Source organism: Uranotaenia lowii, chromosome 3, assembly GCF_029784155.1.
Source record: "Uranotaenia lowii strain MFRU-FL chromosome 3, ASM2978415v1, whole genome shotgun sequence".
Lineage (NCBI taxonomy): Eukaryota > Metazoa > Arthropoda > Insecta > Diptera > Culicidae > Uranotaenia > Uranotaenia lowii.
In genome coordinates this window covers 355,846,807-355,918,895 of record NC_073693.1, presented here as the reverse complement: position 1 = coordinate 355,918,895, position 72,089 = coordinate 355,846,807, and the positions used below count along the sequence as shown (strand labels likewise).

General features: G+C 33.3%; 1 protein-coding gene across 1 annotated transcript; it reads right to left on the bottom strand.

Moving 5' to 3' along the window:
• Positions 1–33,659: 33,659 nt before the first annotated feature.
• LOC129753972 (RNA-binding protein 25-like) lies at positions 33,660–53,304 on the bottom strand. The gene is made up of 5 exons (XM_055749826.1): positions 53,290–53,304; positions 53,048–53,245; positions 48,495–48,788; positions 47,829–47,936; positions 33,660–33,719 (listed from the first exon to the last, which is right to left on the bottom strand). Exons 1-5 carry the CDS (start codon positions 53,302–53,304, stop codon positions 33,660–33,662), a joined length of 675 nt encoding a protein of 224 aa, XP_055605801.1.
• Between the last annotated feature and the right edge of the window lie 18,785 nt (positions 53,305–72,089).

Sequence of the window (72,089 nt, the reverse complement as noted above, 5' to 3'; positions counted from 1 at the left end):
GAATTGTCATCGAAAAATTTTGACTATTACGTGTCACTGAAACTACAACCTTTAAAATAAATCAACCTGTAATTAACAAAACCTGTAATTTTAAATTGTTTTCCTTAAAAGTTAACGAAGATTAATTTATTATTACAGCAATTGTCCTGTAAAAAAGTTGTACACTAAAAATTAAATGTACGTAATTTGTTTTTCGACCTGTAAAATTACGGTTAATGTCCTGCTCCTTTTTGTTACAGGACATTCGCGTAATTTTACAGGAAATAATTTTTGCTGTGTATATCTCCAATGGAATAATGAAGGGTTTTCAAATAACCATATATCTCTGCCTCGTATCTTGCTCTCCCATATCAAATTTGTTTCCATTTACATGATAAGTTCTCAAGCTATGTAAGAAATTGTAAAGGAGTTCCTTTCCCTTTCCTATCTCCCCACTAGAAGGAGGGAGTGGTACCACTAATATCATTGACATGACACTTAGAACGTGGATCCGATCGTTTTCTGTTTAATTTTGCCACCTATCGTCGGTATTGAGAACCTTGTAAAATTTGACTAAAAATTCCCTGTAGGAAAAGTAACCTGTTTAATACGATTGTATCGTCGAAATTGGTTATTTTTCCTTGAAAGTTGGGTGGCACTTTCCAACTGGGATAGCATTTCATCATTTGTCTATTGTTCGGGAGACCACCTTTCTGATAAGGGGAGTGGTCTCAAAACATAATAGGAACCTTTCCCGGCCTCCAATATCTCCACCTGCCAAGTTTCACGTAAATCCGTCCAGTAGTGTTCGAGTATATAGGGAACAGACAGACAGACAGAAATCCAGATTTAGAAATTCAGATAAAGCTCAAGCATTCTATCAATCATTGCGAAAAACGAAAGTTAATTAAATCAAACGTTCTTTGAATGGTGACACATTATTTCGACGGAATACCCATCGTTAACATGGCTTCAAATTTAAGCATGGAATGATAAATACTCCACGTGAAACTCCATATTAAACACGTTTCCCATGCTGCAAACGGTGGCCCCTGATAGGCGCACAACAAGCCTTTTATATATCTGTAGATAATTTTCCTAATACTAAATCCCTTTTCTTAATTTTTTGTAAATTTTAATTTTCATAAGCACTAAGGGTGGGCTGCATTCTCACACAAGAGTTACTATCATCCTCCATACTTTTCTGCTAGGAAATTTTTACAGATTATTATGCCCAATTATGCTTCTATAAGATCTAGACACAGATGAATCAATCTTCCCAGAGCTTTTTGTTTTGTCATCCTTCCAGGAAATTAAAACAGTTCACTATCTTCACAGGGACTAAAAGTTGCTTTCCAGAGTTTTTAAGAAATCCTCACAGTGATCAGTTCCAGCATTTCAGAGCTTCATATTCTAGGGGTTTGCACTTTTATTCAAGTATTGCCCCTCTCAAGGGGTTTGTACCTCCATTCAAGTACTGCCACTCTCAAGAGGTTTGTACTTTTATTCAAGTACTGCCCCTCTCAGAGGGTTTTTACCTTCATTCAAGTACTGTTCTTCTCAGGGGATTTGTACTTTTATTCAAGCACTGCCTCTTTCAGGGGGTTTGCACTTTCATTCAAGTATTGCCCCTCTCAGGAGGTTTGTACTCTTATTCAAGTGCTGCTCCTCTCAGGGGGTTTGTACTTTTATCCAAGCACTGTCCCTCTCAGGAGGTTTTCGCTTTCATTCAAGTATTGCTCCTCTCAGGGCGTTTGCACTTTCATCCAGGTACTGTCCTTGTCTGGGGGTTTGTACTTCTATTCGAACACCGCCCCTCTAAGGAGATTTGTTCTTTCATTCAAGTACTGCCCCTCTCAGAAGGTTTGTACCTACATTCTCTGGGGGGGGGGGGGGTTTACGCTTTTATTCAAGCACTGCCCATCTCAAGGTTGTACTTTTATTCAAGTACTGCCCCTTCCAGGATGTTTGCACTTTCATTCAAGTACTGCCCCTCTCAGGAGGTTTGCACTTTCATTCAAGTACTGTCCCTCTCAGGGGGTTTGTACTTTTATTCAAGTACTGTCCATCTCAGGGCGTTTGCACTTTCATTCAAGTATTACCCCGCTCAGGGGGTTTTTACCTTTATTCAAGTACTGCTCCTCTCAGAGGGTTTGTACTTTTATTCAAGCACTGCCCTTCTCAGGGGGTTTGAACCTCCATTCGAATACTGCCCCTCTCAGGGGGTTTGTACTTTTATTAAAGTACTGCCCCTCTAAGGACGTTTGCACTTCCATCCAGGTACTGCCCTTCTCAGGGGGTTTGTACTTTTATTCAAGTACTGACGCTTTCAGGGAGTCTGAACAGCGAGTAAAGCCCTTCTCAGGGGAGTTGTACTTCCATCCAGGTACTGTCCTTCTCAGGGGATTTGTACCTCCATTCGAATACTGCCCCTCTCAGGGGGTTTGTACTTTTATTCAAGTACTGCCCCTCTAAGGACGTTTGCACTTCCATCCAGGAACTGCCCTTCTCAGGGGTTTGTACTTTTATTCAAGCACTGACCCTCTCAGGGGGTTTGAACCTCTATTCGTGTACTGCCCCTTCCAGGGGGTTTGTTCTTAAATTTAAGTACTGCCCCTCTCAGGAGATTTGTACTTTCATTCAAGTACTGCCCCTCTCAGAAGGTTTGTACCTCCATTCTCTCGGGGGGGTTTGCGCATTTATTCAATTACTGACCCTCTCAGGGGGTTTGTACCTCTATTCAAATACTGCCTCTTTAAGGCGGTTTGTATATTTATTCAAGTACTGCCCCTCTTAGGGGGCCTGTACCTCCGTTCGAGTACTGCTTCTCTCAGGGAAATTGTGCTTCCATCCATGTACTGTTCCTCTCAAGGGTTTCTACCTCCATGCGAGTACTGCCCCTCTTAAGGGGTTTGTACCTCTATTCAAGTGCTGCCTCTTTCAGGAGGTTTGTACTTTCATTCAAGTACTGTCCCTCTCAGGGGGTTTGTACTTTCAATCAAATACTGCCCCTTTCAGGGGGTTTGTACTTCCAAATTGTGTTTTTTGTGATTTCAACCTGCATCTAATTTCTTCGAAATATCGAGTTTTTCTACGACTTTTCGGAACTTTTTGAACAATAAATAACATTCTAGTAAACGCCCTCTCCCTCAAAATTATTTTTCCATCGCTTTGTAATGAGATTGGTGAAGCAATTTTCGAATTTTGTTGTAAATGTATAAGTAATCCATATGAAACGTTTGGTAGGGAACTCCACACTTTATTCCTTCTTTTTTTCTAGAATCTTTTGCGTTATTTACCACATGCTTGGCCTGGCCGTAGTTATCTTTTCTATACATGTTTTATGTAACAGAGCTTACGTTGAAGAGAAAAATGAAGGACGCAAGTCTTATCATTTACCAGGATGCTTACATATTTGGGCTATGTTCGTAAAATAAAAAGAAGAAGAAGAAAAGAAGAAGAGGTTAAAGATTTTTTGAAGTAAGGACTAAGAATGTCTCGATTTCACAAGATTTTTCAATGAAATTCCTACCATCTCCATTACCAATAGAAAACTATCAAAAAGTTTAAGGGTCTTATCACTGAAATTCAAATATTATTTCTTCGAAAAACAAAAGATTCTTCCAAATTTTTAGCAAAACTTCGCCCAAAAATTAAATCTAATGGAGTAGAAAATAGCTCTCTGGTGGCTTACTCTTAAATCAACGAAAAAAAAAATGCTAAACCCTTAAATTTAAAATCACATTTAAACTCGATTTCGTTGTGAAGGTCACTAGTTCAAGGAAGGTTTCGTGACTTTCGAAGTATCATATGTGATTCAGAAAATAAATTTCAGAATTTTTAAAAATTGAACTTATCAGAAATTTATCATTAAGTGTTGTCAACAAGAACAAAAACACAAAAAATAACACGTTTCATTGGGTTTTTATCACGATGCCTAAAGGATCAACGAAAAATAAAAACAGTCTTTAATACAAGAGTAGAATAATAAAAAGAGATTAAGGCAACAGTAAATTGAGCATCTGTTTGCTGAAAGACAAAATCAACAAACAGCAAAAAAAGATTGCTCAAGCATCAATAATTCATCAGCTTCCGGAAAAGATTCCCGCAAAATTCCCCAAGTGATTACCGATACACTTGACTTATGAACCGAACTTTAAAGTATGTAACTACGATATGTACACATAGCAGAGGAAAGAGGTTGACTTTGAAGTTCCACCCGAATGCAACTGCCCCGCCTGACTTTTGCCAAGTTCGTATTTTGGAGAAAGGAAAAAGTCAAGAGAGGCAAGAGAGGTATTAAGTTGGGCAAGGGTGATCACACCAAAAGTTGACTAAGACTGTTTAAATTTACTACCGCATTCGAAATTTTGTTTGAGTTTCGTTCCCTGAGATCTATTTATTCCTTTGAAAAGTTGCTACGGTTTAAGTGACGGTCTTGAAATCTTGCGACTGTTAAAGGACTGCTGTCCGAGGATACCTTTGCCCGATTTGAGCACGTGTTTTCTACACTTGGCTGCAGCTACCCACTACTGTGTATAGTGGAAGCGGGAAAGCTATTTTCAACACATTTTCCTCGAAACCAATAGAAGTTTTCCAGCTGCAAGAGTGCGGAACATTGTGGAAAAACGATTCAACGAAGAGATGCAAAGAACAAACAATGGTGAAAGAAACGGAGTAGGTAGTAGGACCTCCTCTGAGTTAGAGCGATAACTTGCAGCTTTTGCAGTCAACAGACAACAAACAACCGCTGATGCTGGCTCCTAACCTTGATGAAGGTTTCCACCACCCACCCCCACACTTTTCCAATTTCCCACCACCACCACCACCAGTAGCAATTTATATCTAACGTCATCTTCGCCGGGAACAAAGGCAAGATAAATTATTCATCAATCATTGATTTATTATTCCTTTTGCGATGTGAGATTCGGGCGAAGCGAAAGGATGTGTGTGTGGACTTCTTCTCCTGGCGCAAGAATGAAACTCCACGTGTGCTGCAGCAGCAGCATAAAATTCGAGGATGCAACGTGTTGATATTTGGAGCAAAAAACTTTTTGAAGAACTCCGGGAAATATTTCTGAAAACTTGTATCAATTTCTACCTCCTAAATTTGAAAAACCTTAAAAAATTATTGCAGAAGTATGAGTAAACCACGCAGGTTTGTGTTGAAATTGAGTTCAACATCATTTATTTCCTTCGTCAAATCCTTATACAATAACTTAATTCTATAGCGATTATCATCTTGTCGCTTAAAACTAACAGATTCGCAAACTCAGAATCAGTTCTTATTTCCTATTGGATTCTGAGATATCTTCTCAGAATAAACTGCCAACACTGCTGGGTTACTCCGAACCACATGCTGTGTTGGCTAAGTTGATCGTGTGTGATGACAACATTTGTATTGTTGTCATCATCATCGATGATCATTGGTGGTCAAAACGCTATTGTTCTCAGTATGCGAAATGACCGACCAAAAGGGAAAGAGAAACCAAAACAAACCAATGTGGTTTTGGTTTTTCCCCATCGAGAAGCGTTCCGGAACGGAATCCCAGGAAACGAATATCCGGGAAAGATCCGAAAAAAACCGTGAGTATCAACAATTATGAAAGTAATGTTTCCAACTATTTTAGTATCATTATTTTCAGGATTCTCTTCTAAAAATATAATTTCAAAAAGATGATTAATGTACTGATACTTTTTAAAGAAATCGTTAAAAAACTTTCATTTGCGGCTCTTAATGTGATAAAAATATCACTTAAAAAAACTATCATTTATTTCCATTGCATTTCATGTTTTGAAGATTAAATAATTTATCAGCTGAATTTTCAAAATAAAAGCTAATCATTCAGTTAAAACCATGTTTCTCAAGAAGAAAATCAATGATTTTTTATTTATCTTATACATATTTCCATTCATGACATATGGCATCGGCAACCATTTTTTTTTGTACTTTAATTGAATCTTCAAATCATTCAAAGAGAAAAAAGACACAAATCTGATAAAAAATAGATCAAATTAGAAAAGAAGAGAAAAAAAGAATATTGAAAAAAATCGACTCAGAAATTTGACAAAATAGCTTAGACTATTTTGTCATATATCTGGATCGAATTTTATTTTTATTTTCTTTTATTTTATTATTTTTTCATTTTTTTCTAATTTTTTGTTTTCCATTTAATTTTTTTTTTATTTTCTTTATTTTTTACTTTTTAATTATTTAAACTTTTTTTAATTATTTATTTTTTTTTATTTTTAAATAATTTTTTATTCTATTTTTTCCATAAATTTTTTTTAATTTGTTCTTGTTTATTCTTAAATTTTTTTTTTTTTTAAATTATTCTTTTTATTTTTTCCTATATTATTTTATTTTTTCATTCTTTTATAAATTTTATTTTTTTAAATTTTTTATTTTTTTTCAACTTAATTTTTTATTTTTTTTTAATTTAATTTTTTATTTTTTTTTATTTAATTTATTTTTTTTTAATTACATTTCATTTTGTTTAGTTTATTTTTATGAAGTTTTTTTTATACTTTATTTATACTTTTTATCACTATTCTTTCTCTTTTATCTTTTTTTTTGTTTGTTTGTTTTGTTTATTTTTTTTAATTTTATTTTCTTCCTTTAAACTTTTCCCAATTTTGTTTTTTTTATTTTTTAAATTTTTTTTCTGGTTTTTATTCATTTTAATTTTTTTTTTAATTTTTTTTATTTTATTTGTTTTTGTTAAATTTTCTCTTTATTTAATTTTTTCTAACTTTTTTTAAAATTAAAAAAAAATATTTTTTTTTTGCATATTATTTAATTTTTTTATTTTTTTTTTAAATTTTAATTTTATTTTTGTCAAGTTTTTTTCTTAATTTTTTGTTTTTGATTTTCTTTTGTGTTTTGTGTTTTTTTTTATGTTTTTTTTTCTTTTATTTTTTTTTTAATGTTTTTTTTTAATTTTTTTTTTTAATGTTTTTTTTATAACTTTTTTGTTTTTTTTCTCATGTTTTTTTAAATTTTGTTCAGGTTTTTCTATTTTTTTTCTTTTTTTTCTATTTTTCCATGGCTTTTTTACTTTTCCATATTTCTTCAAAAACATTTTCATGTTTTTTTTAATTTTTTAATTTTATTTATTTTTTCCGTAATTTTTCATGTTGTTTTTATTTGTTTCAAGTTTCTTTTATTTTTTCAGGTTTTTTTTATATTTTTCATTTTTTTCCATGTTTTTCTAATTTTTCCATGTTTTGTTAATTTTTCCATGTTTTCATTTTATTAAATGTCTTTTATTTTTTCATATCTTTTTGAATTTTTTCAATTTTTTTTTTCATATTTTTTTTTATTTTTTTCATCATTATTTTCTTTTTCATGTTTTTTTTTAAATTTTTTTTCATACTATTTTATATTTTTTTAAGTTTTTTAAAATGTCTTTTCAGGTTTTTTTTATTTTTTTTCTTTTTTAATTTTTTTAAAGTATTTTATTTATTTTTTTCATGTTTTTTTCAAATGTTTTTTTTTTAAGTTTTTTTATACTTTTTTTATGTTTTTTTTATTTTTTCATGTTTTTCAATTATTTTCATGTTTTTTTTATATTTTTCATGTTTTTTTCACGTTTTTTTTATTTTTTCATGTTTTTTCCATGTTTTTTTTATTTTTTTCATGTTTTATGTAATTTTTCTCATGTTTTTTTTTAAATTTTTTTCATTTTTTTTTTAATTTTTTCACGTTTTTTTTTAATTTTTTCATGTCTTTTTAAATTTTTTTCATGTTATTTTTTAATCAAAATTTAAATTTTTCATGTTTTTTAAAATGTTTTATCTAATTTTTTTTTTTTCAAATTTTTTATTCATTTTTTCATATTTTTTTTCATGTTTTTCTTTTAATTTTTTTTTAGTTTTTTTCATGTTGTTTTTAATATTTTCATGTTTTTTATTTTTTTTCGTGTTTTTTATTTTTTTCATGTTTTTTTTTTGCATGTTTTTTTTATTATTTCCATGATTTTTTCTGTTATTTTTTTTATATTTTTTTAAATTTTATTTTTCCCTTTTTTCTATTTTCTTTTTATTTGATTTTTTTCATACCATTTTATATTTTTTTAAGTTTTTTAAAATGTCTTTTCAGGTTTTTTTTTATTTTTTTTCTTTTTTTATTTTTTTAAAGTATTTTTTTATTTTTTTCGTGTGTTTCATTAATTTTTTTTGTGGTGTTTTTTTATTTTTTGCGTGTTTTTCTATTTTTTCAATGCTTTTTTATGTTTTATCATGTTTTTTTTAATTTTTTTATGGTTTTTTTTTCTCATGTTTTTTCATAGTTTGTCTTTGTTAATTTACATTTTTTTATTTTTCAAATGTTTATGTTTATTTTCATTTTTTTATTTTTCAAACTTTTATGTTTATTTTATTTGTATGTTTCTTTTTATTTTTTTTATGTTTTTGTTTTTTTCATGTTTTTTTTTATTTTTCCCATATTTTTGTTAAATTTTTTCCATGTTTTTATTATTTTTTTCATGTTTTTTTTTGTTATTTTCATGATTTTTATTTTTTCATATTTTTATTTATTTTTTTCATGGTTTTGTTTAAATGTTTTTATTTTATTTTTTAAGTTTTTTTATACTTTTTTCATGTTTTTTTATTTTTTCATGTTTTTCAATTATTTTCATGTTTTTTTTTATATTTTTCATGTTTTTTTCACGTTTTTTTTTATTTTTTCATGTTTTTTCCAGGTTTTTTCATGTTTGATGTTATTTTTCTCATGTTTTTTTTAAATTTTTTTCATTTTTTTAAAAATTTTTCACGTTTTTTTTTTATTTTTTCATGTCTTTTTAAATTTTTTTCATGTTATTTTTTAATCAAAATTTAAATTTTTCATGTTTTTTAAAATGTTTTATCTAAATTTTTTTTCAAATTTTTTATTTATTTTTTTCGTATTTTTTTTCATGTTTTTTTTCTTTTAATTTTTTTTTTAGTTTTTTTCATGTTGTTTTTAATATTTTTATGTTTTTTATTTTTTTTTCATGTTTTTTATTTTTTTCATGTTTTTTATTTTTTTTTCATGTTTTTTATTTTTTTCATGTTTTTTATTTTTTGCATGTTTTTTTTTATTATTTCCATGATTTTTTCTGTTATTTTTTTATATTTTTTAAAATTTTGTTTTTCCCTTTTTTCTATTTGCTTTTTATTTGATTTTTTATTTATTTTGTTTATTTTTATTTTTTAATTTCATTTTTTTTTGTTTTTCTTTTTATTTTTTTTTTGTTTTTATTTTTACTTTTTTTTGTCTATTTTCATTTCTTTTTTTCTTTTCTTTTTTTCTTGTCTTTATTTCGTGTCTTTTTTTCTTGGCTTTTTTATTCTTGTCTTTTTTCTTGTCTTTTTTTTTCTTGCCTTTTTGAATTTGTGCTTTAATTTTGTGAGACTTTTGTCTCGTTTTTGTTTCATTCTTTTTATTGTTTTCAATTTCTTAAGTCTTGTCTTATTTTGACCTCAGCTAAATCTCACTTGTATATGTTTATTTTTCGTTTTATATATTGTTTTCTCATTTTTGATAATTTGTCACTTGTTTAAAGTTTTTGTTGTTTTGACTCATTTTCTGGTCAGTTTTGTCTCTTTTTAATTTTTGTCGTTTTACTTTCTCAGTTTTATTTCAGTTTTATCTCTCTTCAATATCATTTGTTCTGGATTTCACCACATTGTTGTCTTTTTTTTATTTCGTCATATTGTAAAATAAGTCATTCTTTAATTTATGATATTTTTAAGCATCTTGTAGATTTTGCAATTTTGTTTTATTTCTTTTCCATTTTGTGCAGTTTTATGTCAAAAATGTCTCTTTTGTTGGTTTGTTTTTTTTTTTTTTTTGTTTCACCATTCTGTATAGTTTTTAATCGTTTTTGTCACATATTTATATCGTTATAGTATTGTATTTGTCTCATTTTGATACTCTTTTCTTCATTTTGTCTCATTTTTGAAGTGTTGGATTTTGTAACGCTAGAAGTTTTTTTTAATTCTTTTTGTCTGACAAAATGTTGATGCCCTCCTAAATTTCATCAAAACCTTCTTATGAGCGATGGAAGTATGGATTTTTAAATACTGATTCGATCATATAAATTTTTTTCTTCAACGCACAGCTGACTGTGAATGAAAATTTTCAAATCCATTTTTCGTATCTCGCTTGTGGTAATTAATTAACTATTTTGAATTGAATATCAGAACAACAGAAAATGTAACAAGAATTTCCTCCTAAATCTTCGACATCAACACTGTCTAGCCCGAGGTGCAAGAAATCAGATACGGGGCATTCCTTCAAACCGGGGTGACCGGCAATAAACCTTCCAGAAACCGAGAGAGATCGTTTCTTCCTACTGCACCGAAGCTTCGAACTGGACCCTGAATGGGAAGAAGAAGCAGCAGCCAGCTATCATAAATTTCAATCAAGCGCAAACTTCAAAGATTTATCCGCATCTATTTCCGACACTGGTGCTACTGATGTTGTTGACGTTATTTGTGAAAATGCTACAGTGCTGGAAAATGCTTGCTTGTGCTTTGTTTCAATTTGATGGGCCGTCGTCTTTCGCAAAGCAAGGAAAACCCAGAATCGGATTTACTTTCCACACCGAAAGCTTTTGATCCTCTCTTCGTTTGGCGAACGCACAGAGCACAAGAAGCAAGTAAAATTACGTAAACATGCTGCTCCCTCTTCAGTTAAATGCAAAGTTCGGTCTAGGAATAATTAAACTTTCGTTTGACTTTTCACTTTTCTGAGAGCAAGAACAAAACAGAATTTTCCTGTGTCTAGACAGCTTCCGTCGAATGTTGCCCTCCCTGGGAAAGTTCCGGAAAGCTCCAATTCTGTTTTGTTTTTCCGGAGGAATTTCTTCCAAGAAGTTGATACAAATTGTCTAAAAATAAACAATATCATCAGACTTGAGAAAAAGGAAAAATAAATAGGAATCCAGATTGAAAACGATAGTCCGATAACAATTGGGGGAACCACAGAGATTTTTTCGTTAAAGTCTTTAACTGCAGCTCCGAAATCAATTAATTTTCTCATTAGCCGAGGGTGATTTTTATCCACCCACCAATTTCTACCGAAAAAAAGCGCTGCAGACGGACCAAATTTTCCCACAAACCAATTTCGATTGGCGAATGGTTTCTGCAAATAGGGATGTGTACGATCGAAATATTTTTTTTTCTCAATTCCCCAATTCGATAATTTGTTTCATCGTTGATCATCGACCAGAAGAGCGCTTTCGGGATGTCACGGTCGCCAATGTTTGGTAGACTTTTGCGAATTTCAATTTGTTCTATCGATTCCTTCTCGACTGTGACGTTCCTCCGTGCATGTGTCCCTTCTGTTCTTTTTCCCCCTTAGGGTGTAGCGGTGCTTCCAATAACGTTTAATTAAATTGTTTTGCGCTATCTTTGGATCCGAAGCTATTTTTTCCGCCCCCTCGACGAATCTTCCACCCTCCCACCAATTCGAAATCGTGCTTAATTTGTCGCATCATACACGTTTGGCTGAGTCGGGAATTTCGTCATGAGCTTTTTTAAATTTGTTTTACTGAGAACATTTACAAACATTGCTCAGAGGCAGCCAGACGTCGGTTTTCCCCAGAATAAACAACGAAGAAAATTATGCTACTTGAAGAAAATATTGAAACCACGAAGGAAACAAAAATATCATTAATTTTTTGAAATTGGACAGTCTGTCATTTGCCTAATTTTTTTTAAATGAATTTTATGTCATCGATAAGTTAATTATTGTGTTATTTTTGTCATTTTTGTGTCGATTTTGTGTCAGTTTAGTGTCATTTATGTGAAATTTTTGTATCATTTCACATTTTGGACTTTTGGTGTCATTTTAGTTTTTTGTAATTTTTTATCATTTATGTCTTTTTGTCATTATTGTGTCATTTTTGTATCGTTTTAATGTCACTTTGGAATCATTTTTGTCATTTATGTGTCATCTTTGTCTCATTTCTGTCTTTTATGTTGCATTTTTGTCATTTTTGTGTAATTTCTGCGACATTTCTGTGACATTTTTGAGTAATTTTGTGTCATTTTTTGTCACTTTTTATCATTTATGTCAATTTGTCATTTTTGTCACTTTTGTTACGTTTCTGTGTCGCTACTGTGTAATTTTTGTGTTATTTATGTTTAATTTTTTTGTTATTTTAGTGTCATTTATGTGTTATAAGTGCGAACGTGGGGGCGGGGGTTTAGAGGTTTAATCCCCCCCCCCCCTGAAGATTTTTTCCAAGTTAAATTTTCGAACAAGTAAAGAGAAATTAAATTGATCTTAAAAGGTGTTAAATGAGTGTTAACAAGAAAGTCAGAAATTTTTCTCGCCTCCGGCGGATAATCTTAAATCACCCTAGGCTTGAGACATTTTACGACATTACATACATATATACCGTTCACGAATTGAAACTAGTTTTTAATTGTAAATTTCCATTTGCAATTCAACCAACCTTAAGCATTGAAACTCTAAACTTGACATACATAAACCCTACCTCGTCTTAAGAATGGGTTTTTATTCAGAAGTGTAACCGAATAAATTCAGAATTTTAAATATTTTAACTTCAAAATTAATTCATCGAATATTACGAAAAATTGTGCTGATATGAAACATTTTTCAAGAAACCAATTTCAGTCTCAATATTATTTGGTTTTTTTGTTCTTCTAAGTGTTCAACAAGGCCACGAAATTAGCATCCTTCGAGGTGCAAAGAATTTAAAAGTTAATTTTGACTAATTAAGGAGCCCTGGATCTAGCTTTTGTTTTTTGATTTACTTTAACTAATATTTTAGAATTATTTTTGAAATTTCTGCATTGCTTTTAACAAAACCTTTGAATCAAAAACACAAGAGCTAAAAATAAGGATTTCAACTTTCCTCAAGACTTCAAATAATTTTGAATTCTGCGAAAAAGTTATAGTGATTTTCAATTTGAGTTCTTTTCCCCATTTTGATAAAATCTTAAACAAAAGTTTATTTTCAATTTTTTTAATTATTTTTTTTATTTATTTTATTTTTTTATTTTATTTATTAAATTTTTTTTTTAAACTTTTTTCAGTAATGTCAGAAAACTTGCAATCTTTCAAAAATTTTATAAACTGTAGCATTTAACTTTTAAGATCATGCATCATCATCTTTGGAATATTATTCCTTAATTGAATTAAATGGGTGTAATAAAAAAAAGTTTTTTTTTCTGTAATTATTGATTTGTTACTTCATCAGTCATCAATGATTGATTTTGCCTAAAACTGATACATTTTAGAGCTTATAAACTCCTTATCACCAAAACGCAAGGTGATAACAAAATTTGATAAAAATATTCGATTTCAGCACGTTTAAATCCACCAAATCAATCATTCAATCATAGGCATCAAAATACAGTTCCTTCAAGTTATCAATAAAATTCTTTTTTTAAATCTTTTGAGGTTGGGCGAGTTTGATGAAAAAATCCATCTAAAATTTAAGAAAAAAAAATTCTTCTTCAAACTTTGTTCAAAATAAAAAAAAACCGAATTTCAAAGTAAAACTTTTATAAGTTTGTCTTCGATTTTTCAAATGTAAATTTTTGGCAACATTCGATTTTGGCAACATCCAATTTTGGCACATGTGCCAAAATCGAACGGTTTTTAGAAGCGACATTACCTTTTAGTTTTCTCTATAGCAGAACCAATATAATTTAGACAAAGACCAAAAATTCGTTTTAACCCCAGCAAACATTTATGAAGGTATAACGCAGGAACAACAGAATTATTCAAACAAATATACCAGATAAAAAGATTGTATTAAACTTACCAAAATAGCATATAGCTACAAAAGTGGAGGCGATATATCTACAATGACAAGATTCCAACAATTCGATTTTCCAACATAAAGCAAAATAAACGAAAAAAAAAATTTCCTCGATCGAGATTTGAAATTCAGTCCTTCGAGTTCACAGTCCGGTATCTTATCACGATGCCAACTCATCAGTTGAAATGATCCACGCTATAGCTCTATAGGTGAGACTGTCTTTTTACGAACCGGTCAAAGGAAGAAACCGGAGAGGATGTCAATTGAAGGGCCGCCCATTTATCGTAAATCAGTTCACTCAAATTGTAAATGTCGAATTAGCATATTCTCAACTTTTTGGACATATTAACGAGTTGACTAAACTGCTATCCGATTCAACTTTTTTCGAGCAAAGATGGTCGTAAATGAATGATAGGAAATCACTCAATACCAACGTGTTTACGATAGTTATTGAAAATGTCTAAATATTCGATTTGGATTATCATTTCTATTACGATTTCATGTTAGCTGGGACATTCAGAAACGGTGATCGAATACAAGACCAAAAACAAAAGTTTTTTAAATAATTTATAAAGTACTCAAAAATTAGAAAAAGATGAAAAAATAAAAATTCAAAAACAATTACAAACAAAAGATTAAAAATGACAAAATCAACATAAAAATGATGAAGAATGACAAAAACAGCAAAAATGAAAAAAAAAAACAAAGATTATACACAAAACAAAAATAGTGCAAAATGCATCAAAAACATGAGAAAAAAAATCTAGAAATGGTCGGAAATTGCCTTTAAATAACGTTAATGATAATAAAAATTGTTATTTTGTAAAAATAAGTGAAAAAAATTTCAGAAAAAAAAATTGTTCGATTTCGGCAACATACGATTTTAGCAACACAAAATGTTCGGGCATGTTGTCAAAAACGAACGGGGTCTGTATTTGTATTCTGAAATCAACATCTCATTTTAAGGTCCTTTTTATATGTAATTTTTGTGTCTTTTTTAATGTTTTTTTATATGTCTTGTCAATAAGGCGAACTTTTTTTGAGTAATTTTTGTCATTTTTGTCATTAAAATCCTTAATATCGTTTTTGTAATTTTTGTCATTTTTGTAATTTTTGTAATTTTTGTAATTTTTGTATTTTTTGTAATTTTTGTAATTTTTGTAATTTTTGTAATTTTTGTCATTTTTGTCATTTTTGTCTTTTTTGTCATTTTTGTCATTTTTGTCATTTTTGTCATTTTTGTCATTTTTGTCATTTTTGTCATTTTTGTCATTTTTGTCATTTTTGTCATTTTTGTCATTTTTGTCATTTTTGTCATTTTTGTCATTTTTGTCATTTTTGTCATTTTTGTCATTTTTGTCATTTTTGTCATTTTTGTCATTTTTGTCATTTTTGTCATTTTTGTCATTTTTGTCATTTTTGTCATTTTTGTCATTTTTGTCATTTTTGTCATTTTTGTTAATTTTTCATTTTTTGTCAATTTTTCATGTTTGTGTTATTTTCCATTTTTGTGTTATTTGCCATTTTTGTGTTTTTTTTTTGTGTATCACTTTGTGTGTCATTTTCTTCGCCCTTTTTTGGTTTTTATTTTAATTTTTTCATATTTTGTTCCAGTTTTGTGTCATCTTTAGTGTTATTTTTGGTGTAATTTTTGTGTCATTTTTGGTGTCATTTTTTGTGTCATTTTTTATGTCATTTTTGTGTAATTTTTGGTGTCATATTCTGTGTTTTTTATTGTGTATTTTTTGTGTCATTTTTGAGTATCTTTTGTGTTTCATTTTTGTGTTAGGGTGATTTGCCAATTGTTGAACAGCTAAGCACATGATTTTGGTTTTTATGCTGTATTTCAGTCATTTCATTCAAATTCACTTGATTTTTTTGTCGATTGCACTCACACAGAATTGGTCAACAAGATCCAAAAGTTCAAGTGATCGAAAACAGTGACATAAAAATTTAAAAAAATCATTTTAAACAGCTTGGGTGTGCCTAATAGTTGCACAGGCAAAATTTATATCGAGCCTAATGTTGTCCGATTTTTTCCAATGGTTGAACATTTTAAAAACCTATTTTAGGTTCAGCCATTATATATTCAAAGAGGCTGATGTTTGTTACAGAAGCTTATTATGAGAACTTAAAGTTCAAATGAAATTCAATTTGGAGGCGGCCCCTTCTTAGGGGGGTCTTCCATATAAACCGTTCAATGCACAATGGAAAAATTCGGACCCAAAATCGAAAAAAACATGAAGCCGCCTTTTTGAAAGTCTGGAATATCATTTATCACACGTGAAATTTCTTCAGAAACTCAAAGTCAAATCTGCGGATGAATTTAATCGGGCCATCTAAGTGAAGTGTTTTTTAACTTATTTGCCCAGTGTTGAGCTTTTCCATAAAATTTTGTTTCATTGAAATCCCATAGAAGGAACTGAAAGATATTTAAAAAAAAATTGAAAGTGCCCATTCATAGGTGAAAGGATAAAAGGACCAATTCTGTTTTGCCCCCCTTTAACCCTATGAAGAAAATGGAATTTTATGAAATAATTTATTCAGGACTCACTTGAAATTCGATCGATTATTTATAATGAATATCAATTTAAAGCTTAAAAATGGACTCAACCACGCCCAAAAATTCAGATCGTTCATCTGATTTATTGAGTATATCTTTTCGAAACGTTTATTTATTTGAAATATCTTTTTCATAAAAGTGGGACTATTTGTAATAAATGTAACCTCTGAAGCATTCCATAAATCTTCAGGAAACATTCATTTCACATTGCGATCCTTCCAAACAATTTTCCGGCTGAAAAACGGTTTCAAGAAGTTATGACTGTTTATTTTTCTGTTGACATGAAATACAGTTTTTTTTTATATTTCTTGTCTCGAAACTTGAGAAACAGGATTTTCAAAACAGACTTCAGATACTTTGCGTAAAATGTTGAGTGAATGGTCGGGATTAAAGATTTCAAAATAATTCTGATAAAAAGTAGTCCCTCAAAGTCAAAGCAGTTGAAGTGATTTTGACACTTTTCGGACATTGCAAGTTGTCCGAATTTTCAATACATAGATATGTTTTTCAACGAAATTAATGATCTCAAAATTTAAATTTTAATATTCCAAGATAGAAAAATATTTTCATGGAAATATGAAGTGTATTTGAATAAACCTTGAATTATCGAAAATCAATATTGTGTGCACAAAATATGAAAATTTTGGGTGGAAAATAGTTAATTTGAGCACAGAAATTACGAAAATAATAGTTAAACGTAAATATCCACTTATTTAGCAAAAAAAAGTCATATTAAAAGACAATTCGATTTTTTTTTCACTTGCGTGTGATCAATGAACGTATTCAATTTTGTTTGGAAATCTGTATGAAAGAAGAAATTTTTGCAAAGAAAATCATTCAGAAAATTCAAATAAGCTTGACAGGAAGTGTGTCTTTGATTAAATACTTATTTTACCTATTCTTAAGCTTCTTTTTTTTCGCCAACATGAGGAGATGCAAAGTATTTCACGAAAAAAGTTATAACCATTTCAAAATAAAAAATACTAATCCATTGAAAAATATTGGAAAATTGCAGTTTTTGCTTGCTGGAGCTTTCAATTATTTCATGACATGGTTTTGCGAAGGTTTTTTAAACCAACAAACTTATTGGCTATGAAAAGCAGTTAATTGCGATTTTGTATTATATCCTACGGATGAACAGCTTTTAAATTAGCAAACAAAACACTAAAATTTTAATTTTAATTTTGAATTTTTCGTATGACAGCGAATATAATTTCTGAAGCACGATTTCCTAACGATTTATTTATGTTCACATGAAATGCATTTCAAGAACCAAAAAATATTTCAAAAACCAAAAAATAAATGTTTTGAATTTTTAGCATACTCTGGTGATCTTTGAATAAAAAATTTCATCTCCAGTACAAATCAAAACACGTTGCGCTAATTCAGAACTAATCTATTGAATCCTGAATTGTCCAAAAATTTTATTGCTATTTTTGGCAGTAAAAACAAGCAAACAAAGTTTTTGGAGGAATACAAATTAATAAATTTGAAATTTCCATACAAATCTTGCAGTGGACTTTTGTACAACAATGGGACAGAAGGAGATTTAACGGACCAATTGTTGCACGATCTGATATTTTCTCTGGTTATGTATGGATCGTTATTTTTTTCCAAAATCATGATGTTAAAATTGTCCAACAAACGTTTCGTACAGAAACCCGATACGAAAAATGCTTTGTTCTGACGTAAAACCTTATTTGCCGTAGAAGGAATCTTAAGGTTTTGTTTAACAATTAGCACAAAAATCGTTCGAAAAAACATGAAAAATTTAAACTGTTGGTAGATGCATATTTTACATCAGAAAATATCTTAAAACACCTCAATTCATCAGTAAACATTTCAATTAACATGATTTAGTATTATTTTCGGGAAAAAGTTTTTATTGTGCCATTTTTTTGTCATTTTATGTGTTATTTTTTGTGTCATTTTTCGAGTTATTTGTTGTGTCATTTGGGTGTTATTTATTTGTCACTATTTTTGTCATTTTTGTCATTGTGGTCATTTTTGTCATTTTTGTCATTTTTGTTTTTTTCGTTATTTGTGTTATTTTAGTCATTTTTGTCATTTTAGTCATTTTTGACATTTTTTTGTCAATTTTTCATTTTTGTCAAATTTTGTCATTTTTGTGTTATTTGCCATTTTTGTGTTTTTTTTTTTTGTGTATCACTTTGTGTGTCATTTTCTTCGCCCTTTTTTGGTTTATTTTTTGTTTCATATTTCGTTCCAGTTTTGTGTCATCTTTGGTGCCATTTTTGGTGTAATTTTTGTGTCATTTTTGGTGTCATTTTTGGTGTCATTTTTGGTGTCATTTTTGGTGTCATTTTTTGTGTCATTTTTGGTGTGATTTTTGTGTCATATTCTGTGTTATTTATTGTGTCATTTTTGTGTATTTTTTGTGTCATTTTTGAGTATCTTTTGTGTTTTTGTGTGTCATTTTTGCTGGACTTTTTGTGTCATTTTTTGTGTTATTTATTGTGCTATTTTTTGTCATTTAATGTGTTATTTTTTGTGTCATTTTCGAGTTATTTGTTGTGTCATTTTGGTGTTATTTATTTGTCACTATTTTTGTCACATTTTGTGTCATTTTTTGATTCATTTTCTGTGTAATTTTCTGTGTAATTTTTTGTGTTTTTTTTTTGTCATTTTTTGTATCTTTACTTGTGCCATTTCTGTGTCATTTTTTGTGTCAGTTTTTATGATTTTGATTCAGAAAAGTAATCAAACCACTTACTTAAAATTTGCGTCTTAACCATAATTGAACTCAAAATCCTTCGAGCGTAAGTGCTAAAAGGCGCTTTGGGATGAAGTTTTTCGATTCCTGAAGGAACACAACTTACTTACTTTCTCGAGCAAAGCATTTTATTTCATTGCTTTTCAACACAATTCCCATTATCGCCGAGTGCCAAGAAATTCCAAACGAATGAATTGAACCAAACCGATAGTGTCTACTGGTGTATTTCCTTCCCCTTTCTCAGACTTGGCTTGAGTGCATGCTCGATTCTACTTCTGCAGCAGCGCTAAATAAAATCGATTGCCGATGAAGATTTATCCCGTAATCGAATAAATCTTGACGAAATTTGCGCTCAATCATTCGTCGTCGTCTTCTCGAGTCCTTTAGAAGACAGTCTGGCACTCAGCTCGAAAATGCGAGATTGCAACAGCAGCTTTGTACTTTTCCCAATACCTAGCTTTTTCCCTTTGCTGCCGGGACTAAAAGGAGCAGATAAGAAAAACTTCCATCAATTTTCTTGAGCAGAATCCCATTTTCTCTCTTCTCAAGGAAAACTATTGCCGTTCCTTAGATAATAATGTGAACGAAGCTGTTAGCGAAAAGAAAGAGCTTTCTTGAAATCGACAAGCTTTGAAGGGCTTTTGAGCAAAATCGATTGATTGCCGGTTTTTGGGCCTTGTTTCCGGAAATTGCAATTCATATTATTTGCATCAGGGTTACACCAAACAAATTGTCAACTCGGGAAGCTCAGAAACGACAATATTTAATGAGTTGTAAACACATATAAGCTTAGATTTACATACACATTTTAAACTAGAAGACGAACGTGTTCAGATTGCTAACCCGAAATTTTGCATTTAAGTGTAGGAATTTAAATTTTTCTTTCCTAATGTTCCTTAAAGATAAAAACCTCACCGGAAGCTGCCAGAGATAGAAAAAGACGAACGCACGCGATGGGCAATAATCGTAGGGGAAGAGGGGGCAAAATGCCCACGTTAAGAAAAAAGCCTTGTTTTAGAGTACATTTGAAAAGATTAACATTAATTTTCGATTGTGTTTGAAAGTTTGGTTTATTTTATGTTTAAATCTGATATTTAGAATAACTGGAAGGTCAACAAAGGCCACAAATATAATGAAATTTGAAGAGTAGGTTAAAAATTGAATTCCAGATTCAGTAGGGGCATAATGCGCATATGTGTGTACCCAAACGCGCCGTTTAACGTTTAATAAGTGTTTATTGATTCTAGTGCCTCCGAAAGTGTTTGCCAGGTAAATACACTTTTATTCTACTTCACAGATGGAAAAACGTATTGCTACGCGCAGTGCTGCCAGATATACTGAAATTCTTGTGGATAGTTAATTAAATCTATATTAAATTTAAGAATTTTAAATATATACGTTTATATTCAAGTTATGTTTTCCAAAACAACTTATAAATATCTTTAAAATTGTTGTGATGAAACTGCATATAAATTTAAACAAATATGACACATGCTTGAAGATAAACGGACATGGCGCGTTTTGCCCTACCTAGACATGTTTATTAAAAATCATTCAAAATAACAGAAAAAATAATTTGATAAAGAAATTTTTCGTTTTCTGATGATTTTCAAGACCAATGTTCATCATTGTAACAGATGTCAGGTAATTTTTTTGCTGATAGATGCCGTAATTTCTTACGAAAGTCTTGGCACAAATTGCAAGGAATATGGCTTGAAAAATATTTTTGGATTTTTTCAGTGATTTGTCGCATATTTGATGCTAATTTTATGTACAAAAGGTTTCTACTGTTGATAAGAAGGGAATAACGTAAAGAATTCTTAAAATAAGTGTATATCTAGCTAGATATCGCAGTGGGGCGTTTTGCCCACACTGGGCATTATACCCCCAGTTCCCCTAACAGTTAGGCAAACTTTGGTGGTGCTGCTCTTTTTTTTTTTTGGTAGGTTGGAGACATCTTCAACTCAACTGAAGCAATGAGCGCGGCAGCTGAATTTTCTGATCCGTAAAATCCCAACAGCAATGGTCTTAACCATGATGGAAGATGACGGGTTTTCTTCTTCCCTCATGCGTCGCGTTTATATCATTCGTCGATGTCAACTTCGGGTCTGACCGAGGGGCCCCTTTTGGAGGATTCTTCCTTGGGAAACGCCAACTGAAAGTGAGGCAGGCAGGCTTCTTCCGGTTTTCCGCTTCGGCTTAATCTTGCGGTTTCCACGACCCAAACGAAAACCGCCGACCAACCAACCGTCGATGATGAAGATGATGACACAATCCTGCGTGATAGGTTGTCGTCTCCTTCCGGGTTCCACGAAGCTTTAAAGCGCGAAACAACTTCCGAGCCGACACGAGCGAGGGATTAAAGTTCTGAACTCGCCCCAGAAGAAGTTGAATTTTTTAAAGGGAATATGCAAAAATGTGATTAAATTGAATTGCCCGAGGGAGGATTTTTTCTCCCATGAGTTGAGATGGCAATGCCTGGTGGCTTAGGAAGGAAGAATTCGACGGCGGCATTAGGGAAGTTAAATTTTTTAAGCTCCACCCATAAAGGTTTGCAATTTGGAAATTGAAGCTCGTTTTCCGGGAAGTTTAAAAGTTTTTGGCTTCAAACCAGAAGGGGATAAAGGCGGGAAAAATTGCGGAAGGTTAATGACAACTGGCGGCTTAACGAGGTGCTGTAAAAAAGTTCAAATCTCGTTTCTTCATGACTTCAGTGCTCTGTGTTTCATTCTAATGAGAATGTGCGTTACTGCTGTGGTGAATCATTAAAGCTACTGAATTGTTGATTGTAAATGGTTTTGCATAAAAAAGGGACCCTCTTAAATCGTTAATGGCGTAATTAGGTTAGCTCAAACATAGGTTGATGCATCAGTTGAGTTGCATACTAATTGACCCGATTTCAAATTCTATGTTGCTTATTGATACATGAACGTGTTTGGATATATTGACATGAAACCGCGGGTTTTAATCTGCTTGGCCAAGTAAATGATTTATGATTCGGGATCCAGAAATTTGTTGCTGAAAAAGATCATGTCAAACAAAATTGCAATTCAAATTTGTTGACATCGTGAACAGGTAAAAATACAAATCCCACCATCCTGAAAAAGAAAATAAAAATTTGACATCAATCAATGTATAAAAAGACCAAATTGAGAAAACTGTGAAAATGTATGGGAGAGTGGTGAATCATGGGCCACTTTTGTTCGTTGTTCCATAACTTCTTTATTATAAAAGATAAAATGAAAATAAACAATGGTATGGTTTTCTACATTTTCAAGGTATCATAAGGTATTTTTTTAAATTTTTAATAAGTTATTTTCCCCAAACTCTGACTGTTTGAAAAAATGCCATATTTTTTGGATTTTGAAAAATGGTGGGGAATCATGGGCCACCAAATCCAAATTGGCCAAATAACATGCAAAGTTGTATGCGTTGACCCAAAATTGTCATTTCCTAATTCATTCCGTTATTTTAAAACAATTTCAGATGATGAAATAAAAAACAGAGCTGTGTATGATCAAATAGATTCCAAAACCTGGCTCGCGAACGTTTTGGCAAAAATTTTTACACAGGAAGGAAAAAAATATTTTTCATAACTCTTCATTTGGCATAAGAAAACTTTACAGATAGGAAAACCGTATTTTAAGTTCTGAATGTGTATAAAAACATAAAAATATAGGTGGATCTAGATGTGTGGCCCACGATTCCCCACAAGCTATGATTCTCAAATTGGTTGCGTTTGAGTGACTTATTGATGTTTCATCAAAAATTCCATTTCCACGTGAAAGATCATGAAAAAACTAAGATCATAAGCGTATGAGCATATTTTTGTTATTTACTTTAGATTCCCCATCGATGAAATTAGCGGGTGTTTTTTTAATTATGTAAGTAAATTTTTATAACCTTTTTAAGCTTGATAAATAAAAGAAGCATATGATGCGTATTTAAGTCAACAACATTTAGAAATATATGCTCACGCTAAGTGACGACAATGACAGTTGGTTTGAGATTTTTATCTCAACACACATCTGAGATATTAAAAGTGGCCCACGTTTCCCCATGGCCCACGATACCCCACTCTCCCCTACCAATAAATAGCTTAGCTTAGCTTAGCTTGGTTGACTACTCATATCCACTTTAAATCATTGAACTTGAAATGCTGTGAAGATATGATCATTCATCAAAAATATATATAAAAAAATGAAACTTCTGATAACATATTTATCTAGTTCTTTACTCAGCTTACGCATTTCGAATCCTATGATCGCTGGCGTGGCTAAGCAGAACAAGTTCCACGTCGCCAATGGTTGCTACTCCGTGATTAATCGAGGCCATCAATTTTGCACAAAGTCCAAAAGAATGGTGCTTGGGATTAGCAGCCATTCTCATTGTACAAAACTGATGCTCTCACTTTTTTATATGATTAATAACGGCGCCGGCCACGTCCTAGTAGTCAATAAGGGGAAAAAGGAAGGAATGTTAGTATGATACTCTTTAGGTTCAACTAACAACCTCTTGCTCCTGCATAGTCCAAAAATAATTTTGAAATAGTCAGAACCAGAGATAAGTTAGTATCACCAACTATGGAGACAGTCTGTACGTCTGCGAATCTATATTCAAGTATCCAAGGAAGGAGTTGTGTTAGTTAATGAAAGGTAGAGATCAGGATCCATTTTGGTAAATGGTGCGATCGAGTTTTCCTACACCTCCTATGCTCCTAGATATTTCCTAAGGAATCTCCTATTTCTATCTTTGAGGCAGTGATAAGAAGTTTAATAGTAAAGTAAAAAATATTCTAAAATCTTCTTAGCTAACTTGTTTTCCTAGCTGTTATTCCTGCTACATTGATGTATTTTCAAAAACGACCTTTCAGGGTAAAAATACTTCTATCAAACTTCAAAGAATAGTTATAAGGAGATATATAAAAGATTATAGTTTTGTCAATGAATGAAGTAATCCTCTTTTTTGTTTATTTTACTTTATCAATTTGTTATGTGAATTGTGATGATTGAATAAGATTGTTTTTGGAAACCCATCAACATAAATCAACTCTTTGCCTCATATTAATGTAAACGATTATTAGTTTTGAAGCATCTATCAACAGTTCATAAAGCATATTTTAAGAAATTATCTTGGAACAACCTAACATTTCAAGATTAAAATTAGCATTCTGATATTCGATATTGTAAAAGAATAAATAACTCACTAGAACTATTCATTTTATCAATAATTTGTATGTTTTTGTGTGTAGTTACTGACATAACTAAATAACTTTAAGCATTGTTGAACTTCTTTTTTTATTTAGAGTCTTTGCTCCACCAAAAGAAAATCAAAATATCAAGCCAGGATCATGAATCAACCGTAAAAGCTTTCAATTGTTAATGAAGGTGAAAGTAGCTATATTTTTTTTACATAGAGATTGAATACTTGTATTCTTCGAATAGATGTATTCGACATGTTTAATGATCAAAATTGTAATCAATAATAATCAATCTAATATTTTGCTGAAAGTTTTTATTTATACATAGCTAAAAAATAAACATAATAACTGAGTATAATAGTAAAGCAAATAATGAAATTCGATATTTTCCGTGTGAAATTGTTATCGTTCATGATAGAGTCGAATCCATGTTTATCAGTGCATTATATGAACTCATGTTTGTCGATCAACCTATCGAAAAAACCTAGCAAACACTTTCTTGAGTTCAAAATAACTTTCTTCTACTTATGTACATTTTTAAATTTCAGAGAAGAGAAAAACAGCTAATTGAAAACATTGGACAAGATAAACTGATTTATATTCTGGTATGGTTGCAATCCTAAAATTATCCTTTACGTTACTTATGTTCAACTTTAAGAACTTTAGAAAAATATTTAAAATTATTCTTAAATCAAGTTATGACCTTTATGATGTTTCTTGGCAAGTTTATAAACACAAAAGCTTCCTGATGCCCCATCAGAAAAACGCCTAAATGTATACAGAACTAACTCTGTTGAAACGATAAATAAACTTGTGCAAAATATTGCATGAAAGAATAAGAAAAACTGAATTGAAGCATGGACTAACCAAATCTTGTTGCAAGCGTTGTATGAAATATTTAAAATAAAACAAAATGTATACTTAGCTTCGAATATTCGTTGTGGTCTTCATGTTTGGCATCTGCTCCGAGAATATATGAAACTGTCATCAGATTGATCATTGATTATCGCGTAAACAGAGGTAATTGTAAAGAAACTTCACTAAGCCCGTTTGAAAAAGCACTCAGCGCCAGTGCTGCAAATTTTCAGTGTCAGTGAGAAATTATCAGCTGACTTTGTTGCAGTGTATCGGTCAGTTCAATTCCAACTAGATTCATACGAGAATGAACAGAAAGCTCAGTCCTGAAAGCTCTCTGCACACTCATTCACCAATCGGCAACATCGGTGCTTAGTATACATTCAGGCTCTTTGCAGGTTCATGAGGTTATCCAATCTTCATTTTCAGTTTCAAGCGAACATTGCTGAAAGTGAAAAAAGCTTCCTTCTATTATCATTAAATTTAGTTGAATGGTGACAAAGATTGTTCGACCCGCTAGACATGCGCAAATTTCAGAATTACTGCTGAGATCGCTATTTTTGAAGGATTCTGATAAAAAATACGTTTTTTTCAAATGGTGTGAAGAGGTGGGAAGGTTTAGAAATGAGTGTTCGGGTTTGCGAGACGAACGCTGGCGAGGGAGCGTGTAGACGAATGTGGGGGACAAAATTATGACAAAAAGTTGGCAATGACCAAACATGACAAATGTGGTAAAAGTATGACAAAATTATGACAAAAAAAATCTGACAAATAGGACTAAAGTTTAGAATACAATGAAAAAATATTTACTAACACAACTCTGTCGAAAATATGACAAATCTGATTAAAATATGACAATATTTTAACAAAAATATGACAAAAAGACAACATCATGGCAAAAAAATGACAAATGTCGTAAACAATTGACAAAAATAGGACAAAACAAAATTATGACAAGCGTGGTAAAAATATGGCAATAAATTGACAAAATCATGACATGAAATTGTTATAAAATCCGACAAATTTATATATTTGAAAATTTGATATCAAAAGAACAAAAATACGACTATGTCGTTAAACTATGTAAAAATTTGACAAAATGATTAAATATTACAAATGTGGTATTTTCCAGTTTGTTGTAATTTTTTAGCCACATATATCATTTTATTATCAATTTTGTGTGATAATTTTGTTTTAATAATAAGATTTATGTCATAATGTCTTATTTTCATCACATAAGACATGTTTTTGACAAAGGTTTCTCGAAGTTTAATCATCTTATTGTTAAATTTATGTCGTATTTGTAAAACTTTGTCATAATTTTGTAATTTTGTTGTCATGTTTTGTCATTGTATTTTAAATAATTTGCTTCATTTTTGTGTTATTTTTTCATATTTTCATCACATTTGTCAAAGTTTCGTCTCATTTGTCGGATATTTGTCTTATTTTTATTATGTTTTGTCATTTTATTGTCATTTTTTTGTCATATTGATGACATAGTTGTTCGATTGATGTCATTTTATTGTCAAATTTTAGTCATATTTGTCAGATTTTTCTCATACTTTTGTCAAAATTTTATCATGTTTTCAACATATTTATCACATTGTGTAATAATTTTGTCATTTTTGACCACATTTTGTCATATTTTTGTCATTATTAATTACCATAAATTCAATTCTCATGAATTTTATATTCATCCATCCTCTTGTCCCCCTTCAAATAATCGTATAGTCTCAGCGATTTTCAATTCGCGTTTTCTTTTTGAACCCCAATTCATAATTTGCAAAAATGGCAAAAACAAATGCTTACTGAAATTATCAGCAACTTTCGCTGACACTGATTGAATGCTTAAGCTGCAGTCACTGATCAAAAACAGTGAGTGACAGAAATGCCTAAGCGAAAGACGCTTTCGTAGCTTTCGAGTGAAACAAGTTAGTTCGGGTTTACGAGTGAGCTTTCTACTGACTGATAGACACACTCACACAGCTTTCTGTAGGCACGAGGATGACCGAGCCGATCAGAAGCTTTTATATTTGTTGACTTTTCTATTCCGTTCATTTCAGTTGAAGCTTTTTACACTGATAGAAAATCACAGTCAGTATCATTTGTGCTTTAAGAAAATTTGCAGCACTGCTCTGCGCGTTCGTTCCACTAAAAGCATCGAACAAATAATCTATATTTCACTCTTAATTAAGAATTTTCTATCACCGATAGCAGGAAAACAAACCGTACTTGGCAATGTTGCCAATCCATCCTCGTGAAAATGTATGGGAGAGTGGGGAATCGTGGGCCACTTTTTTTCGTTGTTCCATAACTTCTTTATTATGAAAGATAAAATGAAAATAAAAAATGGTAAAGTTTTCTACATTTTCAAGGTAGCAACGTATTTTTTCCAAATTTTTAATAAATTATTTTCCCCGAATTCTGACTGTTTAAAAAAAAGCAATATTTTTTGGATTTTGAAAAATGGTGGGGAATTGTGGGCCACCAAATCCAAATTGACCAAATAACATACAAAGTTAATGAGTTGACCCAAAACTGTGATTTCCTAATTAATTTTGTTATTTAAAAGCAATTTCAGATGATGAAACCAAAAAGAGAGCTGTGTATGATCGAATGGATTCCAAAACCTGGCTCGCGAACGTTTGGCAAAATTTCTTATATAGGATGGACAAAATATTTTTCATAACTTTTCATTTGGCATAAGAAAACTTTACAGATATGAAAAACGTATTTTAAGTTCTGAATGTGTGTAAAAAGATAAAAATACAGGTGGTTCAAGATGTGTGGCCCACGATTCCCCACAAGCTATGATTTGCAAATTGGTTGCGTATGTGTGACTTATTGATGTTTCATAAAAAATTCCTTTTCCACGTGAAAGATCATGACAAAACTAAGATCATAAGCGTATGAGCATATTTTTGCTATGCACTTTAGGTTCCCCATCGATGAAATTAGCGGGTGTTTTTTTAATTATGTAAGTAAATTTTTCTAACTTTTTTTAGCTTGATAAATAAAAGAAGCATATGATGCGTATTTCAGTCAACAACATATAGGAATACATGCTCACGCAAAGCGACGACGATGACAATTGGTTTGAGATTTTTATCTCAACACACATCTGAGATATTAAAAGTGGCCCACGTTTCCCCATGGCCCACGATACCCCACTCTCCCCTACCAATAAATAAAATGGAATGGAAAAATTAACAATCGACAAAATTCACAAATTGACACAATTCTTAAAATTGTCAAAATGGTCAAAGTTGTCGAAATTGTCAAATATAAAAATTATCATAACTGTCAAAATCATCAAAATTGTCAAAATTGTCAAAACTGTCAAAATTGTAAATATTGTAAAAATAGTAAAAATTGACTAAATTTTAAAAACAATCAAAATTAACAAAATTGTCAAAGTTGGCAAAATTGACCAGACAGACAAAATTGACTAAGTTGAAAAAATTGGCAAAATAGATAAAGTTGTTAAAATTGGAAAAATTGTCAAATTATTAAAATTGTCAAAACTTGTCAAAATTGTCAAAACCGTGTGAATTGTGAAAATTGTCAAAATTGTCAAAATTGTCAAAATTGTCAAAATTGCCAAAATTGTCAAAATTGTCAAAATTGTCAAAATTGTCAAAATTGTCAAAATTGTCAAAATTGTCAAAATTGTCAAAATTGTCAAAATTGTCAAAATGTCAAAATGTCAAAATGTCAAGATGTCAAGATGTCAAAATGTCAAAATGTCAAAATGTCAAAATGTCAAAATGTCAAAATGTCAAAATGTCAAAATGTCAAAATGTCAAAATGTCAAAATGTCAAAATGTCAAAATGTCAAAATGTCAAAATGTCAAAATGTCAAAATGTCAAGATGTCAAAATGTCAAAATGTCAAAATGTCAAAATGTCAAAATGTCAAAATGTCAAAATGTCAAAATGTCAAAATGTCAAAATGTCAAAATGTCAAAATGTCAAAATGTCAAAATGTCAAAATGTCAAAATGTCAAAATGTCAAAATGTCCAAATGTCAAAATGTCAAAATGTCAAAATGTCAAAATGTCAAAATGTCAAAATGTCAAAATGTCAAAATGTCAAAATGTCAAAATGTCAAAATGTCAAAATGTCAAAATGTCAAAATGTCAAAATGTCAAAATGTCAAAATGTCAAAATGTCAAAATGTCAAAATGTCAAAATGTCAAAATGTCAAAATGTCAAAATGTCAAAATGTCAAAATGTCAAAATGTCAAAATGTCAAAATGTCAAAATGTCAAAATGTCAAAATGTCAAAATGTCAAAATGTCAAAATGTCAAAATGTCAAAATGTCAAAATGTCAAAATGTCAAAATGTCAAAATGTCAAAATGTCAAAATGTCAAAATGTCAAAATGTCAAAATGTCAAAATGTCAAAATGTCAAAATGTCAAAATGTCAAAATGTCAAAATGTCAAAATGTCAAAATGTCAAAATTTCTAAATGTCGAAATTTCAAAATTTCAAAATGTCAAAATGTCAAAATGTCAAAATGTCAAAATGTCAAAATGTCAAAATGTCAAAATGTCAAAATGTCAAAATGTCAAAATGTCAAAATGTCAAAATGTCAAAATGTCAAAATGTCAAAATGTCAAAATGTCAAAATGTCAAAATGTCAAAATGTCAAAATGTCAAAATGTCAAAATGTCAAAATGTCAAAATGTCAAAATGTCAAAATGTCAAAATGTCAAAATGTCAAAATGTCAAAATGTCAAAATGTCAAAATGTCAAAATGTCAAAATGTCAAAATGTCAAAATGTCAAAATGTCAAAATGTCAAAATGTCAAAATGTCAAAATGTCAAAATGTCAAAATGTCAAAATGTCAAAATTTCTAAATGTCGAAATTTCAAAATTTCAAAATGTCAAAATGTCAAAATGTCAAAATGTCAAAATGTCAAAATGTCAAAATGTCAAAATGTCAAAATGTCAAAATGTCAAAATGTCAAAATGTCAAAATGTCAAAATGTCAAAATGTCAAAATGTCAAAATGTCAAAATGTCAAAATGTCAAAATGTCAAAATGTCAAAATGTCAAAATGTCAAAATGTCAAAATGTCAAAATGTCAAAATGTCAAAATGTCAAAATGTCAAAATGTCAAAATGTCAAAATGTCAAAATTTCTAAATGTCGAAATTTCAAAATTTCAAAATGTCAAAATGTCAAAATGTCAAAATGTCAAAATGTCAAAATGTCAAAATGTCAAAATGTCAAAATGTCAAAATGTCAAAATGTCAAAATGTCAAAATGTCAAAATGTCAAAATGTCAAAATGTCAAAATGTCAAAATGTCAAAATGTCAAAATGTCAAAATGTCACAATGTCAAAATGTCTAAATATCAAAATGTCAAAACGTCAAAATATTCGAAATTTTCAAAATTGTCAAAATTGTGAAAATTTTCAAAGTTATGATAGTAGTCAAAATTCTCAAAATTCTCAAAATTGTCGAAATTGTCAGAAATTGACAAGATTGAAAAAAATAACTCAATTGAAAAAATCACATGCTAGAGATGGCAAACCATTTTATCGCAGAAATAACAACCAATCTGGCAGAGATATCCGCGAAAAATATGATTGAGTTCAAAACTTGAGCAGAATCAAAAAAGCATAATCAACCATTTTTTTCAAAGCGTGATGCGGAATATTCATTAAGCATTTTCAAGTGCAACTAACGATTATCAACTGCTATAAAAAAGAGAGTGAGGAAACTGTACGATGCAATTGAAAACGAAAACACTTGAGCTCGGCAAATGATCAAATGATTAAACAGAGCTGCTCAATGAGCTCATATTAGTTGTAGAATAAAAACTTAATCCAATTTCCCCTCAACTATTGTTGAACACTTCAGATAGAGCTGCATAGTTCAAAAATATATCAATAATGAGAAGACAGTTTTCTAGAAAGACGTCTATTGAATTTTGAAGCCAGAAGAATGATCTCCAGTAGCAAGACCAAAAAAAGATACAATAACGTCAGAGTATTATACATGGTATCACGAAGCTACCGATATCTCGTCTTATTGCTCTCATTAAGAGGTAATTAGCTGTTTGCTGTTTCCATTCCGAAAGAGAGTACTGTTTTCTACTGTTTCAGCTTCTCTCTCGAAATGATTATCTAGAGTCTTCATTAGAAATGATTTGAGATGCACTTGATTCTGAGAACAGTCCAGTTCTTTTTTGGTTTAACGCCAAGAAGTAGTCTTTGGATGTATTTTTTCTAACTGAGCGGAAATTTGAATCTTGAATCTTCAATCTTGAATCTTGGATCTTGGATCTTGAATCTTGAATCTTGAATCTTCTATCTTGAATCTTGAATTTTGAATCTTGAATCTTGAATCTTGAATCTTGAATCTTGAATCTTGAATCTTGAATCTTGAATCTTGAATCTTGAATCTTGAATCTTGAATCTTGAATCTTGAATCTTGAATCTTGAATCTTGAATCTTGAATCTTGAATCTTGAATCTTGAATCTTGAATCTTGAATCTTGAATCTTGAATCTTGAATCTTGAATCTTGAATCTTGAATCTTGAATCTTGAATCTTGAATCTTGAATCTTGAATCTTGAATCTTGAATCTTGAATCTTGAATCTTGAATCTTGAATCTTGAATCTTGAATCTTGAATCTTGAATCTTGAATCTTGAATCTTGAATCTTGAATCTTGAATATTGAATCTTGAATCTTGAAGATTGATTCTTAAATCTTGGATCTTGAATCTTGAATCTTGAATCTTGAATCTTGAATCTTGTATCTTGAATCTTGAATCTTGAATCTTGAATCTTGAATCTTGAATCTTGAGATTGAAGATTGAAGATTGAAGATTGAAGATTAAAGATTGAAGATTGAAGATTGAAGATTGAAGATTGAAGATTGAAGATTGAAGATTGAAGATTGAAGATTGAAGATTGAAGATTGAAGATTGAAGATTGAAGATTGAAGATTGAAGATTGAAGATTGAAGATTGAAGATTGAAGATTGAAGATTGAAGATTGAAGATTGAAGATTGAAGATTGAAGATTGAAGATTGAAGATTGAAGATTGAAGATTGAAGATTGAAGATTGAAGATTGAAGATTGAAGATTGAAGATTGAAGATTGAAGATTGAAGATTGAAGATTGAAGATTGAAGATTGAAGATTGAAGATTGAAGATTGAAGATTGAAGATTGAAGATTGAAGATTGAAGATTGAAGATTGAAGATTGAAGATTGAAGATTGAAGATTGAAGATTGAAGATTGAAGATTGAAGATTGAAGATTGAAGATTGAAGATTGAAGATTGAAAATTGAAGGTTAAAGATTGAAGATTGAAGATTGAAGACTGAAGATTGCAGATTGAAGATTGAAGATTGAAGATTTAAGATTGAAGATTGAAGATTGAAGATTAAAGATTGAAGATTGAAGATTGAAGGTTGAAGATTGAAGATTCTGGAAATCCAAAAACGTTGAATTCTTTATTTAAAGTCTTCTATTAAAGTTTTGGACCTTCTAATTCAGTTGACATTCCCAAGGATTAAGACAAAGAAACATAAACAAAACCAGCGGAAAACAACCCTTGACATCTTATTTGCCCTCCTGACTGCACCCAATCTTAGGCCATAAATTTCCCGCGAGGAAACAAGCTCGCAAATTCAATCAAAGCCAAATTAAGAACAGTGCCAATCCAATAAACCGGATGCTGTTCCCCATTAACGCGGTCGTAAATCTTAACTTGGCCCCGGGACCCTTCTTCGAGGGGAAAGGGAAAGACAAGGCCAATCATCTAAAATGTTATCAGTCAGCCGAGCGATTTAGTCGTAAAATCACAATCACCAGAAAAGTGGAGACAGCGAGCCGGATTCAAAATTGTCACTCGGATTAACCTCGGTCTCGGTGAGGAGGAGATTTTGATCCAAGAAAGGTTGCAAGGCGGAAGCTCCCGTCTCGTGACATTTCACCTTTTTCCGTGATTTTCTCGCAATGTCACGGAGATTATTCCCACCAAGGTCTCCGTCAGCCAATGCTAAGCAAAAGTCTGCGTCCCGTCTGCGAGTTTAATTAAAACTTTTGCTACGCTTGTCTGCTCCCTGATCCAGGTATTGTCTTAGATCGGGGAAAATCGTTCTCTGTGACCTCGGCGAACTTTCAAAATTGACGAGGGCCGGTTTAAAATGTAATTTTTACAAAAAGAAATCACAACCTAAAAAGCAAAAAAATCAATGAATTTTTAAACTTCTTTTTATTATTTCAACTTTTGAGTAGGGAATCAGAATATTTCTGGAAATCGACTCGCCCTAACAGGGAAATGTTCTTACCAAATACGTGTTCCCGTAACAAGCCAACCTCCTAAGAAAACTGCGAGCAAAGCTTACGAAATTATCGTTCCGTTATCTGGTTCGGGTAACTTTCGTCGATGTCAGTTATTGTTATCAGACGATACCGAAAAAAAACTTTCAGCTCTTGTCATAACAAGAACGTTACTACAATTTCGAGCGACAGTTGATGACAAACGATTTTCGTTCATATTAAGGCACTTCAAGCAGTTGGAATTTAGTTGTATTTCAGTTCAGCTGGACACTCGCTTTGATGATGCGTTATTGCCACACTTACCTGGAAAGAGAAGAAAAAGTAAAAAAGAATTACAAATGTTGTTTTCGCGATATTGACGGTATTTATCGTCGGATTGTGACAAAAATTTGCACATAGGGGTTTTGAGAGATGAGAAATTGATTCCAGGTATAGTCCTATTTGCCGCTGATAGTGTTGGTGATATTATGCTGGTTGTTTCACCAACACTTTTTAGTTTTGGGACAATCAACCTCAAAAACGACCATGTTTGTCGACCGTCTGTCCGTTTTTTGTACCGAGAGTTTTGGAGGTTAATTGTCCCGTCTCATCTGTACACGCTCAGCAAGTGTGCGTAAGAAATGTCAAAAACAACTCTATTGAATTTTGTGTCAGGGGTCGGCAAAAGGGGTCGTCCATATCAACTGTTCAATGTTTTTGCGATATTGGCCTAATTATAGATTTTTTTTTTTTGTAATTTCTTTATTTGAAACGGCTCATACCTTTAGGCTTTAAGGAGCCAAACTCGTTTTGTTTGATTACAATTGTGTGCTTATATCTAGTTCACTTTTTGAAGGAAAGATAGAAGATAGATAGGGAAATGTGAAAATAAAAAGAATTATAGACGAAGATCAATAGCTTTTAGGAAAAGATATATTTCGAACATGTAGTCCAAGTCTATCACAGCCAGCACATCTCTCACTGGAACAAAGGGTGGTTTTCCTCGGGCCCTAAGGGAGTCTATAAAATTCGTTCTGGCGACAAGATGGACCTCGCAGGACCAAACAATATGCTCGATGTCATGGTAACCTTGGCCACAACCACATAGATTGCTGCCAGCAATATCAAAACGATAGAGTACCGCGTCTAAGGAACAATGATTGGACATGAGACGGGAAAATATACGAATAAAATCCCGACTCAAGTTCAATCTATTAAACCATGGTTTAAGGCTTACCTTTGGGATAATCGAGTGGAACCACCGACCCTGCTCATCCTCGTCCCATTTGCGCTGCCAGTTGACAAGAGAGTTTCTTCGAGCCAGATAGATAGATAGATTTGTTTTTGATGAAAATTTGCATAAGAGTATTTTGAGGAAAGATCAATCGATTCCAATTTTCAAACTCAGGGTCAAAGATCGGCCTAAGGGGTCGTCTATATTAACACTGTTTTTGCGATATTAATGCTTAAATACATTGGATTAAGATGGAAACTTGGTACGTGGGAGTTTCAAGGAACGAGTAATTGATTTCAGGAGTCGAATTTTTATTCAGAGGTGTCCGAATGGGGTCGTCCATATAAACTGTTCAATGTTTTTGCGGTATTGACGTTATTATGCATTATGCAGTTTTGAGGGACGCTCAATTGATTCAGATTTCAAATCTCGAGTCAGGGGTCGGCAAAAATGGTCGTCCATGTTATCTGTTCACTGTGTTTGCTATATTGGGGGTTATTTTGCGAGTCGAGAGACGTGACTCTTAAAATTTCACTTCTTTATCCTGACTCCAGGAAAAGTTTCAGAGAAGAAACGTTAGTATGAATGAGCTCCAAAAATCGATCACAGGACATTTGAGCTGGAATTTCTAGCCTAGAGTGGTTTCTGGAGCCGGCACAACGAGGTGACGATTTTGCACATCACGTCACGTGACACTCAGACTAAGCCCCATTGTCTTGATTAAACATCGGATTATAATGAAAATTTGCACATGGGAGTTTTACAGCACATGTAATTAATTTCACGTGTCAAATTTTGACAAGGAATCAGTAAAAGCGTTTGTCTTATAAACATTTTCGATTTTTTTTTGCAATATTTACGTTGTTAGGCATCATATCGAGCCAAAAATGATAACACGAGAGACAGAAAAGGGGGTCATCCACATTTACTGTTTAATGTTTTTGCAATAATTGTTTTATAATGCATGAGATCTAGACAAAAATTCATTTACGGGTCGGACAATTGATTTATGAATTAAAATTTTTAATAAGACGACACTTAAGGGGTCGTTAATATTGCCTTTTAAATATTTTAGACATAATTTCGTTATTATGCATCCGAAAAAGATAAAAATTCGTACACGGGTGTTCTCTTTGACAGTCAATCAATTTTTTATTTTAAATTCCCATTTGGTAGACTAGCAAATAGGTCGCTTGCAAATTCTGCTTAGTATTTTTAGCAATGAATTTATATTCGGCAAATCAGTCCAGTTTCTTCATAGCAATCATACCGCCTAAAAGTACTGATAAGTGTTTTGTGTGTAGAAAATTTGAAATTTTAAATTTAATTATTGAAATCCAACAAAAAATAGACCGGGCAATACACCGAAACGTAGGATTAAAATAAAATTTTATAAGAAACTGGACTGATTTGCCGAATATAAATTCATCAAAGCATACAGTCGAAAACTCAACATCAACATTTTTAGCAATTTTTTGGAGAAAATGTGTCCAAATTATTAACCAAAAACAAAATCATCAGCTTTAAAGTTAAAAGCGAAACGAAGTTCGTACGGGATCAGCTAGTATTCTATAAAAAGCAACCATACTTTAAAGTATCAAGCATGGTTATTTATGAGAGAATGTTGTATTTTTCGTCTTTTTTTTATTTTCATATTTTTTATACCGGTCTATAATTTCTGGAATTGTTTTTTGGATTTAGATTTAGAAAACTTGTAGGGGGAGTAGGCTTTGACTTGATGGCGGCGCACGCGTTTTTTTCTCCGTCCGTGGAAATTAAGTAATTTGTTGGTTTTTATAGTGAAAGTTATCTATGAATCTTGACAAAAAGCTAGGATCGGATAGCAAGGATATGTTTTGTACCAGGAAAGGTTCCTTTTCGTTTCTTGGGCCGCTTAACTGTGTGTTTTTTTCGGAATTCGCCTAGAGGAGCTTGAAATAAATCGGAACTCCTCAGCTCCCATGTGTTGTTTTGTTCTGTATATTCCCGGAAAAAAGACTGGTGATCTGGCCAATTTTATGGTGTACAAAATTCCAATCAACTCGAAAAATTGTAGTGTTTTAAAATGAAAATAGAAAAAATTAATAAAAATTCTATAAAGTGATTCATGGTGGCATTAAAAAATGTTTTTTTTTTCGTTCCAGCATCGTGTAATGTGATTTTTCTACGCATGTTTTTCGGTTCCAAACGTTGCCGGTTTTCGGCTTGCTATGACTTTTTTCGTTGATTCGTGATTGAATTCCTGGAAAATAAAAAAAGGGATATGGAATCGCTGACGAGTAAATTCTATAATTTTCTTGTGCTTTAGTGAGGTGCTTTTGTAAGACATATGAAATTTCAATAAACTTTCAACACGCATGCTGGTTTTCGCTTTCATTCACAACGCTTGATGGAGAAATGCAGCGCAAAGATAAGTATCCATTATAATTTTCTATTCGATTAATATTTTAGACAACTTTAAATTAATGAAAAGAAATCATAGATGCATAAGCAATACAATGATCTAGTGTTAAAAATTTAAAACCGTAGAAAAATTGTAAGCTTATTATAAGTGGACAAAGTTTTAGGTAAGTAAAATTCTATTATTAAGTTCTAGATCTGAACGGACTTCGCAAGGTTATATGTTTAACTAATGTTTTTTGTTTCTCTTCTTTCTTCTTCTCTTCTTTCAAGAGCGAGTAAAGGCGCTCTATCCTTGGTAGATGACCAGAAATGATTGTACACCGAAATCCAAAACAATTCAACTAAGAAAACTAATGTTTATAATTTTTAGTAACCGTTATTAATTTCATAAATTTCTACAAAATGCTTCAGTTCAAGTTTTGTGATTTCTGTGTAAAAATTTAATCATCGCTGGTGTTTGTTGGAAATTTACAAACAAATTACAGAATAGAGTTTTTAAGCTTTACAACAAAATGTATATGGAGCGAGATCTGCCTGCACTGCTTATTGATGGCAACGGATTCTTTAATTAGTCCAGAAATATCGGAAATTATTGTTTCCAGTGTTTGGTTATCGGATGACATGCCATGTTGAAGGAACCTGTTTTCGCTTTGTTTCGAATACCTACCACAAAGTGGCGCCAGTGTACTTATCGAAGCTTTGAACTGTGTAACCTTCCCTTAAGTTGGCCGAAGAACATATATTTGCATCGAACTTAGGATTCAAGATAAGTATTCATTGTTTCAGTTTCATTAGTTAATCTTCATTTGAATAGTGATCTCGATAATGACCGGAGTATCGGAAAAAAGAATGTTTAGATTCGCATTGATTTCTTTCGGATTCGGATTATATACAATCTTGCATGCCATATTGTGCTCAACATATCGTTTTTTTTTGTATAGGTTTGTGTCCAATCTAACCAAAACTTATGAAGCTTTTACCAAGTTCTCTCCTAGCAAGCTTTCGTTAAGTTTGGTATCGTTAAAGTAATTTCAATGCATGGTTGCCAATATGACCGAATATATGAATGTTAACAAATTTTAAAGCAATCTTATGTCACAATTCAAAGTTTTTATTCTGGCTTGCACAAAAATATTGATTCACTAAGCTCCATTAGGTTTAAGATCATGATTTTAATTGTTTTTATTTTCAACCTTTTTAGTAAAAAACTATGCAAGATGAAACATTTAGATACATTAAAATACATCCAGTTCAGTACCGTTCTTCAAGTTCCAATATTTTTGTTAATTCATTGTATTTTTCTTCTTAGTTTTTCGCGTATTCATTGAGCCCCTAACGCTACTATCATATGTCTGCTGCAATATTTCTTGTAATTTTAGGAAAGCATTTCATATTTTCATGACAAATCGTGTCAACAAAAATAACAGATCTTATAAATATGCTATGTTAAAGCATAAAACGGTGCTGCTATGTTCAATTGATCTATTTTCAACGTATTTAGAACCCAAATTTAAATGGAAGTCATTTAAAACAATGACATCAATTTAAAAAAAAATCATCCTACAGAGTCGAATTTGTATCAACTGACATTGATAGCGAATTTTCATTCCACGGCATTTGTTTTGAAATACTATTTTAATTTCTTTTAACTGTTTGAAAAACTAGTTATAAGTATTAACACCCACTTCCTTGAAAAGGCATTGCAATTGAAGAAATAAATTATGACCGTTCTTTCCTTTCATGTCTATTCAACAAATTCCATAATATTATAGATAATAAATAAATACCACCGTAAGGACTGACCGTAAGGAAATAAAAACGTTGAAACATTTAGAGATTCAGAATTTTGTCAAATTGGAAACAAAATAATAAAAATATTAAAAACGTAAATTGATTGTAATCGAGGCCTTTGGAAACAAAAAACACTTAAAAAACAAACTAACCGAGTTTATTTTTAATAAAAACCAGAAACGGATATTGGAAAACGCGAAATAATTAAATATTTTGAAAATTGTTTGTATAAATTGAATATTTGGATAAAAAATAAAGAGTAAATGTAAGCATAGATTTTTATTACTAATATTTTTGTTATTATTAGAAATAAAATGTTCATGTGAACTCAAGGCATCTGGTCAATTTTATTGAGACTTAGTCAAACGCTCCATAAAGGTCGATCAAACGGAGCCCCCCTCACCGCCTCCCCCCCTTTCTTCGCCCATCTCCATCTACAATTATTTTGACAATATGTTTTATGTTAGTTCTTATATTTAAACTAGCTTATTTTACCCGGCCTTGCTCGGGCCCAGTTTAAATATCAATAAATATGAATCTTTTGACTTCTGGAAATTTCGGAAGCTTTGTATTCATCCTTATTTAAAACTTTTCCCTAATTTAACCACAAATTTTTTTTATTTATTTTATTAGAGGCCTTTTTCCATGAATATGGCATTCGTGTTCGAAAATACTTAAAAATAGCTTGACCTAATTCAAAGTTTGTTCCACATTTCTATTTTTTCGATTAATTACATAATCGCTGTTTCTTTGGATGACTCGTTGCTCAGGATTTGACAGATGTTGGGCTATGTGAAGATTGTAAGTTTTGTTAGTTTTTTTAGTTCTGATTGGGGTTATTTACAAAGTTTATCTTTTTTATATCATTCAAAAACTAAAAGCAGCTAATACAAATTTAGAATAATTTCTTTCTTATGCTTATTCATCCTATCATGAAAAAAATTGAAAACAAATACATATGTTTTAGGAAGCTTGAATTGATTAAACCTTTTTTTTTATCTTCAAATGATAACAATGTTTTTTTTATCTTTTCCATGTACTATCTAATGAAAATCCAGTATCATAAGCTTGTAAACATATGCGAACGATGTCTATTGAAGATTATCCCACTTTTCAAGATGGATAATCTGCCTGTAGAATGGTATATTCAAGTTTTATTTACTTGGAAATTCCTAAACAGACTTCAGCTGAAACTTTGTTGCAAACTTGCTCTGCATATTTTCAATTTCTTATACTTTTATCGCTGTTTAATTTCACACTGTTTTATGATTAGTTTATTTACATGTTGAAAGTTCCACTAATAGTTTTTCCCGGTTATCAAAACACACATCATCTCGGATTCGAAATCGCCCATTTTATAATGTTATGGAAAAGATGTTATTTAAGTCATATTTCAATTTTTCTATTCTTTGACACAACTATCCCATAAATTATCATAAGTCATCAATGTAAAAATCATTCGAAATCTTTTTTTTAATTCGCTGTACTAAACGGTTTAATTTTTCTCATAATTGGATGGTAGAACTTACCGCATTGATGATCAACAATAACTCAAAAGTTATAAATTGGGCTATGAAATTTAACTGTACAAACCTAAAATGCCAGATTAAATTTCTAGTAAGTTTCATGCGATGGATTTGGTTTTAACTTTTTCCAGAAAATGCACGTTTAATAGCCTAGCCCCTCGTTTAAATTCCTACTCCGCTATGGATTTTTCTTTATCTATAAGAAATCACAAAAATATGAAAATGGTTGGTTCCTAAAAGCTGGAACATTAGTTTTCAGCAAAAAGTCCGAATAGTTATTCAGCTGAAGAAGTCAATTAATTATGAAGATTAATCATTGCATTCACACGTTACATGCTGTATATTCCTATAGATCTTCAACGCCTTCAGGGACCACATTGAAAACCACTACTGTTATAATCAATTTACTTCGAACAGGCAATTAGGATTTTTTTTTAATCCCAAAAGAAGACTTTTTATTTCATCCAAGAACCACGTGCTTGCAACCTGTGCTACAAACAGTAGAAGAAATAAAAAAGCCCGCCAAAAATTTTGTTATAAAATTTTTAATCATCAGCAGGCTTTGATTTGCTTTCCAGTACACGTGAACTCTGGATGGTCGTTTCTAATGCCCAGCCCATGGCCATGATGATGGTGAAAACAACCCCGCCAAAGGAAACGATAATTGGCTGGCAAAATGGGTGCCATGACTTTTAGTTCGTGGGAATAAAAACGAAGGTTGTATGGGAGGGTTCCTTTTCTTAGGTGGGAGGGGCTCAAAACTATTACCTAAACCTTACCATGGTCCAAACACATACCAGTACCAAATTTCAAGCTGATCGGTTAAGCGGTGTGGATTTGTATAAGGTGCATACAAACAAACAAACATACATAGTCATCTTTATATATTAGATATGTCTAGAGTCAATGGATTACAATAATGATTTGCTTCTAATTAAGTTTTATCATTATAGACTCAAAACATTTGTTTTTTATGTTTTCATAACGAAAACATTAAAAAAAAATTGTTAGAAAAACTTCCCATAATACTGCTCACTTTTCAATGTTTAGAAGACTTATACACTACATTATTCCCCACCACAAAAAAAAATCATCAAATTCTGAGATGGTCATTTATTTTAAATCGACTTTAAGTTTTTAGATTGCTTTTTTTTCAGTGTAGAATTTCCACTTACTTTTGCCATCAATTATTACAATCTTATATCTTATTTTTTCGAAATCAGTATAATCAATACAACAAAGCAGTTTTTGAATTAAAGGTTGGAGATCTACACTGAATAAATAAATTACATGATTTTCAAAATAAAACATGAAAAAGTGTTTGTTAGAAAACTTTTTTTCCTTAAATTTGCACAAGTTGCAATGTATGGACGACTTGTTGGCCTTGTAATGACCTTTATAATTTTATTTTCAAATTCTGAGATGCGTTTATTGGGATATTGAGTTTTAGTTCTTGACATGCATTTTTCTCAGAGTAGGATTTTAGAAAACAAAATGAGTTGCGTGTCAGACGCCGTGCGGTTAAGTTCGTTTTTTTCTTCGCGCCGGGTGTGGTTCGTTTTTCTTTAAGCAACAAAAAGTTATCCCAAAAGTATGTCCGAAACGCTTGTCTTCTAGCAGTGATTATTAAAAGGGAATATGATTATTTCAGTGATTTAAGAAAAAAAAAGTCAGCATAAATGATTGGTGTTTATTTTTAAGAAGAGTAGTGTTCGATAAGATTGGGCAAAATTGATTTGTTTTGTTCAAGTGGAGGAATGGAATTTATCTTGCTTGTGAGAAGAACTGGAGATAACAACCAATTTCAAAGTGTAATGGGGAATTTACTAAGTTTCGTTGTTATCATCTCGAGTAATCTGATGCTAAAAGTGGAAAACATTGTATCATCTTCCAGCGGCCAAGACATGTTCGAACATGTACATATATGTACCTCCCATCAGCAACAAGCGCTGTTGTACGTGTGCATTTCCAAAAGCATATTTATGGATCGAAGCAAGCGTTGCTTTTTGCGCACGGGAGATGACAAGTTTATGTGAAGGCTTGGTTTATGCGCGACTGAGATGGAGATAAAGTTTGCGACAGATTTTCAAAAAAAAAATCTATGGGTCGATAAAATGTTGGTGTTGGATAAATGGTTGGTGGTCAATCTTATGGAAATATTTTCCTAAATAGTGGAATCTGTTCCGCCGGGGATGTGATTGGAATCTTTAAATATTCTCTCGAAAGTATGTGAAAGTGAATGCGTTGTAAATCGGAAGTGACAAGAATAAAAAAAGCCTTTTGAAGTCGGAGTAGGAAATGAAAAAAGGGTGACACACAGTGGTAAGAAGGTCATTGAATGGATGTGGAGATAGTCAGAGTGTAAAGTTCGAGACAATTTGGTAGGTTGTAGATTTAAATCCCAGTTATGATGGGTAGGTAAGATGTTATAATTGTTGTTAAATAACTGCATAATAACGAACGTTCAATCAGTTGCCAATCAGCCAGGTATATACACGGATGCCGGAATACCTGTAGTAAATGAATAACACTAAAAATGTTATCCATTTTCAACTGGTTGTGTACCTGATAGATTCGTTCACCCAAAATATACTAACAGAGACACGTAATACATTCACTACAGAACAGCTCACACGAAGCCATGGTACCGGGTATGATGCTCGTGACATTGGAGATTTGTCGAACTTTAATATCCAAAAAAATGTTAATGAGCACATACTTAGGCAAAACTGCGGTGAATCCGTGCACCCATGGTGGATTTGCAACATACAACATACAGTAGGATTTTAGAAAACAAAATTTTTTTTTTCTAAAAATTCAATCATTTTTCCGAAACTCTCTCATGAACCACATTGGTGTAGGAATTGTAATTTTCGAGCTAAAAATGTTTATGAAATTTTTGCCTGAAAAATTTGGCCCTTTTCAATAAAACGAGGACAAATCCGTTTGATTTGGGCAACCCAAAATTGCTAAAGCTTGAAGCTAAAATGTGTGCATTGATCTATCTCATGAGCAAAATCAGTAAGATTTTAAAATAAATGCAAATGATAGTACTGTGTAACGAATTTCAAAAATAGATTTTTTAATACAAAATTTTACAAATACAGAAAGAGTAGGTACATCAAGTGTTTGAATTTATTTGAAGTTTTTTATTTTTCTGAATACCGTGAAAAAAACCCAAATAAAAAGCCAAAACTTTCAAAATAAATTGTTGAAAATGAAGCAATAAAAACAAAAATGAATATTATGAAAAAAATCTTACCAGAGATGATACACAAATTTCATAAGGGCCAATACAAAGTTGTTACATATTTCCATACTCACACTCTGCCATTCCTCAATCATTCTAAAAGGAATGCATAATTCAAAACCAGTTCGATACCCCGGCTCGACCAATTTCGACTTCACTCGTTAGCATACCCTAATCCTATTTTTGTTTCACATTTTGTTTGATTAGTACCATCGTTGTTGTTTTTTTTTTTTTCATTCTCAATCTTATGCCTCATTTTTCATCACTCTCCAAAATTGTGTTGTTATGTTGCATTGTTATGTTTTTGTTTCCTGAATCATCATCACAAAACTTGAACGAGTAAAAAACCCAAAACATAACTCGAAATCCGAAACCGAAAATGGAATTATTTGAAATGCTACCTCGGTTATTATTGATGGAAGAAAGTCTGAACGAATTTTCTTCGGGGCCTCCCAGCATTGATGGAAATTTGCAATCGGCACAGAAAGCCAATCGAGCTAGAAGGCAAAAGAACAATCACTGAAAGCCGTTGCCGTTTGGTCGAGAAAATTCCGAAGAATAAAATATCGGGCTGCATATGCAACACCGATAAATTCATTATGATTTGTATGAATAATTTATTGAGAAGGGGAAAGAATTTTTGCATAACTCTTGCCTTTTTCCAGAGAACAAATTCGAACTTGTGGGGGCTTTGGCCTTCTGGCTCTACAGCTTGAGCTTCCATTGAGCGATCTTATTTCGATTCGAATTGGAAAAAAAACTTTCAATTGAATAATTTTGGAATCCCAGAAATGCTAATACTAAATTCTCTTTATCAATGGAACTTTGATTCGTCCATTCCTCAAATCTGAAACAAAAGCAAACAAAGATCTTAACGAAAATTTTTCTCAACCTCAGAATGTTTCTGTCTAGGGTTCACAATTCATGTCGATGGTCGTAAATAACGATTCTTATGGCGCTCGTAGTTGTGTGCGTCGCCAAAGTCCACAAAGCCTCAACTAATTGGGAGCTGACTGGTGCCCCCGCCCCCAAAAGCCAGCGAATTGGTCCATTTTGGGGCCAGCCGGCCGCCCCGAAAGTGTTTTCCAGCACGTGTGGAGTTGATTTATGACGTTCGTTTACGTGTTTTTTTTTTCTGTATGTGTGATGAGAAAGTGAATATAGAACAAAAAAAAACAAAACATTGATTAATGATAGCGTGGGTGCTGAAAGTAGCCATTTAGGCGAAATTACTTTTTGTCGAGATTTTACCTAGAGAAAAAAAAATCTGAAAAAAGTACGAACAACAGTTATAGCAAAATATAAATTGAACAGAATAAGAAACAAATATTAAGCGATCGTCAAAATGTCTTAAACGATTAACAAAAACAGTGAACAACCATGTCGAATATATTCAAATTCTATTTAGTTCTTTCGACTATTATAGTTTCATTTGTTCTTTCGGTTTTTCCGTGCTTTTGATCTTATCGATATTAAAATTGGTTCTTTTGATATTTTTTTTCGTAGTTTTTTCGTTCTTCTAATTTTATTCGACTTTTTTTATTTTTTTCTGTTATTTTGTTCTTTCTAGTACTTTTGGATATTTCCTTTTTATTTTGTTTTCCCTCATACAATTTTTTTAAAGTTTTTGAGAGTGTTTTTTTTTTAATTTTTCGTTTTCCTTCAGTTTTCTCGCATTTAAAGTTTTTTCGGCTGTTTGGTTTTTGGGTTTTTTTTTTCTCGTTCCATTCAGTCTATCGATTTTTTTGTGATTCTTCAGTATTTTCTTTTTTTCTCCGGGGTTTTTATTTTTTTTTCTTCTCGCTCTGGGTTTCAAAATTTTTGAGCTATTGACATTTTTAATAATGGTGATTTTCAAGATTTCGACTTTGGCCTCCGTTTTTGAAAAAAAAATCTTTTTCGTTTAACGGATATTCTGGGGTTTTCTGCTTTGCGGTTTTTTAGTTCTTCCGATTCTTCGAGTTCTTTCGCTTTTTTGAATTTTTTCTGTTTTTTCGTATTTTCTTTCTTCGTTTCCATCGGTTTTATCAGATTTCTTTCATTTCATTTTCTATTGGATTTTCTCATATCATTTCGTTTTCTTCAGTTTTTCCTTTTTATTTTGATTTTATTTCAGTTCTTTTGTTTTTCTTTTTTTGGTTTATGAGTTTTCTTTAGTTTTTGAATATTTTTTCCAATTTTTACGGTTTTTGCGTTCTTGGAATTTTCAAATTCTTTGCCTTTCAGGATTTTTTTTCAGTTTTTTTAGATTTTTTCTTATTTTTTGAGTACGTAGTTCTTTCTTTTTTTTGAGTGATTTGATTCTTTCGATTCTTTTGATTCTCACAATTCCGTTTTTCTTTCGATTCTTTCGATTCTTCCGATTCTTTCGATTCTTTCGATTCATTCGATTCTTTCGATTCTTTCGATTCTTTCGATTCTTTCGATTCTTTCGATTCTTTCGATTCTTTCGATTCTTTCGATTCTTTTGATTCTTTCGATTCTTTCGATTCTTTCGATTCTTTCGATTCTTTCGATTCTTTCGATTCTTTCGATTCTTTCGATTCTTTCGATTCTTTCGATTCTTTCGATTCTTTCGATTCTTTCGATTCTTTCGATTCTTTCGATTCTTTCGATTCTTTCGATTCTTTCGATTCTTTCGATTCTTTCGATTCTTTCGATTCTTTCGATTCTTTCGATTCTTTCGATTCTTTCGATTCTTTCGATTCTTTCGATTCTTTCGATTCTTTCGATTCTTTCGATTCTTTCGATTCTTTCGATTCTTTCGATTCTTTCGATTCTTTCGATTCTTTCGATTCTTTCGATTCTTTCGATTCTTTCGATTCTTTCGATTCTTTCGATTCTTTCGATTCTTTCGATTCTTTCGATTCTTTCGATTCTTTCGATTCTTTCGATTCTTTCGATTCTTTCGATTCTTTCGATTCTTTCGATTCTTTCGATTCTTTCGATTCTTTCGATTCTTTCGATTCTTTCGATTCTTTCGATTCTTTCGATTCTTTCGATTCTTTCGATTCTTTCGATTCTTTCGATTCTTTCGATTCTTTCGATTCTTTCGATTCTTTCGATTCTTTCGATTCTTTCGATTCTTTCGATTCTTTCGATTCTTTCGATTCTTTCGATTCTTTCGATTCTTTCGATTCTTTCGATTCTTTCGATTCTTTCGATTCTTTCGATTCTTTCGATTCTTTCGATTCTTTTGATTCTTTCGATTCTTTCGATTCTTTCGATTCTTTCGATTCTTTCGATTCTTTCGATTCTTTCGATTCTTTCGATTCTTTCGATTCTTTCGATTCTTTCGATTCTTTCGATTCTTTCGATTCTTTCGATTCTTTCGATTCTTTCGATTCTTTCGATTCTTTCGATTCTTTCGATTCTTTCGATTCTTTCGATTCTTTCGATTCTTTCGATTCTTTCGATTCTTTCGATTCTTTCGATTCTTTCGATTCTTTCGATTCTTTCGATTCTTTCGATTCTTTCGATTCTTTCGATTCTTTCGATTCTTTCGATTCTTTCGATTCTTTCGATTCTTTCGATTCTTTCGATTCTTTCGATTCTTTCGATTCTTTCGATTCTTTCGATTCTTTCGATTCTTTCGATTCTTTCGATTCTTTCGATTCTTTCGATTCTTTCGATTCTTTCGATTCTTTCGATTCTTTCGATTCTTTCGATTCTTTCGATTCTTTCGATTCTTTCGATTCTTTCGATTCTTTCGATTCTTTCGATTCTTTCGATTCTTTCGATTCTTTCGATTCTTTCGATTCTTTCGATTCTTTCGATTCTTTCGATTCTTTCGATTCTTTCGATTCTTTCGATTCTTTCGATTCTTTCGATTCTTTCGATTCTTTCGATTCTTTCGATTCTTTCGATTCTTTCGATTCTTTCGATTCTTTCGATTCTTTCGATTCTTTCGATTCTTTCGATTCTTTCGATTCTTTCGATTCTTTCGATTCTTTCGATTCTTCCGATTCTTTCGATTCTTTCGATTCTTTCGATTCTTTCGTTCTTTCGTTCTTTCGTTCTTTCGTTCTTTCGTTCTTTCGTTCTTTCGTTCTTTCGTTCTTTCGTTCTTTCGTTCTTTCGTTCTTTCGTTCTTTCGTTCTTTCGTTCTTTCGTTCTTTCGTTCTTTCGTTCTTTCGTTATTTCGTTCTTTCGTTCTTTCGTTCTTTCGTTCTTTCGTTCTTTCGTTCTTTCGTTCTTTCGTTCTTTCGTTCTTTCGTTCTTTCGTTCTTTCGTTCTTTCGTTCTTTCGTTCTTTCGTTCTTTCGTTCTTTCGTTCTTTCGTTCTTTCGTTCTTTCGTTCTTTCGTTCTTTCGTTCTTTCGTTCTTTCGTTCTTTCGTTCTTTCGTTCTTTCGTTCTTTCGTTCTTTCGTTCTTTCGATTCTTTCGTTCTTTCGTTCTTTCGTTCTTTCGTTCTTTCGTTCTTTCGTTCTTTCGTTCTTTCGTTCTTTCGTTCTTTCGTTCTTTCGTTCTTTCGTTCTTTCGTTCTTTCGTTCTTTCGTTCTTTCGTTCTTTCGTTCTTTCGTTCTTTCGTTCTTTCGTTCTTTCGTTCTTTCGTTCTTTCGTTCTTTCGTTCTTTCGTTCTTTCGTTCTTTCGTTCTTTCGTTCTTTCGTTCTTTCGTTCTTTCGTTCTTTCGTTCTTTCGTTCTTTCGTTCTTTCGTTCTTTCGTTCTTTCGTTCTTTCGTTCTTTCGTTCTTTCGTTCTTTCGTTCTTTCGTTCTTTCGTTCTTTCGTTCTTTCGTTCTTTCGTTCTTTCGTTCTTTCGTTCTTTCGTTCTTTCGTTCTTTCGTTCTTTCGTTCTTTCGTTCTTTCGTTCTTTCGTTCTTTCGTTCTTTCGTTCTTTCGTTCTTTCGTTCTTTCGTTGTTTCGTTCTTTCGTTCTTTCGTTCTTTCGTTCTTTCGTTCTTTCGTTCTTTCGTTCTTTCGTTCTTTCGTTCTTTCGTTCTTTCGTTATTTCGTTCTTTCGTTCTTTAGTTCTTTCGTTCTTTCGTTCTTTCGTTCTTTCGTTCTCTCGTTCTTTCGGTTCCTTCAGTCCTTTCGGTCCTTTTGTTCTTTCGTTCTTTCGGTCCTTTCGGTCCTTTCTATTCTTTCGGTCCTTTCGGCCCTTTCTGTACTTATGGTATTTTCTGTCCTTTTGATCCTTTCGGTCCTTTCTAATTTTTTGGTCCTTTCGGTCCTTCCGGTGCCTTCGGTCCTTTTGGTCCTTTCGGTCATTATGGTTCTTTCGGTCATTTTGGCCCTTTCGGTATTTTGGTCCTTTCGGTCCATTCGATTTTTTTCGGTTCTTTCGGTCCTTTTGGTCCTTTCAGTCTTTTCGGTCCTTTCGGCCCTTTCTGTACTTTTGGTCTTTTCTGTCCTTTTGATCCTTTCGATCCTTTCTAATTTTTTGGTCCTTTCGGTCCTTTCCGTGCCTTCGGTCCTTTCGGTCATATTGGTCTTTCGGTCATTTTGGCCCTTTCGGTATTTTTGGTCCATTTGGTCCTTGCGGTCCTTTCGATTTTTTCGGTTCTTTCGGTCCTTTTGGTCCTTTCAGTCTTTTTGGTCTTTTCTGTTCTTTCGATCCTTTCGGCCATTTCTGTACTTTTGGTGTTATCTGTCCTTTTGATCCTTTCTAATTTATTGGTCCTTTCGGTCCTTTCGGTCCTTTCGGTTCTTTCTGTCCTTTCGGTCCTTTCGGTGTCTTCGGTTCATTATGTCCTTTCGACGCCTTCGGTCCTTTCGGTCCTTTCAGTCAGTATGGTTTCTTCGGTACTTTTGGTCCTTTCGGTACTTTTGGTCTTTTCGGTATTTTTTGTCCTTTTGGTACTTTGGGTTCCTTCGATCATTTCGGTCCTTTCGGTCCCTTTGGTGCTTCCGGTTGTTATGGTCCTTTCGGTACTTCTGGTCCTTTCGGTCCTTGCGGTCCTTTCGGCCCTTTTGGTCCTTTTGGTCCATTCGATGCTTTTGGTCCTTTCGGTTCTTTCGGTCCTTTTGGTCATTTCAGTCCTTTCGGTCCTTTTGTGCATTTGGTCCTTTCGGTCCAATCGGTGATTTTGGTCCTTTCGGTTCTTTTTGGTCCTTTCAGTCCTTTCGGTCCTTTTGGTCCTCTCTGTTCTTCTGGTCCTTTGGGTCCTTTCGATCCTTTCGATCCTTACGGTCATTTCGGCCCTTCCGGTCCTTTCGGTAATTTCGGTCCCTTCGGTCCTTTCGGTCATTGAAGTCCTTTCGGTCCTTTTGGTCCTTTCGATACTTTTGGTTCCTTCGGTTCTTTCGGTCCTTTCGGTCCTTCTGGTCATTTCGCTCCTTTTTTATTTCTTTTGGTCCATTCGGTTATTTCGGTCCTTTCGATACTTTTGGTCCTGTCGGTCATTTTGGTCCCTTCGGTCCTTTCGTTCCTTTCGGTTCTTTTGGTCCTTTCGGTGCTTTGGTCCTTTTGGTCCTTTCTGTCCCTTCGATCACTTCGGTCCTTTCGGTCCTTTCAATCCTTTCGGTCTTTTCGGTCCTTTTGGCTCTTTCGGTCCTTTCGGTCCTTTTGGTCCTTCCGATCCTTTCGGTTCTTTCGGTTCTTTCGGTCCTTTCTGTTCATTTGGTCCTTTCGGTCCAATCGGTCCTTTCGGTTTTTTGGTCCTTTTGGTCCTTTCGTTCCTTTCGGTCCTCGCTGTTCTTTTGGTTATTTTGGCCCTTTCGTTCCTTTCGATCCTATCGGTCCTTTCGGTCCTTCTTGTCCTTTCGGCCCTTTTGGTCCTTTCGGTCCTTTTGGTCCTTTCGGTTCTTTTGGTCCTTTCGGCCCTTTCGGTCCCTTCGGTCTTTTCAGTTTTTTAGGTCCTTTCAGTCCTTTCGGTCCTTTCGGTCTTTTCGATCCTTTCGGTCCTTTCGTTCTTTCGTTCGGTTATTTTTCTCAAACTAAAAAAGACTTCAGTTGAAGTTCAGTGTCAGTTTCATTTTTAACAATTTTAGTCCCATATTCATCTGTTCCTGTTAATCAACATTCTGTATTAAGTTAAGCCTCCTATTGTCAGCAAAATTTAAATAACAGCGTCCAATTGAGGGCAATTATCAGAGAAAAAGTTCTAGGAATAGAAAAGAAAGGTAGATAGAAAGCTACCAATACGCTTTTATGAAAAGTTAATTGAATAACTAGTTTTATTGTGTTATTTATGGCTTCGAGCAAAATTAGCCCCTAAATTATGAATGTATTGTTTCGATTGCTCCCGATTCGAGCAAACAATTCATTCCGTGAAAAGGCGTTTTCAATTTATAGTTTTTAACCCGCCAATTTTTGATTCATAACATAAACAAACACAATGGCGAAACTCCCCGAAAAATTATAATCCAATTGTTTCGATGCATCAGAGTGAAAATATTCGGTTTCGTTCGAAGTTTATTGTTTATGTTTGTTTCCGGTTCTCGCGTATGTGGCCAGCGAATTTCGAAACCGGATGCTGCTGGGCAGAGTCGGCCTGACTCGTGGTGCCATTATAATTGTGACCTTATGTAGGAACGACAAGAAAAACAACAAAAAAAAATTATTGGGGAGAAATGTTTTCCAGCAGTATGACAGGTTTGTACAAGGTGGTACAAATGGCTCGTTATTTCGACGGGCGAAAAAAAACAGAAACATGTTCTACCTAATGCATGGGTGCATGTTTAAGCTATAGGCAGAGTGTTATTTCGGGTACTATGAAAGCAAATTTGTTTTAACTTTTTCAATTTGAAAGCTCAAATAAGCTTTGTGAAAAACACAACAGAAAAAACTGTTAGGACCTACATTGCTCTTGATTGTTAGTAGATGCGAGTTTAACTGTGTATGTTGACTTCTTTAATTACTTGGCGACCGTCAAAAATTGCAAAATTTAAAAAGGATCTTCGTTGCGGATCGTAAACGTGAATTTACAGTTTCCACGCATTATTCAATCATAAGGGTTAAAAAAAACAACAACAATGTACCCCCGACACGCAGAAACATTCCGGAAGCGATCTTTGCCGGTTCGTTGCCCGGAAGTGCGCACGGTAGTATACTTTGCGATAAAACTGTCACACATTCGGTTTTACGATTGTTGCTGTTTGCGGTGGTGCGGAACAAGGTAGATTCCCAGGCGTTTGTCCACTCCTGTGGGTGGCTTGAGCTTGTTAAGGGTCGAACCCAAAAAAAAACGTGCCCAAATTGGGTCACTGTCTCACCATTCGCCCTTTTGTTTGTGTCCAACGTCATCGAGCCAGCTTGTCTATCCGGTCGAAAATTATCCGCACCGTTTTAAATTGGAATGGCAGCTACCGGTTCCGCTTTTTTCATTTTCGAAAAAATTGGTTACAACAACCATCCCGAAAAACCTGACATCGAACATCCGGATATCCAGGCATGAGTTTTATTTTTTTTTTTGAATTTTTGTGCGCTTGTGTTTCGTCGTAGCGACGGACAAGCTTGGCTGGCTGACTGGCTTTTTCCCCCGCGCGTTGGAAAACAAACGTGACAATAGCCGAATGGCGGAACATGTTCAGGAAGACATGAAACCCAATGATTCTGGAAGCTGGGAGTCCGTGCACCATCGAGGAGATGTCAAAAGGATGTATAATCCGGGGAGGCGACTTTTTCTTTAGAGGCAAATGGTCGAACAGAGAATCAATTTTTTTACTGGCAGCTGGACCGAAACATTGTGAATGATGTCATATTTTTTTCTTCATTTTGAAAATAACGTAATTCAAACTTCAATAAAGCTCTAGGATTCCAAGTTTAACGATAGAGATGTCTAATTTTTGAGAACCTCGAGTCAAAAAAGTAAGAATTATCTATTTGAAGTTATTATGGCTAAACTAATTATTATCAAATAAAAATTCATACCTGTACCAACACGTGAAAAGGATCTATCTCCAAAAGTAAACAAAAACAAATTTCAGTACCTCATGATAGGCCAAAATTTGCACTACTTAACGGTAAAACCCTTTTCAGAAAATATTATTCCGTTACATTGAAAACTCAATTTGAGTAAAGGATCTATAAACATTCTAAAACCAGAACTGCCATCACATTGATATACACCCTTTACTCCGGAATTTTTTTTCGCTACTACTCCGCAAACAAACTCAAAATAATCAATTTGACTCTTTATTGAACATGAAAACATAGTTGCAAATGAATGCGAGCTTATAACTAAAGCTAAAAATAAGAAAATAGCAAAGGGTGTATAAACAGGTTAGACAAAATATTACGTGAGCAAGGTTCTATCTACGATAGCGCGTTTTTGACGTAGAATTACGTCTTACGGCAACACTATAGGGGGGCAAATTGAAATTTGCGAACAGATCTCGCGTCACGAAAACTTTCCATCTCACAGACATCCTATCTAAAGGATTATGACGTCATCACCAACGCCTGCTTTGATGGGTTTTGTTTTTCCCTACCTACGAAAGGTATAAAACAAAGGGCCCGTCGGTGGACTCGGTTTCTTTCTCTGTTTGCCGTCAAGCTGAACAGACCGTTGCTGCGCTTCGATCTGAGTGTGGACCCCACCAGTGGTAATCCGACTCAGATATCGATTTGCAGTAGTTCAGTGGCAGCCGTGGACCAGTGAGCAACGATGACGGTGAGCAGCGATGACGGCCACCACACCAGCGTAGACAGCCAGCGGCGGAGACGTTCAGTGGCGGAGGACTCCAGTGGCAGTGGCAGGGATCCTACAGGTCATCGCAAGTGGCGTTGCATGGTCGAATTATGTCACATGGTCAATTTGCATAGTTGGATTATGTTACATGGTCGGATTATGTTGCATGGTCGGATTATGTCACATGGTCGATGGTTGGATTTCGTCACATGGTCGGATTATGTTGCATGGTCGGATTATGTCACATGGTCGATTATGTCACATAGTCCGATTATGTTGCATGGTTAGATTTCGTCACATGGTCGGATTGTGTCATGGTCCGATTATGTTGCGTGTTCGATTTATGTCACATGGTCGATAATGTTGCATGGTCGGATTATGTCACATGGTCTGATTATGTTGCATGGTCGGATTATGTCACATGGTCTGATTATGTTGCATGATCGATTATGCTGCATGGTTGGATTATGTTGCATGGTCGGATTATGTCACATTGTCCATTTATGTTGAATGGGCGATTCTGTCACATGGTCCGATTACGTTGCATGATCGATTTATGTCACATGGTCGATAATGTTGCATGGTCAGATTATGTCACAGGGTCCATTTAAGTTGCATGGGCGATTATGTCACATAGCCCGATTATGTTGCATGATCGGATTATGTCTCATGGTCGGATTATGCCACATGGTCCGATTATGTTGCATGATCGATTTATGTCACATGGTCGATAATGTTGTATGAGCGATTACGTCACATGGTCCGATTATGTCGCATGGTTTAATTTTGTCACATGGTCCGATTATGTTGCATGGTCGATTATGTCACATGGTACAATTATGTTGCATGGTTAGAATTCGTCACATGGTCGGATTATGTAGCATGGTCGGATTATTTTACATGGTCAAATTATGTCACATGGTCCGATTATGTTGCATGGTCGGATTATGTCACATGGTCAATTTATGTTGCATGGGAGATTATGTTGCATAGGTAGATTTTGTTACATGGGCGGGTTATGTTGCATGGTCGGATTATGTTGCATGATTGATTTATGTCACGTGGTTGATAATGTTGCATGGTCAGATTTTGTCACAGGGTCTATTTATGTTGCATGGGCGATTATGTCACATAGCCCGATTATGTTGCATGATCGGATTATGTCTCATGGTCGGATTATGTCACATGGTCCGATTATGTTGCATGATCGGATTATGTCTCATGGTCGGATTATGTTGTATGATCGGATTATGTCACATGGTCCGATTATTATGCATGATCGATTTATGTCACATGATCGATAATGTTGCATGGTCGGATTTTGGCACAGGGTCCATTTATGTTGCATGATCGATTATGTCACATAGTTCGATGATGTTGCATGATCGGATTATGTCTCATGGTCGGATTATGTTGCATGATCGGATTATGTCACATGGTTCGATTATTTTGCATGATCGATTTATGTCACATGGTCGATAATGTTGCATGGGCGATTATGTCACATGGTCTGATTCTGTTGCATAGTTTAATTTTGTCACATGGTCGGATTATGTTGCATGGTCGGATTATGTCACATGGTCCGATTATGTTGCATGATCGGATTATGTCTCATGGTCGGATTATGTTGTATGATCGGATTATGTCACATGGTTCGATTATTTTGCATGATCGATTTATGTCACATGGTCGATAATGTTGCATGGGCGATTATGTCACATGGTCTGATTCTGTTGCATAGTTTAATTTTGTCACATGGTCCGATTACGTTGCATGATCGATTTATGTCACATGGTCGATAATGTTGCATGGTCAGATTATGTCACAGGGTCCATTTAAGTTGCATGGGCGATTATGTCACATAGCCCGATTATGTTGCATGATCGGATTATGTCTCATGGTCGGATTATGTCACATGGTCCGATTATGTTGCATGATCGGATTATGTCTCATGGTCGGATTATGTTGTATGATCGGATTATGTCACATGGTCCGATTATTATGCATGATCGATTTATGTCACATGATCGATAATGTTGCATGGTCGGATTTTGGCACAGGGTCCATTTATGTTGCATGATCGATTATGTCACATAGTTCGATGATGTTGCATGATCGGATTATGTCTCATGGTCGGATTATGTTGCATGATCGGATTATGTCACATGGTTCGATTATTTTGCATGATCGATTTATGTCACATGGTCGATAATGTTGCATGGGCGATTATGTCACATGGTCTGATTCTGTTGCATAGTTTAATTTTGTCACATGGTCGGATTATGTTGCATGGTCGGATTATGTCACATGGTCCGATTATGTTGCATGATCGGATTATGTCTCATGGTCGGATTATGTTGTATGATCGGATTATGTCACATGGTCCGATTATGTTGCATGATCGATTTATGTCACATGATCGATAATGTTGCATGGTCGGATTTTGGCACAGGGTCCATTTATGTTGCATGATCGATTATGTCACATAGTTCGATGATGTTGCATGATCGGATTATGTCACATGGTCCGATTATGTTGCATGATCGATTTATGTCACATGGTCGATAATGTTGTATGAGCGATTACGTCACATGGTCCGATTATGTCGCATGGTTTAATTTTGTCACATGGTCCGATTATGTTGCATGGTCGATTATGTCACATGGTACAATTATGTTGCATGGTTAGAATTCGTCACATGGTTGGATTATGTAGCATGGTCGGATTATGTTACATGGTCAAATTATGTCACATGGTCCGATTATGTTGCATGGTCGGATTATGTCACATGGTCGATTATGTCACATGGTCCCATTATGTTAAATGGTTGGATTTCGTCACATGGTCGGATTATGTTGCATGGTCGGATTATGTCACATGGTCTATTTCTGTTGCATGGGCAATTATGTCACATGGTCTGATTATGTTGCATGATCCGATTATGTTGCATGGTTAGATTTTGTCACATGGTCAGATTATGTTGCATGGTCGGATTATGTTACATGTTGAATGGTCGGATTATATCAAATGGTCCGATTTTGTCGCATGGTCGGATTATGTTGCATGATCAGATTCTGTCACATGGTCCGATTATGTTGCATGGTCCGATTATGTTGCATGGTCGGATTATGTTTCATGATTCGATTATGTCACATGGTCGATTTTGTTGCATGTTCGAATTATGTCACATGGTCGATTATGTTCATGGTCGGATTATTTCACATGGTCGATAATGTTGCATGGTTGGATTATGTCACATGGTCCGATTTTGTTACATAATCGGATATGTCACATGGTCTGGTTATCTTGCATGCTCCGATTATGTCACATGGTCCGATTATGTCACATGGTCGGATTATGTCACATATTTGTTGCATGGTCGATTATGTCACAAGATTGGATTATGTCACATGGTCCGATTATGTTGCATGATTCGATTATGTTGAATGGTTGGATTTTGTCACATGGTCGGATTATGTTGCATGATCGAGTTATGTAGCATGGTCGGATTTTGTCACATGATCAAAATATGTTGCATGGTCGAAAATGTTGCATGATCAGATAATGTCACATCTTCGATTTAACTGCATGATCGGATATTGTCACATGGTTGATTATATTGCATAATCAGATTGTGCCACATGGTCGATTATGTTGCATGGTCGGATTATCTCAGATGGTCGATTTTATTGCATAGTTGAATTAGGTCAGCTGGTTGAATTATGTTACATGATCTGATTATGTTGCATGATCCGATTATGTCACATGTACTGCATGCTCAGATTATTTCTGGCGATAGGTTTATGTCACATGGTTAAATTCTGTTAAATGATTGAAATTTGTCACGTCATATTGCCATTTTGACACTCATATGTTGGTCATTTCAAAAATGCACTATAAGTTCTGTTATTCTATACATTGACAAAAAACAATTGCGTAATTCTACGTTTAGCGGTCGTAGCCAAATTACTACCTCCCCCACTTTTTTTTCATGATAATTGATATTCCTCTATTCTAACACATAGTTCTCTGCTATCTTCTTCTAAAAATCGTTTGTCTTGCATAAAAAGCAAAAATTTCAAGTGATTTTTAATTAGGGATTTAAAATAGATTTTATTTTATTCAAACGCATTTTTCTCGATACGCCATATATGGAGATTGGTCCTTTTTATATGTTGGTAAAGATTAAACACTTAATTCAACATAAAAACATAGTTGCAAATGAACGCGAGCTTAAAACTGAAGCTGGAAATGAGAAAATAGCAAAGGGTGTATAAACAAGGGAGACAAAATATTAAGTGAGCTAGGTTCTATCTACGATAGCGCGTTGTTTTTTCATTAAAATTTATATCCCTCTATTCTAACATGTAGGGGATGCTTCTAAAATTCGTTTGTCTTTCATAAAAAGTAAAAATTTCAAGTGATTTTTAATTAGCGATTTAAAATAAATTGTATTTTTTTTCAAACACGTTTTCTTCGATTCGCCATATATGGAGATACATCCTTTTCACGTGTTGGTACAGATACAAATTTTAAGTTCGTATTTTCTATTTTAAAACAACATTTTCTATATAAGACCCTTAGGGCTTAAAGGGTAGAGCACAGTAACTACATTCGAATACATTGTTGCGTGAGCGACTAACAGAGAGAGACTTTATTTTCCGATTATTTAACTGCTTTCATTAAAATTCAATTTTGTTGATTGTGATGGCGGCGGCGTTAATAAATTCCTTTAATCCTTTCTATTTCAGATGATTTGAGGGATTTATAGGAAGTAGAGGGTTCATGATACTTACGTTAGTATCGCACTGTCTGTAGCTATTGTATCTAGACATTTTATACAAATTTTACTTTAAATGAGATTATTTTTCTAATTTTCATTTTACCTGCGCTTTTTGCACTACTTGCACTCGCTCTTCCTCGCAGACCAATGTTATTTATGAATTCAAAAACTATCAGATTGCTATGATCAAATTGAAAACTAAACCTAACTTAGAACAAGTTCACTGGTGTTGGGAAAAAGTGATAGAAATTTCGTCACTTACGGCACATACCGAAAATTTTGCCATGCCAAAACATTTTCCAGATCTGTGGCTTTCTAGTTTTTTTACAACACGTGTTGTATTTTCGCATGCTGTGATGCAAAAATAGCAATATTTCTATCACATAGGGTAGAAATAGAAACAGTGTTGTAAAAAAATACAACGCTCCAAGATCTTGAAAACATTTTTGCATGGTAAAATTTTTAGAATGTCAAAATTTCTACCACTTTTTCCCAACACCAGTAAACTTGCTCTTAATTTGGTGAAAGGAGAGGTGATGAGAAAGAAACGTTGCAGTTTTTACGTCACATTTTTCCTAGGATAAATGAAACTTCCTGACAACAACGCGTCGCGACGTAGGCTTTGTTATGTTAAGGTATGTTTCTTTTTTTCTCTCCGTCGTGCAAAAATGTGCGTTGTTTTGCGCCACCTTAGTTAAAGTTTACCTCATTGACTAACTTACGGCAAGAAGCAAGGTAAATGTTGTGGAAGGTGCTTCACTCCGCAAGCTGTGACATACATGCATTCGCTTTGTATAAGTATATTTAACGACAAGTTTTCGTTTGTTGAATTGAAAAAAAAAAATAAAAATCTGAATTTTGCATAATACTCTATGGAAATACTATAATTCGCTCAAAACAGTAATTTACATGGTGCTTTTCAAAATGCTTTGGAAAATCAATCCTTTTATAAAAATAATTGATTTTTTTTCTGATGATCCATTACTATCATGATATTTGAACATAGTTTATGCAAGTTTATTTCGTTCTTGTTGAATTTGTGTGGAACACTATTTCTACAAATTTTTTGAGGGTTTACCATTCATTTTGACGGGTTTATAAGTTTATTAGGCAAATTAAAAAAAAGAACCTAGAGTTTCTGAGATAAATCTTTTTAACCATAAGCTCATATTTCAGGGAGACAAACTATCCATCACCTTTGAAATTGTCTTAAGTACTCGTAGTCTTCGAGAAAGTTGAATTCTGATTTGAAATTGTTAATTTAAACACTAAACATACCGACACTTTGTGTAGGGTAATAGACTTATGTTGGACCAGGTATATATTTTGATCCTCCTTGTTAGTATTTACCAATATTTCTCAAATAAAAAAAAAACAAGAAAATTTTAACAAATATAATTAAAGCTCCTTCCTACGATTCTAATCATATCGTACATTTAATATAACTAGAGTGCCTATAAGAAGAGTGACGCCAACTGTCAAAATTGGAATAGCGATGAACTGTCAGTGTCATTCCAAACGAACAAATGACCTGTCAAATTCGGTCAAATTCAGCCTGAGAAGGCAGAATTTGACAGGTCATTTGTTCGTTTGGAATGACACTGACAGTTCATCGTTATTCCAATTTTGACAGTTGGCGTCATTCTTCTTATAGGCACTCTAAATATAACTACTAGCTGACCCGTTGTTTGTTAAGCCTATTTTGTTGAGTCTTTGAATTTTCACAAAAATGTTAATGTTAATGTGAGTCGACGGTAAATCACTTTTGATATATTTCTGTCAAATTAGTGAACCTTAACAAAACTCAATCGAAGAAAAAAAAAAGGAATTCGTCCCTATCCATTTCAAATAACTATGTTTGTTTACCTCTCTAGTGGGGTGAATTAATCGAGGAATACGTTCATTTGAGCTTCCATTATATTGAAAGCGGATCAGTGAATTGTTTTTCTCTGCGCAGATATTTTTAAAAATTTCCAGTGAAAGTTGAAAGCGAATACATATTTTTACATTTTAGTTTACAGAGGATCCATTTTGGATGAACCCCAAGAAAAGTGCGCCAAAGAATGTTTTGTTGAAATGTGTTTTTTCTCCAAAATCATTTCAAAAGATTTCTTCAAAATTTCGTATACCAAATTTGCAGTCATGGCACATCACTATTTGCAGTGTTTTCAAACAACACTTCTCAGATTTTTTTATTCTTCATTTTTTTACTAACCAAATTATCATAGTACATTCTATTTCTCGTTATCTGTTACTTGAAATGAATTTTAATATCTGATTTGAATTCAATGATCAGCTTTTGAATAAAAATTTTAAAGTATTTATCAAAATTTACATGCTTAAATTTAAAAAAAGAAAATTAGAACATTAAAAATATGCACTGAACTCTGATTCACAGTAACTTAAAATAAAATCTATTTTTTACAAAATGCTATAATTCTCATCGTAAATTTAAAATTTTCATTACGCTCTGTTTCGACCGATATAATCAAGAAAAATGAATGATCACCAGTGGTTAAAATCCCAATGACCTTATGAAAAAAAAACAAGGTTTTAAAAAAATTTTCTTTCCAAACAATTTCCAATTAAAAAAAAATAATCAAAACTGACAACTGAGGGAATAGAGCTTCTGCTTATTTCGAATAAAGCTGTTCGAATGTTGGACAACATAGTTGATGGGACTTATGAAATAGATCTCTCCATAAATGACGTCATTCTCTTGCGGTGTAGGGAAACTGCTTTTGGCGCATTCCTCTTCTGGGTCATTTTTTATGAATAAAAAAAACTTTGGAAATCAGGTGCCATTTGATGCATATTCGATGCAAGTTAATACTAAAAATAGATTATCAAATTCCTCAAAAACATTTTCCAAAAATATTTCCGACGTGTTCTGCTCTGTGTGAAGAAAAACACAACAGAAAAATCATGCAAATCGGATGATCCCTGCTGGAGTAGATCATGATGACGTACATATTTACACCTCCATTTAAGAAGATGCTGATAAACAAGAGAGTAATTTAAGTGCAAATTGCTCGCCGGATGGGACTAAAAGGTTGTTGAACAAGAACCCATGCTTGGAACAAGATCAACTTAAACCAGGCCCGAGTGGAATGATGAGCTTTAAAGGTAAAGTTGCCATCAACAGTAACTGTCTCGAGTACACTGCTGAGAAGATGCGTCTCCGAAAATCTGGACCTTGCCTTTATCTAGGAACCTTGGGTTAACAATGGCAAGGCAAGGGCTTTACACGCCGATGGTAAGATTCTATACGACGATAGAAGCGCTCACTCAAGGGCTGCTTCACTAGTTGATAAAAGAATTGAATTTACTCCCTTTATAGAATTTATCGACGTTGACATCACGGTTTCACATTAGAGTTTCTTTCACAAATCCATGTTGAAATATATAACGAGGGGAACAAACCAATGTTCACAACGGTGAACAGACAAAAAGTCCTTGATTTAACTCTATTTGTTGTCTGAACAACGTATTTTAGATGTAAAATACCAATTTTAAAGTTATTCTCCTAACTTTTGCACCCATTTTCTGCGAATCCTTAAGATGTTTCATACGGCGATCATACCCAGTTCGGATCCCATCATCAGCACACTCCATTTTTTAGAACAGATGATCGAATGAATGGATAATCGAAACAAAAAAGTTTTGTTGAAAAAAATCCGTTATTAACTTGTTGATGTGAAAATTTATGCTAAATCTGGAAATTCTTTTCCAAAAAATAAGTTTTCAAAATTTAACAATTAAAAATTTAAGGCATCAGAAATTATTAATATTTTCTCACATTTAGCTCATTTTCCTTGACAGGAGGCATTTCAAACTTCCAACCACAACATTCAGAGACTCCCGGGTTCAACGAAGAATCTCCTCCCGGGGTGCGTTCCGGATCCTGTTTGGTATTCTGCCGCCATCGAATAACCCCGTTCGTTGAAGGCTTGCGGTTTTCACACCTCAATCACGTGATGAAGCCAATCACCACTCACTGAACTCATTGCAGCAACCGGGTGACTGACTGACAACAAGTACATCCCCACTTTGGAAAATGGGATGGAGTTCCGGTTTACTGGCTGTTGCAGCACCAACAAAAGTCATCCTTCAACGTCCCTCCCCCCAAAGAGGGAAGGATTTCCGTCTCGCATCGCAACTCGTTGCGTCCTGCTGTTTCGCTAGTGATATTCCTATTTGTGGTCAGGGTTTTGCACGCACTTCCTGATTTGATCCGGTTTTATTGTTTACGCTGTTTGGGGTGACAGAAAGTGTGGGTCGGTGTTTGTATGACGATCCGATGATGTTGCTCTAGCAAAGGCACGCGTCCAATTATTTGAGTACAGAAACATCCATAGATATAGGTACATACTTTCAGGCGTTTGTTTACACGCGATAACACTAACCGAGCGAATTTGGATTGTTGGGGTGAGAATCGGCTTAAAGCTGATGGGGGAGCTTATTATTATTGCGATCTCAAAACATTGGTCAGCCATATATCCGTGTCTATCGGTCATTGAGCGGGCGATTAGGCAGGATTAAAAGTCAACCGACAACAACAACAACAACAGCCCCAAACGATGACGGGATGAATTGGATTGGATTGGATTGGACTGGCAGCAGCTATTGCCCTGCTTGGGGATGTTGTTGTCATGGAGAAGAATTTTCCACCCCCATCCAAAATCTGTGTACTCCCACTAGCCGGCCGGAAAGGCCTCATTTGGGGTGGCTGGGTGGAGGCGCGATAATCTGCCAACAAAGGCGTGACCTAATTGGTTGTAAAGAATTGATATTAATTTCATGCAACATGGGGCTTCCTCGATCCGACAATCAAACAGCAGCTTGACAAATCTCCGAAGGCTTCTCCCGAATGATGCCTCATCCCAGTGATGATGATGATGAATCAACTAGCTGATCCAGGGGTCAGCAAGGCGTCATTGATGTCATGTCTTGTGTAGTTTTGTGTGATTTTTATGACATTTTTAAGTCATTATTGTGTCATTTTTGCGTCATTTTCGTGTCATTTTTGTGTCATTTTTTTATCATTTTTGTGTAGTTTTTGAGTCATTTTTGTGTCATTTTTGTGTAACTTTTGTTTCAATTTCGAACCATTTTTGAGCCATTTTTGTCATTTTTGTCATTTATGTTATTTTTATGTCATTTTGTATCAATCTGTGTCAATCTGTGTCATTTTTGAATCATTTTTGTGTCATTTTTGTGTGAATTTATTGTCATTTTTGTGTCATTTTTGTGTCATTTTTGTGTCATTTTTGTTTCATTTTTGTGTCATTTTTGTATAATTTTTGTGTAATTTTTGTGTCATTTTAAAGCCAGTTTTGTTTCATTTTGGTGTCATTATTGTGTCATTTTTGTATAATTTTTGTGTAACCTTTGTGTCATTTTTGTGTCATTTTGTTGTCATTTTGGTGTCATTTGTGTGTCATTTGTGTGTCATATTTGTGTCATTTTTGTCATTTTTATCATTTTTATCATTTTTGTGATTTTTGTAATTTTTTTAATTTTTTTAATTTTTGTCATTTTTGTCATTTTTGTCATTTTTGTCATTTTTGTCATTTTTGTCATTTTTGTAATTTTTGTCATTTTTGTCATTTTTGTGTCATTTTTGGGCCATTTTTGTGTCATTTTTGTGTCATTTTTGTGTCATTTTTGTGTCATTTTTGTATAATTTTTTTGTCATTTTTGAGCCATTTTAATGTAATTTAGTGTCAATCTCGGTCATTTTTGTCAATTTGTTTACTAATTTTTGTAATTTACGTCAGGTTTTCCAGTTTTTGTGATTTTTTGTCGTTTTTGTCATCTTTTGTCATTTTTGTCATTTTTGCTAATGTTGTCATTTTTGTCATTTTTGTCAACTGATTTCATTTTTGTCGTTTTTGTCATTTTTGTCATTTTTGTCATTTTTGTCATTTTTGTCATTTTTGTCATTATTGTCATTTTTGTCATTTTTGTCATTTTTGTCATTTTTGTCGTTTTTGTCATTTTTGTCATTTTTGTCATTTTTGTCACTTTTGTCATTTTTGTCATTTTTGTCATTTTTGTCATTTTTGTGATTTTTGTCATTTTTGTGATTTTTGTGATTTTTGTGATTTTTGTCATTTTTGTCATTTTTGTCATTTTTGTGATTTTTGTGATTTTTGTCATTTTTGTCATTTTTGTCATTTTTGTCATTTTTGTCATTTTTGTCATTTTTGTCATTTTTGTCATTTTTGTCATTTTTGTCATTTTTGTCATTTTTGTCATTTTTGTCATTTTTGTCATTTTTGTCATTTTTGTCATTTTTGTCATTTTTTTTTCTACTCAAAGAATCACAGATTACTGACCCCTGCACTACCCCGTTTGAAGCGTTATAAGGGAATGTGGAGCCATATCATCCCTTTACATTCCATGAAGTCAGTGAATTTGCCCCCATAACCTCTTCCGGGAATCTGTAAGCTGATAGGTATCTGTCGCTGCATGCATATTGAGCAACATTCCACCGGGAGGGAGCAGACCGACATTCACCTTTGAGAAGTTGTAAAAGCTGCCTGCCTGCCGTCGTCATCCGGATGACACAACGCTAACACGAATTTGCGTGAATTTCCGGTTACCCCGGCTTCGGTCTTTTTTTTTGTCTCCACGGGGAGTTGCACATAAACAAGACGGGGCGCAACGATCGCAACAGAGCGGCGTCACCGGGACTACGACGCGACGCTGACGCCACCTTTTCCCATGTGGGGGTGCTCACACATAACACATATCAGTCAATTTGTCGCTGGCACATCATCCACTCTGGGATGGAATGGCGTAATTTTTGTAACCCTCTGGCTGGAGGAAGTAGTGAATGGTGTAAGGGACGTCGTCTTTACTAACGATGGCGTCGACGGTGTGTCATATTATGGTTGAAGTTTCTTCTTCATATGTATTAAAAAGGACGTCCTCGTCATTCATAGGCATCAACCTCCTCAGCTGGAATGAAGGTAGGCTCAAGCGCATTTTCCGAAAGTTGATTGGCAATAAAATAAGGATTTCCCGAAGACGAAAATAATTATTAGTCGGAAATCACTTGAGCGTTTTCGTTTGAAGTGAATGAACTTCGTTGAACCGTTTCTTCCGTTCATACATGTCGTCGTCGGCTGTTTGATGACGAATCATATGAACGTATGTATTTTTTTAAGTTTTCCGATTTGGTATTTTGTTTTACAAGGTTACAAGTTTGAACGATTGAAGAAAATTTAATGAACGTATCAATCTTTAAAAACTTAATGCCATAAACGCATTTATAAAAAACACCATAAGCATTTTTCGAATAGATCAGCTCATTCCATAACACAAAGGCAACACTTTCATCTGCTTACCGACACGATCGACAATTTGATCTGTTAATGGTCTTGCCTAATTGAGAGAAAAAAGCAACAACCTCACAAACCAAAACTTCACAACTCACCAAACCGTGCAGCAGCGGGTTTGTTGCAGTCCATTTCCGGTACAAATCAGCTTGCAATTTTCCTGGAACACTTTCGGAAACAAAATGGTTCCAAAAACTAGAGTAAGTAGACGAAAGTTGAAGAACAACAAAAAAAACGACAAAACAAAACAAGTTAAAGCCAAATGAAGCCTGCCAAAAAACTTTACGACGACTGCTGGTCCAGGAAATACCCCATCCAAAAAAATAAAAGTAGGGTCAGAAAAATTCAACATTGATGACTTCCTCCATCTTGTTTGTTGGTGGTTGTGAAAAAGCTAGTAAGTTTTTTTTACTTAACATTACCAAGGTTAGATGTGAATTTTTCCTTTTCGTTTTGCTTTTACGACGACCAAATTTTGTCTCATTTATTTTTAACGATATTTTTTATTCCTCACTTTTTCCTCTTATCTTGTCCGAGGTGAACCCTGAAAATGGGTGTGACTATCAGGAGGGGCAGTTTTGAAGGCTGAACGGAACGGAAGTGGCGCATCCCTGTAAGTTTAATGGCTCTTCTGGGAATTCGCTGCCGGTTCGGTTCCGGTCGTTTTGAGTCGGCCAGCCAGCAGCTTCCATGGAACGTGGTTGGAGGAAAACAGAAAACTTTGCTCTCTCCCTATTTGATGCCGATTTAAAGTCCGCTAATAGTGATGGAGTTTTGAAGCTTTTGCAGGTTCGAACTTGGTAGCTTTCTCTAGCCCCTATCTTAATTTAAGAAACGACTCTTCAAGCGACTTGAAGCGACTCTCATTTCCCAGGTGTCGAGGTGAGGTGAACATCGAGAGTGTTCTAATTTAGCTTCAACCACATGGCATTAACACTTTAGAGATTGCCCTTTCTCGACAAGACGAAAGTGATAGACAACTGTGGGGAATTCGCTCCATCACAAGGACGGCGCCGTGGTGGTTTCCATCAAGTGAAACCTCAACCCGACGCCAGAGATCTTTTGGCGTACCAACAGGAGGCAGGATGACATGTTCCAGCACTCTGTGCTATATCCCCATCTACTAGCATACAGGAAACACCCTCTTCGTTAGTTAGCAAACACACCGACAGATGGGGAACCGCCAGCTAGCAAGTTAGTTGAGCCTGGAAAGCGAATCGAGTCGTTGACATCCAACGTGTCCGCCTCTCGTCAGGAGAACTAATTGGATTGAAAGTCAATTAGAAGCAAATAAATATCAATTTAATATGCTAATGAAATCATGACAAAGAGAAACGTAGACGTGTAGCGCGCACATCACGGCACGGCTTTGCACAGCGCCACGGTGAGTGGCAGGATATGCCGGAAAAGCGAAAGGTAATGTTTGAGTGGGTGGGTGGAAGGCGGCGAAAGAGCAACAGGATCTATCCCGCATCCATCGAAACCTAGATCCGATCCCGGTGGGTAATCTGGGGTGGTTTCCAAATGAATGTCGTCCTTTTGAACAGGTCTTTTTTTTTTAAGCAGCAGTAGTAGGACTTACACGTCTATAAAAATGATATTCCCAATTTTTGCTGACTGATTTATTATTTGGCGACCGTCATAATTACTAATGTCCAACATGCATCGTCACCAAATCAGTAAGAATTGGCTACAAAACGAGTCACTTTAAGATACTTTATGCCTAGGTTGTTAAAGCATTGACTCACAAAATAAAGAAATAGCAATCTTTGAAAACATGTTCTTGGATATTTTTTGGAGCATTTTTTTTAAATGGTCTTTCTCATACAACATTCTTTTTTTTTTCAAAATCCAAAAGTCATGGCACCCATTTTGTCAACCGATTTTCGTTTCCTTTGGCGGGGATGTTTTCACCATCATCATATGGGCCGGCCATCAAAAGCAAACATCCAGAAGAGTTCATGTGTACTGGATAGAAAATCAAAGCTTGCAAAGCATTAAAAACTATATTTTTGGCGGGTGTTTTTGTTCCAGAGCGTTGAGAGTCTAAAAAAATATGCAGTGTTTAAAGTATAGATACAATGATTCATCTTTATTATGAATTTACTTCTTCAGATGAATAACTATTTGGACTGAAAACTTATGTTTCAGCTTTTAGGAATAAATCATTTTCATATTTTTGGATTTATACATAGGGAAAGAGAAATTTACCAAACTTAGGGTAAGTTGAAGGCTGCGATCTCAACGCTTTGATTGCAGTGTAGGAATTTAATTTAAAAGAGATACTAGACAATTGAACTTGCTTTTTCTGTATAAAGTTAAAACCAAATCAAACGCATGAAACTTTTATGTGATTAAATCTGAAGCTTTTAGTCCTGTACAATAGAGTTTCATTGGACAATATATAAATTTAAAATTATTGTTGGTCATCAATGTGTTCAATTCTACCATCCAATTTTAAGAACACTAAGAAAGCACATTGAAAACATGAAGAGGGGATCTTCAACAAGGTTTTAGCGGAAGTCCATTTAGAAATTTCCAAGTACAAAATAAATATTAAATATATGTACCATTCTACGAGGAGATCTTGAAAAGTGGGATAATCTTCAAAAGAGGTCATTCACATATGTTTACAAGCTGAATATACTGGATTTCATCAGATAGCACATGGAAAAGAAGAAAAATTCATTGTTATTTGTTTGAAGATAAAAAAGGAAAAATCTATTGAAGCTTCCTTAAAAAAAGGATAGGTTTAGAATTAGGTTGCCAGATTATTTTCCGGACTCATCCGGACCGGACAAATCCAGGAAATTTTATCGAAAATCCTGGCGAAATTCGGATATTTGATATCAAAATGTTCGACCCAAAATCCGAGCAATATCCGAGCGAATTTTGTCAAAACCACGGAATTATTCAGTAAAATTAAAAATTAAACATTGAAATATATATTTTTTTTTATCAAACTACATCAAATAACGTGTTAAGCCTATTTGATTAAATTTGCCATTAAAAATTTCCTTTTAAACTTAAAAATGAAAAAAAAAATACAATAACTCAATTTTAGTTTTTTGCTACATTTTTCAGATAATATGTGAAATAATGTGACTGAATCCGGGCTTTTTCCAATGAAATCCGGATAACCGGGTTGGACCGGACTTTCTTCAGATTTTGTGTCAAATAAGTCCGAATAAATCCGGGCAATCTGGCAACCTAAGTTTAAAATGTTGTTCGTGATAGGATGTACCTTTAAGCATTCAAGAGAAATTATTCTAAATTTCTCATAATTATCAGTTTTTCAATAGCATGAAAAAAACTTTTTAACTATCCCAATCAAAACTTTCAAAGTTTATATGACCAAACCTGGTTTAATTTGTTAAAATGACGAATAAAAAGCTGTCAAACGATTTATTTTTTATGTGAACCCGAGCAAGGTCGGGTAAAATCAGCTATTAAAAGATAAAATGAAAAAAATAATTGGTATTGTTTTTACATTTCTAACGTATCAAAAGGCAATTTTTTTTTTAATTTTTTATAAGTTATTTTCCCCAAATTTTGACTATTTTTGAAAAAGCATTATTATTTGGATTTTGAAAAATCATGGGGAATCGTGGGCCACTTATCTAATCCAAATTAACCAAATAACATGCAAAGTTTATGAGTTGACCGAAAACTGAAATTTCATGATTCATTTCGTTATTTTGAAGTTATTTCAGATGAGGAAATTAAAAACAGAGTTGTGTATGATCGAAAAGTTTCGAAAACTTGGCTCGCGAACGTTTCGGCCAAATTCCTTTTATAGGATGGACAAAATATTTTTCATAACTCTTCATTTCAGATAGGAAAAACGAATTTTAAGTTCTGAATGTGTATAAAACATAAAAATATAGATGACCCAAGGTAGCTTAGCTTAGCTTGATTGACTACTCACATCCACCTTGAATCATTGAATCCGAAATGCACCTTAAGATGTTTTAATAAAGAATTTAAAAGTATTCTAGTATATTCGGTGATTGATTTCTAAATTTGGTTTAAATACGAGTCAATACATTTCGGATTCCAAGATCACAGGCGTGGCTCAGTAGAACGAGTTCCACATCGCCAATGGTTGCTTCTCCCAGGCTTCGGACGACTCCTGAGGTGTCACTCATAAGTGCAAGAGCAAAGCTTCACAAAGAGGAGTGGAACCCACGCTCTTGTGAGCGCTAAACCGCACACACTCTGCTCTTGCTTCCCGGAAAATAAATGTTCGACACTCACTTACATGAGTGATGTGTGCTCCGTCAGTGTAGCTCTTAGAGCGTGCTCATTAATGGAATTCTTTAGGCAGCGCTTTGAAAGCAAAGCGTGCAAGCGCTTGGTGCCGAGATTCAAATTCCAATGGTTTAATGAAATTCATGTAATGTAAAGTAATCGTTTACAGTTATTTAAAAACATATATCTACATTATTATGACAATAGATGAATGGGGAAAATTTCATTATAAAATTTAAAAAAATAACTTGTACGTACATTTTGATGACTGTTTGATGTCACTTGACTTAGAAATTGCATAAAACATCTGGCACTGCCATTTTTTTAGATCTCTAAGGGATTCATATGGAATATTTAAGAATTTCACAACTCGCTGAAAATCACATGTTAATCATTTGAATTTTCATAATGCTAATATGTTTCAGAAAACCGAAAAAGTCCCACAAAGTCAATTTTTGGCAAAAAAAATCTTGAACTGCGGTCCTTCCACAATCATTGATCACTTTATGTTTCCTTTTCCCACTAATTTTTCGTTTATCCGGGTGTTAGTAGACCAAATATTTAGCTTTGCGTAAATTTTAGTCACAAAATACTTCCTCTTCGAGTTTTAGTACCGTAATCCGGGGTAAGATTGATAACTTTTTTCAACATTTTTCGATTATTTTTTCTGTTAAGGGAAATGTGGAGTGTTTTATATTTTTAAAACCAGTACTGGGCTCCTATGAACGTAAAACATGGTTGCAGAAATTTATTAAACAACTTTAAGTTTAATTTAAAAATCGATTTAGTCTCTCTCCAGAATTTGATGCTTTGGGGTGACATTGATCAGTCTGTATTTTTACGGTTTTATCGAGTTTTTTTTATCATAAAAGATATAAAACACCATCATAATATTTACAAATGCTTGTTCATCAATTTTACCAAATTTTTATTGTTTTCTATTTAAAACATTTAAAATCGGAAAAAGAACAATGATGCTGCATACATTTAGGGGCAAAAGTTTTAACAATTGCTAAATATTTTTAGCTTCAAAATACAAATGAAATTTTACCTTCACACGTTCTCCAAGGCCCACCCACTATTACCATTTTAATTTTTTCGTCAAAGTTAACCATTTAGTAGGGTTCCTATCCATTTTTCCAATGCGGGCTTACTTTTGGAAAACGTCCTTTATATAAAAATATAAAAAAATATCATTTAATGACTATAAAAATAGCACTATAACCATACATATACATAGAAAAAAAGATGTTCTTTCACATTCAACAACCCGTTTGCTTCTAAATGCTTTTTGGTATCATCAGGAAAGCTGTTAGTTTGCGAGCCTTGGAAAAAATTAATAATTTAAGATTTTGAAATTACATTTTTACTTGCAGAAAACAAATTTCAAATAAAAACAAAATTTTGCCTATTTCATATTTAATTAATAGGCTTTCAAACGTAGAAAACAGTTTTCAAAAATTTAAACTTTAGACTTAGTTATTGATGATTATTTGGCACAATGTCATGTTGATCAAAGCTACCCCGGTGATCAATATTACCCCGTTTTACGGTACCGTCAAACAGGGCATCATGTAACAGCGGGGTTTTATTTTTAATATTATATAATGCAATCAAGTTGTCTTTTAATGCCTTCAAAATGACATTTTCATTCAAAATTTTAAAAAATCAAAAAAAAAATTAAAAATAATTTAAAAAATCGAGCAATTGATGTATTTATTTTAATATTTTTCAATGCCGTAAAATACTTTCCCCAGTATGACGGATTGGCTTAATGATATCACCTACAAACTTTTTTTCTGGTTTAATTTTTCTGTAGTATTTTTTTAGTATTTTTTACCCCTAAATGTATGCAGCATCCTTATGTTCACAAAAAAATTCAAAAAACAGTTTCAACAGATCCTAAATTGGTATTTTTATGCGTAATGGTTTTTATGGCATCAAAAATTTATCAAAAACAATACATTTATATACTTTTTCATTAGATTTTTCATTTAGAACTAAGTTTGTTGCATGTTATCACTTTTTCTTAGTATAGTGAAAATCAAATGTATTTTGAAATTTAAGAATAACTGAAAAAACCTATAATTTTTCTGACTGCGCCAATTTGATATCCCATCAACCTTAAAACTTGAGATGTATAAAGGTTATGATTATCTGTGGACGTGGGTTATTTAGAAGCCATTTTAGTTGAAAGTGTTGCATGTTGCCCAAGTTGACGATATGTTATTATTTTAAATTTTGTTAAAAATAACGTTTTCAAAAACGCATATTTTGGTCAAAATTGTAGCCTGTAACAATTGTTAGTCACATAGAACTCCATGAAAACGACTTGTTTCTGACAAACATTTAGGGGCATTCTTTGCAAGTATAGGCTAGTAGGTATTGATTTTATTTCACGAATTCAAAACCATCTAAATCCAAAAAAAATCTTGTTAATAACACCCTCGACACAAGCTAGCGGACTGCAAAATTAACTTTCAATGTTCAATCAGCACCACTATACTGCAGATGACTTATGCTACCTTTACCACCGT

Coding starts and splice junctions, on each gene's coding strand:
- LOC129753972 (XM_055749826.1), bottom strand. Junction 47,937..48,494: donor AACGAAAGAACGAAAGAACG/AAAGAACGAAAG, acceptor AAGAACGAAAGA/ACGAAAGAACGAAAGAACGA. Junction 33,720..47,828: donor ACGAAAGAACGAAAGAACGA/AAGAACGAAAGA, acceptor TTCTCTTTCCAG/GTAAGTGTGGCAATAACGCA.